The sequence below is a fragment of the Lactuca saligna genome, chromosome 9 (genome assembly GCF_052625555.1).
Source record: "Lactuca saligna cultivar CGN05327 chromosome 9, ASM5262555v1, whole genome shotgun sequence".
Classification (NCBI taxonomy): Eukaryota; Viridiplantae; Streptophyta; class Magnoliopsida; order Asterales; family Asteraceae; genus Lactuca; species Lactuca saligna.
Window position 1 is genome coordinate 77,393,756 of NC_136425.1, and position 72,089 is coordinate 77,465,844.

The 72,089-nt window shown below is 38.9% G+C and overlaps 2 protein-coding genes and 1 non-coding gene across 3 annotated transcripts; 1 reads left to right on the forward strand and 2 right to left on the reverse strand.

The window, feature by feature from the left end:
- Positions 1–16,202: 16,202 nt before the first annotated feature.
- On the reverse strand, positions 16,203–16,274 carry TRNAH-GUG (transfer RNA histidin (anticodon GUG)). The gene has a single exon. It is a non-coding gene; the product is annotated as a tRNA-His (tRNA).
- Positions 16,275–16,333: 59 nt separating this feature from the next.
- Positions 16,334–22,426, forward strand: OVA1 (methionyl-tRNA synthetase / methionine-tRNA ligase / MetRS (cpMetRS)). The gene is made up of 12 exons (XM_078975459.1): positions 16,334–16,780; positions 17,048–17,191; positions 17,287–17,436; positions 17,518–17,685; positions 17,753–17,877; positions 17,959–18,052; positions 19,995–20,093; positions 20,201–20,381; positions 21,096–21,211; positions 21,472–21,627; positions 21,697–21,825; positions 21,974–22,426. Exons 1-12 carry the CDS (start codon positions 16,430–16,432, stop codon positions 22,160–22,162), a joined length of 1,902 nt encoding a protein of 633 aa, XP_078831585.1. The 5' UTR covers positions 16,334–16,429; the 3' UTR covers positions 22,163–22,426.
- Positions 22,358–23,626, reverse strand: LOC145017428 (F-box protein At1g30790-like). The gene has a single exon (XM_078975460.1). The coding sequence runs from the start codon at positions 23,570–23,572 to the stop codon at positions 22,415–22,417; it is 1,158 nt and encodes a 385-aa protein (XP_078831586.1). The 5' UTR covers positions 23,573–23,626; the 3' UTR covers positions 22,358–22,414.
- Between the last annotated feature and the right edge of the window lie 48,463 nt (positions 23,627–72,089).

Here is a 72,089-nt window from a genome sequence, read left to right on the forward strand (position 1 = left end):
TGCAGTGTGCCTGAATTTTACCCTTGCACAAATGCCCTTCTCGTCCTAATCCTCCAATGTATCCCAAAAGAAACATAAATTTTGTGTAACAAATAAAAAAAAACTATTTTTTTCGTTCTCATCATGGGCTAACTAAAACTCATTAACACACTAACATTTTACTTCTTTGCTCTTATTCATTTTACCTCTCAACTGTTTCCACGTTGAGATTGATGAATATCAAGAAATTTGTTTTTTTAACAGGGGTAAAATCGTAATTTAGTCTCGTTTTGACACTTTACTAAGTCTGTTTCCTCAAGTATGACAATTTAACACTTTTATCAAGAGGTAAAAGTCTGAATATAATTAATGGATCCCTTTCACCAAACTACGGATTCAATTTTGGTCATTACATCAGAATCAAAACGCTGCAAAGGGCTTCTGGAATCAGCTCATTTCATTTGTGGTGCGAACAGGAGCTTGGAATTCAGCTTTGTTGTTTTTTCCAGCAATACCCCGGAGAACCAGTAAAGGTGATGTCACCAAACTCTATATCAAAACAATCACAACAATTGTACCAAAGGGTAGTGCAGTTGTGGCTGTGTATGCGATTACAGCCGTGTTTAGGAAGCAGAAAGTCAGAAAGAGGGGACCACAAACGAGGCATTCGGTTAAAAGTAGGTTTCTCACCTGTATAGCAAAATTAAAATATTTTAGATCAATGATCAATTTGTTAATTTACTATAAACTCCCTTTAGTTACCTTTATTTGTTTCCTTATATGCAACATAACTTATTGTAAATACATAATAGACAAATACTTGTTTTTAAAGATATCAATGATAAGGGCATTTACTTATTTGTCTTTTATGATAATCAGGGCTCCTACTCCTACTGTCTTTGTCCCTTCCATAATATATGTCCCTGCTTCTGCTGCGACTTCTCCTCATGTAGCCCCTTTATTCATCTCTATACCTGGAACTACATAACCATACTATCACACTGCTACATTAACAATAAAAATAACCCTAACATTTTATTAGTGTACTACACTCATGAAACCTGTAATTAAGAAAAACTTATCATAAGACATTATAATAAGAAAAAAACTTCAACATTTACCTCTGTTGTGATCTGAGTTCACTATTGCTCTAACTGACTGTAACGACCCGTTCCCGGTATGTTAATTCATTGGTAATTGTTGTAAGTTTTGCAAGAGGGACTCGGCGAGTCATAGCCTGACTCGCCGAGTAGGGTCGCGACTTCGAGCACGCGTGAGCCGGGGACTCGGCGAGTCCATATCCCTGACTCGGCGAGTCCATCCGTCTGGGTGAAACCCTAAATCCCCGGGTTGCCCACTATTTAAGTCACCTTATAGCCCCCCCCCCCATTCTCGCCTCCTTCACCCTCTAAAGCTGTGAGAAAACCCTAGTTCATCCTTGAGAGCTTATAAGTGTTTTTGTGCCATTTTGTGAAGGTGTGAAGAAGGAGAAGAAGAAAGGAGCAAGGAGAAGAGTTGTAGTGCAAAGATCCAAGGGCAAATCTGAGTTATTTGAGGTATTTTCGGATTTCCCCTCTTGTTATATGCTTTAAACCTCCATTAGAGCTCTTCTAAGATCTAGTTGATGCTTGTTCCAAGCCTTATGTTTGCATGAATGCCTTAATAAGTCGAGATATCTTTAGATCTGAATGATTGGGTGTTGTAGAGCCCAGATCTACTGCCTTTTTGGAGTTACTTTGCATATTAACCATAGATCTACCCATTTTGTGCATCTTTTAGCCTTATTTCCCTTATTCATGAGGTTGTACACGTAAAGTTGGAAACTTTACGTGGTAAATCAGCTTATTGGACTCAGATCTATCAATTGTATGAGTTGGATTCAAACAAAATCGAGTAAAAATCAGTTGCATGGCGGCAACTCGGCGAGTTGGGTCGCGAGTTCCCGATTCCTCCATTTTTATCAGTGTCGAGTGGATCCAGTGAGTTAGTGAGTGGACTCAGCGAGTTGAGGGTAGACTCAGTGATGGAGGGACTCGGCGAGTTGTCCATACAACTCGGCGAGTCCAAGGCAATCTTCTTAAGATCAAGAACAACTCGTCGAGTTTGTTCATACGGCTCGACGAGTCGGATGAAGATTGTCTGAGTTCTTGGATCAAGAGGGTACTCGTCGAGTCGATGCCACACTCGACGAGTAGCAACGTGCAGAACTGAGAAGTGAGAGTAGGACTCGGCGAGTTGGGCGGCCCAACTCGGCGAGTCAGCCCAAAAGAGAGTTGACTTTGGCCAAGGGTAAAAGAGTCATTTTACCCCAAGCGCAGTGTTTAGTATTTGATTGAGTGTGTTTATGGACTTGTAGCCGAGAAGATTCAGGAGCAGCAGCCGTTAGCTTCCCGAGCCACACACTCAGCAGCCAGCTTACGAGGTGAGTTTCCTTCCAGTAGGAACGGGTCTAAGGCCACAATGCCGACCCGTTCAGTTAGCAGTAGTTTTCGGATTTAGGTCCGATGCAGCAGCTAGTATGTTTGATGCCTTCGTGGCTCGAACAGGAATTGTGTGCTATGTTTTATGCGTTAAGTGTTATGTGTTCCGGGCTACGGCCCGATGTAGTATGCCGTATATGTGTTCATGCTAGTTGATGTGTTATGCTATGCCATGTTCAGTCAGCCAGTTCCAAACTTCGGTCCGATGTAGGGGACAAGGTCCCAGTCGGTTCCAGACTTCGGTCCGATGCAGTTAGTTTCGGACTTTGGTCCGATGCAGTTAGTTCCGGACTTCGGTCCGATGCAGTTAGTTCCGGACTTCGGTCCGATGCAGGGGACAAGGTCCCAGTCAGTTCCGGACTTCGGTCCGATGCAGTTAGTTCCGGACTTCGGTCCGATGCAGGGGACAAGGTCCCAGTCAGTCCCGGACTTCGGTCCGATGCAGTTTCCGGGCTTCGGCCCGATGCAGTGGGCGAGGCCCAATATGTGTTTATATGTTATTGTATGGTATGTGGTAGTTTGGGGGAGCTCACTAAGCTTCGTGCTTACAGTTTCAGTTTTGGGTTTCAGGTACTTCCGCAAGCAAGGGGAAGAGCTCGGGGTGATAGCATCGCACACACCACAACTTAGCTTTTGTCCTAGGGATGGTTTTAGTTGTTTTGGATTTGATATAGTATGATACAGTTTTCCGCACAGTATTTATTATGATTTGGGATACATCGCGTATGTTTTTTTTTTATGTTATGATACTCATATTATGGTTTTGATTATATTGAAAAACGAAATTTTTGGGTCGTATTTTTGGGTCGTTTCACTGACCTAAGCCTCCTTTCACATATTCACCGTTTCTAAAGGTACAACATTCAATGACCAAAAAAGAATCGTGGACCTTCATTAACCGGAGTCCCACACTTGTCCTTAGAATTAATAACTCCACACTGGTCAACAACATAAGATATCATGATAAGTGTGTTTCTTAATTTAAAGCAATAATGAGCATAAAAACATTACAACGACTTCCTTATATATGCGCATTAGCTATTTCGATCTCATAGAAAATACAGGAAAAGTAAAACATATTGTATCACTTTAATCACCAAATGTAGTGGTGCCCAAAAAATTGAGAAATAAATGGACTCTCATGGAACAAACTCTCCAGACTCAACTGAACCTATATATCTAACTTAGTTTTTTTCAAGAAAACTTCAAACTTTGGATGAGATATAATAGTTAATAAAGGCAATTATTATGATGAACCTGGAATATGAGTCCAATTGTATCATAGAAAAGAACATTGTCCAAACAAAGTTATAAATTTAATGAGTTTTAAGATGGATACCTGTGAGCGAGGTATAAAATCATAGATATCCAAGACATTGAGCAGCTACCAAATCCCTTATATCATGTTCTTTGTAATCCCGAATATCATCACACGTTCAAACCCCCTCCCTAAAAAATCACATATGGAATTCTTGGTGAATAGTAAATTTAAATAAAATATAGAAAACTTTATAGAATGGGGTAGAGAAACAAAAAGCATATGTCTACTCGTTTCTTTTGGTGTTCGGGATACGAGAACTTGTATGAGAGTTTATACTCCATAAATCCCATGGAAATCGAGCTTTCAATAGAATTTGAGACCCATCCCCTTCGACCATATTTACAAAAGAGAAAACATCAAAAGCGGGGGCGATTTCAACATATAACAAACAAAACCTACAATTTCAAAAAGAAATTTATATATAAGAAAGATAGAAAACCGAAGGAAACAGTGGTATGGGGAACCTCTCATGGGCGTACTGGATTTATCGTTAAACCCATTAACAAGCACTTTGGTGTCTCCATATTTGCCACTATCAAACGCACCACCACAATATTTAGGGTTTCGACTTAGGGAGAATATGTGGACGGTGGTCAATGATGATGTTATGATGCCTCATCATTTTTCCTTTCTTCTTCCTCACTAGATGGTATCATCAGAATCATCGTTTTAAACATGCCGACTAGGTCATATTTAGGGGTTTTTTCGGAATTGAAAATGTGTTTTTGCTGTAACGCGATAGAAAGGGATTCAAAAAGGAGAAAAAAAGGAATAGACAAAAAAAATCAAAGACATGTGTCTGTGAAATTGAGATTTAGGGGTGTGATGGCGCATTGAGATGAAGGAATGAGTTGCCACGACGGTTTGTATGACCCAATCGACACCGACTTGTACTCAATGAAGATGAAATTAAAACGATGAAGTCTTCTGAATCTGAACCCCTCCTTTTGCCTCTCAATTTGATCTCCAGTGCCTGCTTATTTTCCTTCTATCTTAATCTTTTTTCTTTATCTTCCGCCTCTCTCTCCTCTTCTGTTTCTCTCTTTTAGAACTCCTCTTTTACCTTCTTCGCCGATGTGGATGAGTCTAGTTGCTTTTGTGCCGCCTCGTGGTAGATTCATCGCCTCTTTCATAAGAAGAGATCACAACCCTTCTTCTCCCTTCTCCTCATAACCCCTTGACAACCTTCGAACACAACCTCATCTGGAAATCGAAAAAAATAATAATAATAAGAAGAAGGGAGAAGAAGGGCTTTGATCGAACCAGAGGAAGAAAAGAGGGAGAAAGGGGAATAATAGGCACATCTTTTCTATCTTCTTTTTTCTTTTCACTCTCAAACTCTAGTTGTAAATAGGAAAGTGCGAGAGATATTGAGAGAATAGACACAAAAGATACATATATATTAATTCAGGTACAGTTAAGAGGTAAGAACATATAATCATTTGAAGAAGAAGGAATTTGGATGGGTGAGGGTGGGGACGAGGCAAACTTGTTTCCTGTGAGATCCAGAGCACAAAATCCCTAGTTCTTCCAATTTTGGGATGGCGTGTCTTTAATGTCTCAGAGGGAGAAAATGGTGGATAAAAGAGGATAGTTGACATCGTTGACTATTGTATGCCTGCCAAGCTCCAAAAATACGAAAGGGAGGAAGAGTTGCAGCCGCGTAATGAGGTCTAGGGTTTACAGAGAAAAGGAGAAGCAAAGAGTGAAGCTTGTCGGCTGGTGGAGATGATGAATTCATTATTCCTTCCCGAACAGAAACAACTTGACTAAGAACGAAACCTTCAAATGAGGTCTAGGGTTTACATGGAATCCCTAAAAGATGGATAAAATGCAAGGTTTTTAATTTTTTAGGATTTCATTTCCCCCTGCTATTAAAAAGGATGGAACGCGCGCTTCCACTAAAATCTATAAAGCAACATCCTTAGATGACACACATGTGCCCTCCGTGTTTTTGATTTTTTTTCACTAAGACGATAATCTAAGGGCACGCAAGAATGCGTGACCTAAATGCTTAAATTTTTTGATTAGACGACACCATTTTAAGGTCACTCCCTTTTGCGTAACATAAATTACTGAGTGTCGTAGATTGCGTGTCGTAAAAGGCTATTTTTCTAGTAGTGGTTCTAAAATTCGATTATGATTACGGCATCCCTTTTCATAATCTGAATTATGAGAACTTGGCAAATAGAAATGGAAATGTTATAGCAAAAGACTGGTTTAGTCTTTATGTGAGACATCACGAATCGTGTCCCATATGCTTCGGATATAGGACCGATTACATGTGCTATATTCATCCTTTCTAAAATTTTCCAAATGCCTAGGGCATTAAGAAGGGAAAAGGTTTAGAACTGGATATGACTAAAAGGATTAAACAATTGTCGAGGACAATCTAAGGTTTACCAAAGATTGGTTGCTCAAGGACAGTTGGAAGTATAGTGATAATTCTGGAAGGTCCATATTGACATAATCTGTAAGGAGGCAACTCTTGTTCAGAAGTGATAGTCAAATCTGGAAATGTTTCAAAGTTAGAATTTTCAATCTGTGTAAGATTAAGGAAACATAATGCAAGAAGGATGTTTCCAAGGAGCCGATCTCCTTTGGAATGCTCTGTAATGGTTGTTGTCAAGACTTTATGACTTTGTGCATAACCATTACAAGAGGATCAATGCATATAAGTTTAGAATCTAACAGATTTCAGTAAATGACATGAATTTGGAATTCTTGCATTTGCAGTAAGGATTTGGGAGTGTGAAAAGAGAATCATTGAAGTTATGTTCAATTGATCTAGTTCACAAAGTAAAGATCATAGACAAACATAGTATGCATACTTGGTGTATGGCATGACTAGTGTTTAGAAAAACATAGTGTACATGCTTGGAGCATGGGACAACTATTGTTTTAAATTCAAGAATAATGTTGATAGCTGAAACAGTATACAATGAATAATGTGTAATAATATAGTGATAAATAAAAGGTGTTTCATTTATATTCATAAGTTCTGAGACCATATTGGATTCAATTATTATTGTGTTGCACTTTGCATGTTTTGACTTCCCGAATAAACTAGGTTATTCTTCTGGAATGACTAAGTTATTCAAACCATCCACAGTCGGTCATATGTTGGAAGTAGATATGAATTAAGACTGTCATGGGTTGGCTTGTAGAGGTCTAAGGTGTTGGACAAATGGCTACAACACTCATGAGTTCTCATAAGTTCTGAGTATTGGATTCAACCCACGCTCATTGGAATCACTTCATGGATTTTATCACGAGTGATCATGAGACGATAATATCTTATATTCTTCAAACCTAGAGATATGAGTTGTTACTATGAGTTGGTTGTACATTGATTGCACGAAACTGCATTTGGTAACTCGGTGCTATAAAACGTGCCTTTGTGTATGATTCAACAAGTAGTAGAACAAGCCATATGAGTCGAAGTTTATCCATTCCTTTTACCTTCGGGATAAAAGCGATATCTGTGGGCCCCTCGATGATTTGATGATGACAAATGGAAGTGCTCGGCCGGGCCAAGATTGATTTGATTTGTTCAATTAGTCAGTCGTCATAAATCGGAAATCGGGAAACAACAAATGGACAGAGAGAATGATTATAATCCATATCTTAGTCCATATGATATCTAGAATGGAGGAATATATGATCCCTTATCTAATGGACAAGTCATTAACAAAGATCAAAGTTCATCTACAAGGTCAGAGTTCGACAGAAGCTTTTGAGAGCTACGATTGCCAGTTGGTTCCTGAAGTCATACACAATAATAGTTTTAGACTTATCCAAGTGGGAGACTATTGGATTAATGTCTAAGTCCATAAATATAATTGGTAAGACTTGACCCGACCCGGCATGGTCCATTTGGGTTGCATACCATCATGCACTTGGATAGACTAAATGAGAGAAATAAGACACTTATGGTTATTAATATATTATAAGTTCTAGTATATTAATAATAAGAATAATGAGATTATTTAATTAGTATTGATCAAGAATTAATCTAGCATTAATTGAGTGATCAAAAGAAGACTAATTAAATATGTGGGTTGATTGTGTAAATCATCCATACTTGTATAGTGGGCTAATGCTCCATGGATTATCAAGTTGGGCCAAAACCCATATGATGCTCCATGGATGCTCCATGGTGTATTTGAACCCATGGATCCAAGGAAATGGAAAGTCATGAAAATTAGGGTTTACCCTAATTGTATAACTATATAAGCATCTTATTCTTGAGGAAAATCGGCCACTAGAGAGACTAGTATTATTCTTGAAGAGGGCTAGCCGATTTCATGAAGTGTAGAATTCTCTCTAAGTTATTCTAAGTGTTTTGATGATTGTGAACCATTTGAGGTGTCACACTTGGGGCACTAGGCACTCAAGCTTCATGAAGACAAGAACCATCAAAGAGGTATGTATTCTATCTTCTTATATTGATAGTTTTGTATGCTAGTTTAGGATAATACCTTGGATATTCATATTTGCATGTATAATAGAGAAAAAATAGATCCAAGGTATTTAGGGTTGCCTGTACACTTAGGAGTGTTAGAATGCTCATAACCCAACAAATGTATCAACCTGATACATGGATATTGGTGGCCGTGCATGAAGAGAGATATTTCTTGGCACGTAGAGCGGTGCTTCATCTTCCGGAAGGTCAAGGACAAACATCATCGCCCTCACAGAAAATTGCAGCCCTTAGAGGTACCATTGTGGAAGTGGGAGCAAATCTCGATGGATTTCATTATGAAGTTGCCAAAGATTGCGAGAGATTATGATGCTATATGGGTGATCGTTGATCGTCTGACGGATAGTGCTCACTTTCTAGCTGTATGTGAGAGCTCTTCTGCTGATAAGTTAGCTGAGGTTTATGTTTGGGAGGTGGTAGCTCGGCACGGGGTGCCCATTTCTATTGTATCGGATATGGATGTTCGATTCACTTCCAGATTTTGGAAGAGAGTTCATGAGGAGTTGGGTACTTGGATACACTTCAGTAACGCTTATCATCCGTAGACAGACGGACAAAGCGAGCAGACTATTCAGACGCTCGAGGATATGCTATGTGCCTGCATCATTAATTTTAGTGGGAAATGGGATTCCTACCTTCCCTTGGCCGAGTTTTCTTACAACAACAACCATCATTCCATCATTGGTAAGCCTCATTTTGAGCTTCTGTATGAGAGAAAGTGTCGGGCCCCTATTTTTTGGGGCAAGTTCAGGCAGAGAGTGATAGTGAGAATGGAGGTAGTGCTCAAGATGATAGAGTTGATCCAGCAAGTCAGATAGAGGTTACTGACGACTCAGAGCTGTCAGAAGAGCTATGCAGGTTGGAGACGCTTTGAGTTAGAGTTTCTGTTTGGTGATATTGTTCTCCTGAAGGTATCACCTTGGAAAAGTGTTATTCGATTCAGGAAGAGGGGTAAGTTGGACCCCAGGTTTATTGGCCCTTTCAGGGTGTTGGCCCGTGTGGGCAATGTGGCTTACCGGTTGGAGCTACCTGAAGAGTTGAGTCAGATTCATGACACCTTTCATGTTTCCCAACTAAGGAAGTGCGTGGCTGATGAGACAGTTGTGGTCCCTTTGGAGGACATTCAGGTTGATGATCACCTGAATTACATCAAAAGGTCAATGATGATTATGTATAGGAGAGTGAATACCTTGAGGAAGAAGGTAGTGAACTTGGTCAAAGTTCAGTAGCAACACCGGAAAGGCTCAGAGTGGACTAGGGAGCCTGAGTCTGAGATGCGTGAGCACTATCCTGATCTGTTTTATAAGGTTGAATTCGAGGGTGAAGTCTGATTCTAGTAAGTGGAATTATAACATCCGGTTTTCAGGTATTTACATTTTTGGTCCTTGTGGCAAGATTTATTGCATTTTAGTTTGTACACTGGGCATACGTGAGGTATGCGCAGCGTACCTGATCGAGACTTGGAACGCGAGACTCTCCCTAGTACTGTAACACCCCATTCTTGGTATGCAATTATTTAAATCATTCAAGTATTTAGTTGAGCTACTCGACGATTTGGTAGCCCTAACTCGTCGACTAGGTGGCAGAAAGAACGCGGGATTTAAAGAGTCTACTCGGCGAGTCCAAGCATGGATTCGACGAGTAGGTTTGCCTAAGGGAAACCCTATTTTCAGGGTTTTGCACCCTATTTAAACATCTTAAACCCCCATTTGCGCCTCCCTTATCAGCCTCCATGTCCTCCAGAAACCCTAGTTCGTTAAAGAGCCTCTTCCTTGAGTTTTTGAGTGTGTTTTGTACCATTGAAGGTAGTTGCAAGAGCTTGGAGCTATCAAGCTTGGGGAAAGAGAACAAGAACCAGGAACACACTCATCTTTGGTAGCTTTATGAGGTAAAAAGCTTTTTGCTTGGTGATCTATAGCTTAGATCTCCTTGTATGTTGATTTTTGGGTCTCTTGACCCTTTTGATAAGGATGAATTAGTTTCTTGGGTTGTATGCAGAGCAACCCCTTTTTCCTATATTATTTAGCCTCTAGGGTCAAAAAAGGAGTATTGAATCCATTTTCATCCAAGCCATGGTCATATTTATGGAAGTAGATTACTATAACTTGAGTTTGGGTCCATATGAGGTGTGCGAAGCCATCAAGTCTCCAACTTTATAGAAATGGACCTTGGAAACGACATAGATATGTAATTTGGAGCTGTATAAGTGTGAAACCAGTTATCTAAGTTAGATCTGCAAGGGACTCGACGAGTTCATAAGGGAACTCGGTGAGTCCGATGAAGAAACCCTGATGATGTTCATAGGACTCGACGAGTTGATTAAGGAACTCGGCGGGTAGTATGATTTTTTCCCTTTTTCTGATTATGCTAGGACTCGGCGAGTTTGAGGACGACTCGATGAGTCAGTTCGTTTCGTCGCAACGATGGTTAGTTTGGGAACTCGACGAGTCATAGGGTGACTCGGCGAGTCGAGTCACGATTTTAGAGTTCTGAGTTCTAGGACTCGGCGAGTCACAAAGCTGACTCGAAGAGTCACAAAGTTGACTCGGCGAGTTTGGTCAACTTGGAGGGTTGACTTTGACCAAGGGTAAAATGGTCATTTTACCCTAAGATTAGTTATCAGTTTTTAACTAAGTGTTCTTATGAAATTTATAGCCGGAGAGTCGCCGGAGTAGCAGACAGGGATCCCTCACCCAACTTTTCAGCAGTCAGTCATATGAGGTGAGTCTTCCTTCAGTAGGAACGGGTCTAAGGAGCCAATGCAAACCAGTTTAAGTATTTTTAGTATGTCGGGGTGAATCTAATGTCGGGATTAGCTCGGTGCAGTTTATATGTTTTCGGACTTGGGTCCGATGTCGAGACGGTCCCGAGAAGTAGTTATGAATGCTTGATGTCTTTGTGATTCATGCATGTTACTTGTTATGTGTTATGTGTTCCAGGCTTCAGTCTGATGCAGGGGAAAGCTCGATGTATGCCTATTTATATGTTGTATGTTATATGTTCCGGGCTTCGGCCCGATGCCGGGAAAGCCCGATGCAGTATATGTGATTATGTTATATGTTTATGTTATGTTGCATATGTGTTGGGGAAATCCCGATATCGGGGCAAGGCTGATGTCGGGGTGAGCCCGATACCGGACAGGAGTCCGATGCCGGGTAAGCCGATGTCCGGATTCATCCTGATGCAGTTGGGAGTAGTCCCAGAGTTATGTGATTTGTTATATGTATTTGTATGGTATGTGGTAGCATGGGGGAGCTCACTAAGCTTCATGCTTACAATTTCAGTTTTGGTTTAAGGTACTTCCGGTAGCAAGGGGAAGAGCTCGAGATGATCGCATGACACACACCATAGTATTCAACCTGAGATTGTTTTAGACTCTGATACCTTATCATTTTTTTTTGGATACAATATTTTATGATATTTTGAGACATATGACACTCGGTTTTCTTATCAATTATGGGTGATTATAGTTTTTATAATAATTTACAAATGAAAATTTTGGGTCGTATTTTAGGGATGTTTCAAGTATGTTGGGCGTACATGTGGTACGTTGGGTGTACTAGCTCAGACCTTAAACCCTAAATTTTAGGGTCTGTCCCCTATTTAAACAACCTTATACCTTCCTTGGACCTTCTAGAAACAGCCTCCACTCCTTCCAAAGCCTATTCTCGAGTCTCAACCTTATGTGTGAAGATTTTAAAGCTTTTGGTGATTTTGGTGCTTTCTTGTTGAAGAAGAAAGCCATTAAAGAAGGTGGTGTTGCATACAAGCTTGTGGATCCAGAAACTACATCACATTGTGCATCTTTTGAAGGTATAAAGTCCATACCTTGCTATTGTTCTTTCTAGATCTCACTAGTGGGTTAATTTGAGTTATTTGTCCCAAAGGTTGGACCTTTGTGAATATGGAATACCCCAGAACGTATTGGTTGTCCTTTTTGGTGTTTTAGAGTGCCTTGATTCATATAAATGGTTGCTTGATCGTTTGCTTTAGCTCATGCATGAGTTAAGTGACTTTGAATGTTGTAAAAGTTAAGGTTTTGTGTTTTAATCCCTATCTAGCCGTGTAAAGGTTTAAAGTCAATGACTTTATAGGCTAAGACATTCTATAGTGGTTAGATCTGAAGTTGGAATAAGTGTCTTGGAGTTTTGGGACTAGGCAAAGTACGCTTAGGGATAACAATAGGTACGGGTATGCCGGGTGATGCATGTAAATAGCTACACCTAGTTTTAATATTTACAACCTAACTACCTTAACTAACTAAATTTTACCTAGGCAGTGTACCTAGTCAAATTATAGAATAGTCGGGTAAGTCGGGTGTCGATCATAGGCAATGGTTTTAACTTATCAATTTATTTACTACTAAATTAACCTAGTTTTAACAAAGCAAGGGGTTTTATCTAATTTTGCAAGTTTAGATGAAATTAATTCTTTAACACAAACTCAATAAAGAAACAAACACTTCTGTTAGTTCGAATCCACTTTCACTCAATGGGTGATAAATTAGCTATGACAATTACTGTTGGTACCAATTAATAAAGTACTAGCGATTTAATTCCAAATTTACTATTATTCAATTAATTCATGTAAATCAATGCATACTCACACATTAGTTAACACGAAATTAATTATTTAATGGATTGGGCTATGTAGTTTGATTTACTAACACACAATTATATTCATAATTTGTATTCTCTAGCACAACCTAATTCAATTATTCAATTGCTTAACTAAGATTGGTTTGATCCTAGCTCTAATAATTTAATGCTCACTAAATTACCAGATATTCTAATTCATGCATATTAATAATCACTATACACATAATAAGAACTACAAGCAATTAAATATCAAATCAAACATGCTAAGTAAAATCAATCAACACAAGTTTTTACCAACAAGTAAAATCAAATCTAAAATATCAAATCCATGAGTTCCAACTTCATCTAGCTAACAGAAGAAACTAGATTTAGCTGGACATTCTAGCAACTAAGCAAAAAAAATCCATAATCAAGAACATGTTTAAATATACCAATCTATGAATCAAATTATGAACTTCTTCTTCCTTAGTGTTGAAAACCAATTCCAAACTTTTCCTTCTTTCGAAAGTCGTCTCCAGGAACCCTCTAAAGCAACAAAAAGTCTTTAAAATCGTAATGATCTTGGGTTTATATAATTTTCTCGAAATTAGTATTTCACGTCGTGACTTAGGAAGAATCCTTATCGGGTAAGGATTTTACTTTGCGAACACTAATCTTCTGGAAGATTCGAGTCCACATCGTGGCTTTCTATTTCACGTCGTGAGTAGAGCTAAATACGTGGGTTTCTTCTACTTTTGCACTCCAAGTCTCCAAAGTTCCATGTTTTGTCACTTTTAGTCCCTTTCTTTCGGAAATGCTTCAATTTGGCTGCAAGATATAATTTAAGCTTATAAGTACCAATATTCTATGCAAATAACCAAATTATTAGTAAAAATGTAAATAAATATTGCGTAAAAATATGTATAAGTATGGCAATATCACCGAGCTCCGTGTTCCCCGTCCCCATACCCACATCCACATCCCTATCCCCATACCGACCCCATCCCTATTGGGGATTAAAAATATGTCCCCATCCCCATCCCCATCCCCAATGGGAATCGGGGATTTTTTTCCCATTACAAAGTTTTGAACTTTTATGAAAAATAACACATAATTATATATTAACCAACAAAACAAAAACTAATTGAATTAATATAAAACAGTATAATCACCGAATGTCTTCAAACATGAGAAATAACATTCAACTTTAAAGAGTAAACCATTTTTTTTTTGTAAAAAAAGGCATAAAAAGTCTTCCCAAAATTACACGTTTGATTGTTAAAAAGCCTTACTTTGTTTACTGAACTTTTATTTATGCATTATTTAAAATAAAAACATTAATAATACTATATATATATATATATATATATATATATATATATATATATATATATATATATATATATATATATATATATATATATATATATATATATATATATATATATATATATATATATATATATATCGGGTACCCATCGGGGCCAGTTTCGGGTACCACGTAGAACCATACCCATCCTCACTTTTTGAATTTGGGTAATACCTATCCCTGTCATTGTTCCTGGTCAACTCGGGGATTTACCCGGTCAACTCGGGTTAGGGTTTCGGGTGCCCATCGGGTATGAGTTTTTTTTGCAATCTCTAAGTACGTTGGGCGTACTCCTAGCTACGCTCCGCGTAGCCAAGCCCGTCCCCGACTTCATTAATTCAAGACGTACACCCAAGTAAGAAGAGTACGCCCTGCATACGGACCAAGAAGGTTGACTTTTGACTTTTTGGTCAAACATGGAGGGCCTTGGGCCTAGGCGGGGTAAAATGGTCTTTTGCCTCGATTGTGACTTACTTGAGGAACTTGGACTTGTGAATTGTGTTATTGACCTTAATTATTAATTAGGGTTAATTATTGTGTTTATTAGGCGGAGTCTAGTTCCGACAATTCAGGTGAGCGAGGCGAGTCTTCTCACTATACTTACGTGTGTGGTAGATTATGTGTGACCGGTGGGTCTTATCTGTTGTACTGTGACATGTGTTATTGTGCATGTTGTCTTTGTGACTTCTACTGTTATGCTTTTATTGTATGCATGGAGCCGATCTGGGATCAGAGTCATTATGGACTCGAGGTTGATACGGACCCGATGGAGCCAATTTGGGCTCGGGGCCATTATAGGCTCAGGGTTGATATGAACCCGATATAGCCGTGTGTGGCCATCTTTATGTGTTATGTGGTATTTTGGGGAACTCACTAACCTTCATGCTTACAATTTTGATTTTATTGTGTTTCAGGTACTTTTGAGGATCGCGGGAAGGAGAAGGAGTGAATGTACACATTCGCCAGCTGATGAAGTTTTATGTGGATTTTGGGATACTTTGATATTTGGTGTGATGTTTTATATGTGACACCCATGATTTCTCATGACTTGAGTTTATGAACAATGCTTTTAGTAAATTAAAAATGAAATTTTTTTTGGTTGAAATTTGATATGTTACACTGTAGTTCCTGGTTTCTATGCGACTTCATATAATATATTGTGTACCACCGACCCAAATCCCAATTTGACATTTTATTCTACTCATTTCTATCTTCAATTTAATTTTTATTCTCACCAATTCAATTTCTATTCTAAACTTGCATTCTTCTCTTCGCATTCAGTTTTTTATCTTCAATTTGTTAGATGCTTTTGGAAAGAATCGCAACACTTCAGGAGCAAATGAAAGTGAGACCATTTTGGTACTTTGAAATGTTCCTGTGTTGTTGTTTTTTAAGTTAAACTTAATCCCTTGTATTTTCAATTTTGGTTTGTAAAATCTAAAGACTAAATAGTTTTGAATATATTTTATTAATTTGGTTACACGAAACTATACCATATGTTGCACCGTATCAATTCGTATTAAAATGAAGCTACACCTCTCCATACTCGATACGTCTATTTTAGCGAATTGTGAATCCGATCCACATTCCTTAAACGTAGCGACCAACGAATTATGTAACTATGAAAAACACACATTCGTTCTTGAGTTTATTTATTTTTTAAACGAGAATCTTTTTTATTAAGGTTTTTTTAAGGAAACAAAAAAATGAAAGACAATAAAGTGTGTTTTTGAGTTTTATTTATGAACAAAAAATAAAAAGATAAAATTCTCCATACTCAATACGTCTACTTTAGCGAATCGTGAACCCGATCTACATTCTTTAAACGGAGCTACCAACGAATTAGGTAACTATGAAAAACACATTCGTTCTTGAGTTTATTTATTTTTTAAACGAGAATCTTTTTTATTAAGGTTTTTTTAAAGAAACAAAAAAATAAAAGACAATAAAGTGTGATTTTGAGTTCCATTTAACAAAAAAAAAAAAAAAAATGTGTGGCTGCTGGGATTCGAGCCCAGGTCTCCACGGCCACAACGTGGAATTCTTACCACTAAACTACAGCCACATTATGAAAGTCATTTCCATATAACATCTTTCATAGTAAGTTACTGGTCTGAAAACGCCGATACTATCCCCAAAACTAAACCCCGCCCTATCCCCCAAACTCAAAGCTCCATACAAACACCATTCAGTGCTTAAACACCCAGGCGAAGAGTGGATATGGCGGCAAGGGTGCAACACTCCCTTCAATTTCAGAGAAACAGCATAACCGCCTTCTTCTTCTCCTCCTCCTCATCATCGTCTTTTTCGAATTCCATCAACAAAACCCAAATCAACTTCCGTTCAAAATGGTTCTCACCTTCTTCTTCGTCTTCTTCTTCCAAAAGATCAGGAGCCGCTTTATACTGCACTTGCAGTAGCAATTCAGATTCTACAGATTCAAATTCATCACCCATGGTAGCAAAAGAAGACCCCTTTATCTTGACGACTCCTCTTTATTACGTCAATGCTCCTCCTCACATGGGCAGCGCCTACTCCACCATCGCCGCCGATGCTATTGCTCGATTTCAGGTCCGACATTTATTAACAACTTCTAGGATATCGCATCTGCTTGGTTACTTTTGTAATTTGTTTGTAAATTCATGTAACAAATTTTGTTATCATATACCTCTCCAATCAAATTTGTTGTTGAGTCATTTCAATTTTGTCTTACAAGAGTTATCTCCTCAAAATTCCAAAGCTTTTTAAAACCCTAAAATGCAATACCGTTATGAAATGGCTTAGTTGCGTCAATCTGAGATTTTGATTTCTAAAATTTGTTTGTAATCTTTATCTCAGAGGCTTACAGGAAAGAAGGTTATATTCATCACGGGCACAGATGAGCATGGAGAGAAAATAGCAACTGCCGCCGCTGCAGGTGGCTCAACCCCAAACGACCACTGTGATGCAATTTCACAATCCTACAGAGCGCTTTGGAAAGATGTATGTAAAATCGTGTTACTGATAAATCTTATATGCTACTAATATATTCTTCAATGTTCATTCATTAAGCTTCGCTTTCTTACATTGAATTTCAGTTAGATATATCTTATGACAAATTCATTCGCACTACTGATCCTAAACATGAAGCTATTGTGGAAGAATTCTATTCAAAGGTTCTTGAAAATGGTGATATCTATCGAGCTGATTATGAAGGACTATACTGTGTCAATTGTGAGGAGTATAAGGTAAATTACTAGATATATCAACAAAATTCGAAAAGGGTAGACATTTTTTTTCTTGAGATCATTGCTTTGTAACATCTACAGGATGAGAAAGAATTGCTGGAAAATAATTGCTGTCCAATGCACTTAAAGCCATGTGTCTCAAGGAAAGAGGACAATTACTTTTTTGCCCTTTCAAAGTATCAGAAAAGATTGGAAGATATTTTAGAGCACAATCCAGATTTTGTACAACCAATGTATCGTTTAAATGAGGTGAGACAATATTTAAAATGTTGCAATTTGGACTTCCATTTGAACTCTAATGCATAAACTTGTTTAGGTTCAAAATTGGATGAAAAGTGGGCTTAGAGATTTCTCAATTTCCCGAGCTTCAGTGGATTGGGGTATTAGGGTTCCTAATGACCCAAAGCAAACTATATATGTCTGGTTTGATGCATTGTTAGGGTAAAGTTACCTTTATTTTTTTATCAATTATTAAGCATGATTATCAAAGGTTATTTTTTTTTTAATCTTATCATTATGCAGTTATATATCAGCATTATCAGATGATGAAGAACAACCTAGTTTACAAAGAGCAATATCCTTAGGTTGGCCTGCTTCATTGCACTTGATTGGCAAGGTATGATGGAGCTTTTAGTTTCCAATTTTTTATTTGCTTAATATACTAAATGGAAAATTTGATTTGGTTTAAAACTGTAAATTGTAGCAAAGTATTTGTTATCTTATATATTTGTAGGTTTTGATGCCATTTAAAATTTAGTTAGGATCTCATTCGATGTTTATATGTGCTATTAAGCTGATCTTTGGTTGTGTCTTGTTTGATTCACCAATAATAAGAATATACTTTGCTTTTTATCAATAAATTTACTTTGTTTTACCCTTAGTAGCAATTTACTTACATTTCTTTACCCATAATAGCAACATATTTGAATTATTTACAAATAATAGCAAGGGAAAACTGCAATAAAGTCCTTATATATTGGTCTCATAATCGATTTAGTCCTTATATCTTTTTTTATTCAATTAAGTCCCAAAAATCGGTAATTGTATTTAATTTAATCTTTTTACTTGGTCAACAGGTCATCCAACTTTCAAAAATTACATTTTTGGCCCAGATTTCAATTTTTTTTTACAAATTTGGTCCAAAATTTACATTTTTGCCTAGAATTTAAATTTTAATACAAATTTGGTCTAAAATTTACTCTTTTGGCCCAAATTTTAGAATTTTTGTATGAATTCATCCTATTATACAAAAAAAACATATTTTCACATTAAAATTTTTATATTTTCTATATAAAAGCTTAAAAGAACTACTTATTTTATATATGAAATACTTATTTATAAAAATATGTATTTATTAAGTACATAAATATCTACACATCCGTTTTTATAAAAAAAATGTATACCAACACCTATTTTGTTATAAATATATTTGTATGCAAACACATATTTATAAAAAAAAATTTATACATACATCTATCTCATAGTAAGTGTATACATTTCTTTTGTAAAAACATATTTATATGCACCCAAATAAGTGTTGGCATGCATTTATATATATATATATATATATATATATATATATATATATATATATATATATATATATATATATACACACACACAGACACACACACATGCGTTTACTATGAAATCGGTGTTTGTTTACATTTTTTATAAGTATGTGTGTGTGTGTGTATATATATACACACACACACACACACACAACCACGTTTACTATGAAATATGTTTTTGTATACAAAAAAAGTTTTATATATAGAATATAAGAATCTTTTATATGTTTTTTTTTTGTATAAATATGATTTTATAAAGAAAAAACATATTCAAAACAAAATTTTGAGAAAAAAAGTTGTAAAAAAACTAAAGTTAGGATGAATTCATAACAAAATTCAAAAATTTGGGCCAAAAGGGTAAATTTTGGATCAAATTTGTAATAAAATTTAAAATCTAGGCCAAAAGTGTAAATTTTGGACTAAAGTTGTAATAAATTTTGAAACCTGGGCCAAAAATGTAAATTTTGAAAGTTGGATGACCTGTTGATTGGGTAAAAGGATTAAATTGAATATGATTACCGGTTTTTGGGACTTAATTGAATAAAAAAAATATAAGTACTAAATCGATTATGATGCCAATATGTAGCAATTTTCCCTAATAGCAATATGTAACCGGTAATGGCAATGCACTTACAATTCCTTGCTCATAAATCATAATAACAAGATTAATTTACAGAAATGGTCCCTGTGCTTGTCTGAACAATAAAACTCTCAGTCCAACTTTTGTTTCTTCTAACCATGCGGTCCCTAAGTTTGTCATTTATTACGGAGAAGGTCCTTATGATATTCTTAACCATGTAAAATGACTAAAATACCCTTATGTAATTTCTTTTAACATTATTTCTTCTAACTGCCCGTCCAACAACCATACAACCACAGGGACCATTTCTTTAATTTACTCTAATAACAACCTATGATAAATTCATTATCTTTTTTGGGCACCATTTGCTATGAAATGTACTATATAATATTTATTGTTTTGTGCAGGATATATTGCGCTTTCATGCAGTTTATTGGCCAGCTATGCTGATGTCAGCTGGGTTGAGCCTTCCCAAGACTGTATTTGGGCATGGGTTCCTGACAAAGGTATCTATCTCAATGTTGTCATTTTATAAAGAATATATATTTATTTTAAGATATGATTCACAATTCACAAACATACTTGAAAGATTTGGATTGGTTTTAAATTTTAGGATGGGATGAAGATGGGAAAGTCACTTGGGAACACTCTTGAACCGAATGAATTGGTTCACAGATTCGGGGCTGATGCTGTCAGATATTTTTTTCTGAGGGAAGTTGAATTTGGAAATGATGGGGATTACTCTGAGGAACGTTTCATTAATATTGTCAATGCACATCTTGCCAATACCATTGGTATGTATCTCTCTCTCTCTTGCTAAATCAAAAAACACACTCCTCCACTACAAGTAAACAAGGAAGGTAGAGTATTTATGATCTCAAATAAATCCTATATATTGGAGAGGTGTGGAAAATCTCCAAAAGTTTTTTTTTTTTTTTTTTTTTTTTTACCAAAATAACGCTTACCTTCTAGAACAAACAGAAAAGATACAATTGGCCAATTGGGGCATAATGACAAATAGACTTCAATGAGGTTGTCCCCCCATTACTCCTGTCCCACCTCCACCTGCAGGTAATGGTCTAAATAATTCAAACGGATAATAATAATAATAATAATAATAATAAGCATAAAAGACAATTTTGCCCCCGAAGTCCAAAACAGGTCCATCGCCACTAATTGCTTAGGATGGTAACTGGTTTGTCTTTTCACACCCTCCTTTGATACATCATAAAGGCATGGGGCTACTCTCTCTCTCTCTCTTTTAATATAAATTTGTAGCAAGTCAAAAAGAAAAAACATAAGTATATAACTTACCAAATTTAGGGGATGTTTCTTGTATTTTTTTTCCGCAACGTCTTTGTAATTCAAAAATCAAGATAATATTGATATATAAATATTAAATTTCTTCTCTCTTTTTTTTTTTTTTCAAACTCTAAAATAAACAGATAAATAGATCCCAATGCAACGTTTTCCTTGGGTTTGATTATATTATATGTGATGTTATGTAGGAAATCTTCTTAATCGTACACTTGGACTTTTGAAGAAGAATTGCCAGTCAACTTTGATTGCTGATTCGAGTGTTGCAGCCCAAGGAAATGTCTTCAAGGACAATGTAGAGAAGCTGGTAATGTCCTATTTAGTCATTTAACACGTATACAAAGCATTTGCCAAACACCAAAAAACCAACTTATAAGCTTATTACATTTTGGCCCAAAGTCTTCTAAAAAGAATAAGTAATCCCAATTCCCAAACACCAATTCACCATGAACATACTGGTGACTTAAACTTAGAAACTTCCTAGAAAACTAGGCTTTGCAATATCTTGGTTACCTGATGAGAGACAAAATTCTTTTTATTTATTTATTTATTTATTATTTTCTGTAGGTTGAAAAGGCAAAAATTCAATACCAAAGTCTTTTGCTATCATCAGCTTGTGAGAGTGTTCTAGAGATCGGAAATGCTGGGAATCTTTACATTGATGAACACGCACCATGGTCTCTTTTTAAAAAAGGAGGCACATCTTTTGATTCAGCCGCAAAGGTCTCATAACTTTTCATGAGAAGGATTGAATTTGTACATTTAGAATTCTTATTTGTTCTTGTGGAGCAGGACCTTGTGATTATATTAGAAGCAATGAGAATTATTGCAGTTGCATTGTCACCTGTCGCACCAAATTTATGTCTCCGAATTTATCAGCAACTTGGATACACCACAGAACAATTCAACGCCACCACTTGGGTATTCCCCCTCTCCCATCATTGTGTTTTGCTTGTAATTCTATTTATGGTAAAACTATTTTGAACCAGAGGGTATCCATGTCTTTTATACATACAAATTGCTAGTTGTGCTTGTAAATGTCATTGACTATAAACCTTTTAAAATGCAGAACGACACGCAATGGGGTGGGCTCAAGAGTGGGCAAATCATGGCTCCACCCAATCCCATTTTCGCTAGGATTGAAATCCCGTCAGAATCCGAAGGTGGGGCCCCTGTGGAGAAGAAAGTTTCCAAGAAGAAAGAAAAGTTGCCTCGGACTCAGACTCAGACTCAAACTCAAACTACTGTTGGAGCCTAACCCGATTATCCCAAGGTGGGCCCCTCTGGAGAAAGAAAGTTTTCAAGAAAAAAAGAAAAGTTGCTTCGGACCCGAACTACTGTTGGAGCCTAGACAAAACTATGCTTTCTCTCGACTGTCATGTCATGCATTGTTGAGTTGTACTGTACAAATACAGAATGCAGTTTTCAAATATCATATAGTCTAGAATCTAGATACATGCAACGTAATCATGTTATATTGACTTGTAGGTTATGCAATAAAAGTTGTAAACTAGGTTAAACACTTAATGGTTTCTACATGTTCGTTAACACTGATAACGTTCATGAGAGCGCTACTATAATCGAACTTAAAATCTGTTAGCCCACAAATCTCTATCTTTTTAGCTTCATTCTTCTTCAGATCATACAAGAACACATAGAACGGCTTCGTTAAGCTTCTCTCTGCAAATATCAACTCGCCGGAAAATGTGGTCCCGGCAAATTTGAATCTCCGACGATCGTTTATCTCACTACACATCCCTGGAATCTCCACGCGCTTCTTCAACCATTTGGCGTCTTCCTCGTCCATCAGTACCCACATCGATAGTATGTTGTCTTGGTGGTGAACTATAGCCAAACGCTGATCGAGTTCGATTAGAACAGCTTCTTCTGAATTGGAAATCGCATCATCAGGAATCTGAATGAATCGGAATTCTTCACGATTGACGTCAAACGCGACCATTACAACTTCTTCCGAAGCGGTGACACTTGTGAGAGCCCGGAAGTAGATCTGACCGTTTATGCAGACACTCTCGTTGAAAGGGAAATACGGCGGGCCGTCGGCGATTCTCCGCCACTTGTTGCAACCTGCTCCGACGGTGAATATTTTGTGCTCCATGATCATCTCGTCTTCGTGACATGTGATCCATGTGTCGAGCACCTTGTGTGCATTGGATACCGGGTCAAACCCGAAGGCGTTTCTCCGGTGATGTGTTGACGCCGGAGACAGTGGAGAGATCTCCGCTTTCGTCCATGGAAGCTTATGGAATTTATGAGTGGAAGGATTGCAAACACACATAGCTCCCAGATTGAAGCAGATAAGGCCATTTAGAGACTGTGAGACGAAGGGATGGGCGAATCCAGGGATTGTAAGGATGTGAGTTGGGTTTGGTAGGGATTTGGTTTGGTTTGGCAGAATCTTGACGGAGAAGACGGTGCGTTCGGAGTTAAAGCGGTTGATGAAGGAGAGGACGAGGGTGACAGGAGCTCCGGCGCCGGCGGAGGAGTTGGAGAGGTGGGACTTTGAGAAAGATGGATGGACAATGGTGGAGTTCCATCGGGTAGAGACGGACCGGAATCGGGTCAATGATTTGACGTCGAGTCGTGTGAGTATTTCAGATACTAGTTCATGTGGAATGTATTCGGGTCGGGTGTAATTTTCTTCATCCATGTTTCTCTCTCTCTTCACGTTTCAGTGAATGGGTGGAGGAGAGTCACTGGAGTGTGGTATAAATAGCAAGTTGGGGCCAATTTGGTCAACTTTGAGTGTTTGACTTGGCATTGTTATATCTTAAGTTTTAACTTTTTATCGTTGTAATATGCTAAATATTTAATCAAATAGAAATTTAATTTTAGGATGGACAATGAGATGGACCTTATGCTTATCACATGATTGTAATGACGGTGCGATAATCTACAAGTTGTTTATTTGTTGAGAACCGTGTATGAGTTAATAAATAGAAGAAATTTATTTTTATTAGCTATACTTTTTGGTGTGAAATGCTTTTAAAATAATTAATTGTTTACTATATGTAAAGGCAATAATTTATTTCTTTAGTTAATACGTGACATTATCATAGGACTTTTGTTTTGTAAATAAATCTGTTTTTTCCTTTTTTTTAGGATGTGAGGCATACTCTGTAAATAAATCTGTTTTTCTCCGTTTTTCGTGTTATTATCAAATGAGAAGTACAAGATACAATGAAAGGAGAAGATATAATATATAAACTTAGCTAATTAGAGTTTCCTAGCTAATGGGTCAATATAAAAATCAATACAAAATAAAACCCAAAATCTAGTTAGCTAACACCCCCCTCAAACTCACAATGCAACAACAATAAATATTGAGAGTTTGTCACACGGAAAATAAAATCTGCAAGGTTGAAGGAACATAAGAAAGGGAGATATTGCCCTTCTGGAGATGATGCAGTGTGAAATGACAATCAATCTCAATGTGTTTTGTGCACTCATGAAACATTGAATTCTTGGCAATCATTATCGCACTCTCGTTGTCATATTACAAAGGGGTAGGCTGAGAGATGTGAACGCCCATGTCTGCAAGAAGCCATCTCAACCAAACAATCTCACAAATGGCGATAGCTGTGGCTCAATACTTAGATTATATAGAAGAACGAGAGACAACATCTTGTTTTTTACTCTTCCATGATATCAATGAATCTCGAAGAAAAACACAATACCTAGTAGTGGACTTACGATCACAAATATCACTATCCCAATTAACATCAATATAGGCATGCAACTCAAGAGAGGATATAGATGGAAACACAATGGTGCGAAACTGAGTACCACAAAGATATCACAAAATACGAAGAACGACTCCCCAATGGGCAGTAGAAAGGGGCAGTGACAAACTGGCTAACCACATGAACTGCATAAGCAATATCCAGTCTAGTGACAGTCATGTAAACCAACCTCTCTATAATGGTACGATAAAGGCTTGGATCTGATAGGGGAACACCATCAATTGTAGAATACTTTACATTACTCTTTATAGACGTATCAACTGTCCAATTATCTATGAGTCGTGTGCGTTAAAAGAAGTCTGAAATATACTTCGTTTGAGATAAAAGATAACCCTTTGGAGACTGAGCAGCTTTAGTCCCCAAAAATAACGTAGCAAACCCAAGTCTTTCATAGCAAAACGGTGAGCAAATCACACTTTAAAGACTCTATACTATCATGATCATCACCTACAATAATCATGTCATCGACATATAAGGAAAGAATAATCCGACATGTACTTGTACATCAAACAAATAGAGATGAGTCATGGTTACTTGGCTTAAAACCAAGAGAAGTAATCGCCATAGAAAATTTATCAAACCAAGCACGAGGGGCTTGTTTGAGGCCATATAGTGCATAGTCGGAGCTTTATTAGGGCTAGGGGGCTGTGCCCCCCCCCCCCCCCCCCCCCCCGAATAAATCGTTGAAGCTCCGCCCCTGATATAGTGCCTTCCGAAGTTGACAAACTTCACCTGGTTGGTGAGCAATACTAGGGGGAGGAGATGTATACTTCCTCATGAAGATCACCATTCAAGAACGCATTATTGACATCCATCTGATAAATCTTCCATTGGCGAATGGAAGAAAATGCAATCGACGTGCGAACAATTGTCATTTTTTGCAACAGGAGCAAAAGTCTCCTCATAATCCATACCATACTTTTGTGAGTATCCTTTCACAACAAGTCTGGATTTATAATTCTCAACGGATCCATCAGATTTTTTTTTATTTCATATACCCAACGATAACCAATTATGTGCTTTTCGAGCGGAAGCGAAACTAAATCCCAAGGATGAGTCTGATAAAGAGCTGCAAGTTCCTCGGCCATAGCAGTCTGCCAAAGAGGATCAGATACATCCTCTTTATAGGATGATGGCTCAGAGAGACGATGTACATTAGCAATAAAGAGGTAAATAGTGGTGAGTAAGAAGAATAGATAAAGTCAGGAAGCTTTGTTGACTTCTTATTATGGTAACGCCTCGATGGTGGGGGATCCTGATGATCTGCAGGTAGAAGATCAGCGAAAGGTGGTGGATCAGCAACAAGTGGTGGATCGGTGGTAGGTGGTGGATCAGTTACAGGTGGTGGATTATCAATGTCCATGCTAAATAGATCAATAGTACGAAGCTCCTCTCGGGTTGCATCATATGACTGAACATGAATGCTATATAACGGAATGTGCTCCAAAAAGGTAACATTGCAAGAGACATATAGTTTCTGATTTGATGGATCATAACATCGATAACCTTTCTGACCAATACCGCATCCCAGAAATACATAAATGGTTGATCTTGAAGACAACTTATCTCTCTCTACACGAGGCTTCAAGACAAAACAGGTACACCCAAAAACTCATAATGAAGAATAATTTGGAAGTAGCCCAAAAAACATTTCATAAGGAGATTTCCTTAAAGTGTGCATAGTAGGAATGCGATTAATAATGTAAGTGGCGGTATGGACAACTTCTACCCAAAACATATTGGTAACTTGAGCAAAAAGTAAAGCAAGGATCTTGCAGTTTCTAGGTGATGTCGATGTTTTCTTTCTGCAGCACCATTCTGCTGAGGGGTGTCTGTACAAGATGAATGATGTATAGTGCCATCAAATGCAAATAATTGTTTAAAATCATTGGATGTAAATTCCCCTCCCAAATCACACCAAAAACATTTTATGATAGCAGAGTGTTGATTCTTGACAAGAGCTCTGAAGTCACTATATATGGTGAAAAAGTCACATCTGCCCTTCATAAAGTAAACCTACATGTAGTGAGTGTAATCATCAATGAATGAAACATAATAGTTAGCTCCAGATTTAGAGCTAATCGGAGATGGACCCCACACATCAGAATGCACAATATCAGAGGGAGCAACAACACGAGTAAAGAAGAAAATTTTCCCAGTTTACAACCATAGCAATTAGAAATATCATCAGTTTTCAAATAATCTAACACACTAGTGGAAACCAAAAACTATAAACGAGACACTCACACATGTCCCAAAAGAGAATGCCAAAGATAATAATAAAAAATAAAAAAAAATAAAAAAAATAAAAAAAAAAAGACGATGAAGGATTTAAACGAAAAGACGACAAATCAACACAAGATACAACAACATCAGCAACATGTAGTTGCTCCAAAACATAGAGTTCCCCAAGTTTACGGCCTATCCCAATCACCCTCCGATACCAAATATCTTGTACACAGCAAAATGAATAAAAAAAAAAAGAAGATCCAACAACCAAACTTACACAAATGATTGGCCAAAGCAAGATTCAAATCAAGTGTGGGAATGTAATAGACATCTTTTAAAGATATATAAGGAATGACAATATAACTAACACCCTCTACTAACATAGGTGTAGCACTAGTAGACATAACAGAGACATGTGTACGAGATGATAATGAAGCAAAATATGACATACATGGTGACATGTGATGAGATGCACCAGAATCCAATATCCACAAGGATGAAGGAATACCTAAAGTGTTGGATGAAGACAGACCTGAATGAGACATGGAAGTTGACATGGCAGTTGGATTGGTAGCAATCAACTATCATAACTGCTCAACAACATGGGGATCCAAGGCTGGTGGTGGTGTAAAATCTATCTCATTCTCCACTGAAGGTGCAACAACAATGTACCATGGTGGCCTAAAAGATGGAAACGAGGGACGTGACAGAGACTATAACATCCCAAAAATACAAATAAAAATTTCTTTTTAAATGAATTCAATTCATAACAAACTGGTATCAAAATAGTCAAAAGAGTATAACTGTATCATGTTATCAGAGTACAAATTCCCAAAATCACTAAGTGTGGAAAAACATAGAGTAATGCAATGTGATCAAGCCGGACCCTTACCCTTCTAAATGGAAGTACCTGAAACATAAACTGAAAACTGTAAGCACAAAGATTAGTGAGTTCCCCCAAAATTACCACATACTAAAAAACATACTGCCAATCATATCTGGATGCTTGCCTACCCCTTCGGTCTATTTCAATCGGATACCGCCAAGCACATTTGGGTGCTTGCTTACCCCTTTGGTTTATTTCAACCGAATACTATCAACCATATCCGGGTGCTTTCAATCCCCTTCGGTCTATTTCAACCGCATACCGGGTCTATTTCACCCCTACTACTACCACATAATATCATAAAAGAAATCACAAAGTCATCAAGCAAGTACATGCATAATTGATAATTGTTACAAAGACAATCATCACACTACAACATCAACTAGTGGGTCGGCCTTTGTGCCTTCGACCTACGGATACTACGAAGGATGACGCACCTCAAACTCTGGGTATCAAATCGCACAATGATGACTCGTGAACTCCTCTCCCTATCGCACAAACATAAAATCATAATCAGAAATTTGGTCACATTCTAACCCGAAAGTCCAAAACCCTAATTCTCGACTTAAGGCAAAAAGGCTCCTTTATGTTTTCCTTATTGGGCCTCCTTTCCTCCAAGGCCTAAAACCATAAAAGAAAAACCCATAAAGGCATCCAAGCCCACTATAGGGCCTCTAAGGCCCAATATGGCCCAAGAACACCTAACTTGGCCTAAGGCCTAAAAATGACCTGCTACAATCAGGCAGGCCCGAGGCCCAACTTACTCAAGTCCAAAGCCCAACACCAAAGGAGCCCAAAAATCTTCTAAGCCCACTGACTATATATGCATGTCGCACTTGGCTAGTACGCTCAATGTATGCTGGTGTTGATAAGGAGTCGAGGCGCTGACCCAGTATGCGTAGCGTACACTGGAGTACGCATGACATATTGGTCTGCCAACCCATACTCACTTACATATCTTAATCCATTAAGACCTAACATCCCAAACTTAGATCCAGGTCCCTAATAACGTCTTAATCCATAAAGTTGCAAACTTTATGCTTTTACATGCAAGGATGGGGCCCAAATCATGAATCAAGTCCATAAGCACACTTAGATGGTCTCTAACACTTGCATGGTTGTGGCTTAACCATCAAGATCTAATTTTTATGATTAAAAGTACCTCTAATAGTCCAAAAGGACGGCTCATATGGTCTGAAATTTCTCACACTCCAAGAATCCAAACTATGGGACCAAAAGATACCATTTTCTACCATAAACCTAAACTCTAAAAATACCACGACCATAATAGTTCCTACTCGGCGAGTTGATGCTTCCAACTCGTCGAGTTTCCCTCTCAAAATGAATAAAATAATTTAAATGTCATACCTGGGAGTCGGGATGTTACACTTGCGAATCCCAAAAAGCTCCTGATATCCGAGGGAGATTTCAGAACCTTCCACTGCATAACCGCCTCGATTTTGGCCAGATCGAAAAAAATCCCATCCTTGTTAACGAGATGTCCAAGGAACTGAACATCTCGCAACCAAAACTCACATTTTGAGAACTTGGCATAAAGCCACTCTCATCTTAAAACTCCCAATAGCTCATAGAGATGCTCCTCGTGCTGCTCTCCGGTCTTGAAGTACACAAAGATGTCATCGATAAACACAATAACCGAGAGATCGAGAATCAGTCTGCATACTTGATTCATCTGGTCCGTAAATACTACTGGCACGTTGGTGAGCCCAAAAGGCATCACCACAAACTCATAATTTCCGTAACGAGTCCGGAAAACGTGGTCTTCTCCACGTCCTCCTCCCTAACCATGACCTGATGGTAGCTGAACGTCAGGTCTATCTTGGAGAATCAAGATGCTCACTGTAACTGATCGAAGAGATCATCTATCTGTGGGAGGGGTAATGATTCTTCACCGTCAGCTTGTTCAGTTCCTGATAGTCAATGCACATCCGGTGTGAACCATCCTTCTTCCTAACGAAGAGACTCGATGTTCCCCATGGAGAACTGCTCGGATGGATGAACTGCTTGCCCAATAGTTCCTGTAACTGAGATGACTTCTTTTGCATCTCAGGTGGTGGCAATCGGTACAACACATTGGCGATAGGGGCCGTACGTGACACTAGGTCGATCCTGAACTGGACATACCTCTCAGGAGGCACTCCAGGTAACTCCTTCGGAAACATGTCAGTAAACTCTCTAACCACCGGAACCTCGAAAACCGAGACCTGATCCCTGATCCATGTATCCATCACGTATACCAAATAACCCTCACACCCGTGCTGAATATACTGCCAAGCCTTGGCGGCTGAGAAAAACCTTGAACCCAACCTGGTGCCCTCACCATAGATAACTAGTTCTCCCTCACTTGGGGTTTGAACTACCACTCGCTGACCCTTGAAGTCGATCATGGCATCGTAGCGACTCAACAAGTCCATACCCACAAGCACACATACATCCTTTTTGGGGATCAAAATCAAGTCTATTGGGAAGGATACGTCGAAGATCTCCAGAACACAACCCCGATAGATTGAAGAAGCAGAAATCCCGTGTTCGTTGGCGATAAAGACTCGCAATGAACACTCAAACTCTCTCGTAGGAAAACCAAACTCCCTACTGAATGATCGAGAAACAAATGACCGACTCGCACTGGAGTCAAATAATACCAATGCAGGTAAGGATTTCACTAAAAACATACCTAACATATGTAATGTCCCAAAAATCTGTACCAAAAATTTTTCTTTAAATCATTATAAAAGCAATATTCATAAAAACATATCATAAGTCATAACATAAATTCAGAGTATTAATTCCAAAACATATTTCATTATCATAGTAAAACATCCTAGGATGACTAATCAATGGTGTGTGCCATGCGATCACCCCAAGCTCTTCCCTCCACTACCGGAAGTACCTGAAACCAAAACTGAAAACCGTAAGCACGAAGCTTAGTGAGTTCCCCAACCTACCACATACCCTGCACAAACACATACAAAATATACTAGGCCACGCCCGCTATTTCGGGCCTCACCCCTACCTCGGGCCCCGCCGCTCCAGGCCTCGCCTGGCTTCGAGCCCCGCTCGGATACAAATCTGTTTCTTTTAGGCCCCGCCCGCTAACCACATATAGTACAAAATAGCATATAACATATAACTGAACATACCCTACTACATTCTTGTCCTTAGGCCTCGCATGTCTTGGGCCTCGCCCCTGTCCTGTCACTAGTGAGTCATGGAACCCCGTCCAAGCTTCTACGGTAAGTGAGATACGGGCCCACACCCCACACTCACTCCATGCCGATCTTGGACCTCGCCCGTGCTCTGCTACTAATGAGATATGGAACACCGTCCATACTATGCTATTGGTGAGATACAGGACGTCGCCCACACTCACCTTCCTACCAGGCACATACATGCATCACACAGACAACAAGTATACTCTATCATGCAAACCATTCCTTGGGCACCCGCCTGACATCGGACCTTGGTCCGGAATATCATACTAGCAAATAATATCTAGGGCTAACCCCCGGGTCTTCCTACTCATAACTTCATGGGTCGGCATTGTGGCTGTAGACCCATTCACACAAAGTGAGACTCACATGCACTGCTGAACTTGCTGATAACCCTCTTGTTCCTGACCGACAATTCTCTGAACCGCTTCTCCACTAGCTCCCCGAGCTACCAATATCAATACATATATCACTTAGTTACAAACTGAACTCTAGAAGCCAAACTAAGTCAACTCTGGTCAAATTCAGTCTTTCTGGCTGACTCTACTCACCGAGTTTGTCCTTTGACTCGTTGAGTACAAATAATCAGAACCCTCATAATGCGACCCAACTCGCCGAGTCACCCCAAGACTCATCGAGTTCAACGATCTCTAAGTCCCATCCTGTGCAACTCACTGGGTCACCATTTAACTCACTGATCTGAGCCTTAACCAGAAGGGGTTAGTGTTTCGCAACCTGACTCGCCGAGTCTAAGAACAGACCCGCGGAGTCCATGAAAATCTTCAATAGACTCTCCGAGTTGTTCTTCCAAATCGCCGAGTCCATGCCCATCTTCATCCAACTCGCCAAGTCCACCCATGTGACTCGTCGAGTCGCTTCAGTTCTTAATCCATACAGTGGCTTTTCGAGCCATGTAGGGGCTCCAACTCATAGATCCACCCTTCCCAAGTCTATTCCTCACGTAAAGTTTCAAACTTTACGTGAAACCAAAGAGATATGGGCTTAAAACACTCTAGGGCTAGGGTTTGGGGAAAACATGCTTAACCAACACACCAAAAACTGATACTTTATGGATTTCTAGGCCAAGACACACCTAGATCTGATAGTAGCAACCTCAGATCTGGACTTCAAACTCAAAAAGGCTCCTTATCATACCAAAATGGCCCCAAAACATCATCCATGAGAAGATCTAGAAGCAACAAAGGCAAAGTGACAGATTGTTACCTGCAAACTGATGCTCACAACAAAAGGGTTGGATCCTCCAGCTCCTTAGTGGTCAAATCCTCCAAACCTTCCTCTTGCAAAAGCCCCAACCCTACTTCCTTCCTTCTCTCACTTAACTATGGTTTGGAATCATGTATAGCAGCTTCTGGATGACAAGGGGGGCTAAGGAGAAGACTTAAGGTCCTTTAAATAGGGTGCAAACCCGTGGATTAGGGCTTTCCTCGATCAGACCAGACTCGCCGAGTCTACTTTCCGACTAGTCGAGTGGGTCACTTATTCCATAACCCGGATCCCACTCCGATTAGTCGAGTTCACCTATGGACTCGACGAGTTGACCCCCTTGACTTAGGGTTTTCGTTTCCTTTCTTAGTCTTTCTGATTCTGGGTGTTACAATTCTCCCCCACTTAAACTAAACTTCATCCTCTAAGTTTCTCTACGGCCAAATGCCCTGCAATCTGCTTTCAACACTCTGCTTGGTAGACCTAACAGCCGTTGACTACCTTCGCTGGCCTTCCACCCAGTCATTCTGACTAACATTAATCCTTGTGGATAATATTCTCAGGTCAACCCTAACCCTGACCATTCTGGAAACACAACTTACTCAACTAACAAACCTTCTGCTACTCCCCGAGTACTTATGCTAGACACCCTAGGGGTTCACCCCCTTTTCCTTGTGCGTTTTCTAGCCTCCCCAAGGTAACGTTCCATAACCAACTACTTCCTCTGTCACTGTGAAGGTCCTATCCTTCACCATCTCCATTACTCCCGCTACTTCCAGTACGGGTCATTACCGCCAGTATCCACTGGACACTTCTCACTACTATAACTTAGTGTTGAGCACCCCTCGATCAACTAACTATATTCCATTATAGTCTGCTTACCATCACTGCCGCTGACTAAAAATTTTCTGCTATCCCTTATCCGCTTTCCGGATTAACCGAGACCACCCTGGTCCCTAATGATCTATCACTACCTGGATTACCGGCTCCCACCGGTCGCTAGCCCCAACACAAACTTCTAGTCGCTCCTAGCGACTTCCGAGGAAACTTAGGCTGCCTAATACTGCCCCCTCTACTCTGCCACTCTGGCACTACAAGTCTTGGGATCCTCGATCCCCCCTAACTCGACCTTAAGGTCCTTACCAGGTCCCACCTGTGCTACTAAAATTCACGGGCCTTGCTTATGGGTCTCACCCGACTATACTACCAAGCAACCCTACTCTCAGGTCTTACCTATACTGCTACTCTCATACGGGCCTCATCTACGGGTCTCACCCAACTACATCCTGGAGCGGCCTCTCCCAAGTTCTCACCTCTCTAGGGCTATGCAGGCAAGCTCCGTACTATTCTCATCCACTACTCATTCCTGATTCCTACCTGGATAACTAGGAGATCAGGGCCTCGCCCCAACTCCACTAACTAGGAGATACAGGCCTCCGCCCACACTCCGCTAACTAGGCTGCTAGGGAATGCTACGGCTACCCCGTAGTCTTACAACACTTTCCATACTTACAGACTGCTAGTGAATACTATGGCTACCCCGTAGTCTTACAACACTTTCCACCTCTGGCTCGCTGACGCAAAATGCTGTGGCTTTCCCGCCGATCTACCATGCTCTACATGCTATCTCTACCAGTGACTACTAACACGAAAGCATCCCATGCTAACCATTCTCAAGATCCTCATTCCAACTCTTTCGAGTCCTACAGGCGATCCTCCATCCTGAAATTCTAAACAGATACTAACCATCTTGATTACATGAAATAACTGTTGGGAAGTCCCCCAAACTCCCAACGCTGAACTCCTCAACCCATCAATCACTGTGCTACTTCTTTTCCTTCTCAGAGGTCATGTACTCATTCTGGAACTGCGTGCTCTTATCCTTGTACACTCGGAGGGTTCTCCCGCACTTTGATCCTGCTTATACCTCACTGGTCAATGCTTGAGAAGAATTCCCAATCTTCTCTGCTACACCGCAATCAATCTGCTGAAGAACCAAGCTTGCCATAGCTAGGGGTCTAACCGATCCATTACTCGATGACACCTTCCTGAATCTAGCGGTACACTACTGAGTCCCACATAAGCATGCTATGGTTACTGCATCTTAAGTAACCTGCTTCCATAGGGCACGACCCCTAACTACTATTTTAATACCCAAGGTATGCAGATGTCATATAACTAAATCACAAGCAAGCCACATAATTCTAAAATACTTATACCAATAATGATGCAAAACCTTAACAATATAATCATGAACATAGTTAACAAAGAAATGAAAGACACACACCTGCTACGTCCGATGTTGCTCGCATCTTCATGGTAGTCATCTGAAAAGCCCTGCCTCCTACCGCAGGCGCCTCTGCTCGGCCCTGACGATCGTCTATGATCCTCAGAGTTGCAGGGACAGGTGCTATCACCCTTCCTGCCGAAAACAAACTGGGGCATTGGGCCTTCTTGTGGCCCCGCTGACTGCAGTGGAAACATATCAAGTCTGATCCATGTGCGGTGGTAGCAGTACAATCCCTGCTAAGATGACCAATCCGGCCGCACTTGAAGCAGCCCGAATCTCCACCACTACCTCTCCTACACGCACCCTCGTGCATCCTGCCGCACCTCCCGCATCAGCCGCGGATCTGATAATCCCTCAATCTCGAATCTGAACCCTTGGGACTTTTTCCCAAACCTGTGGCAACCTGAACCTCATCCGACTTCCTCTTCCGGATCTGATCCGAATCAATCAATCTCTCTCTCTCTAGCTCGAGAAATCATATCTTCCAGTCGGACCTGTTCACGAACTCCCTGATGTCAGCCCTCAACATCTAGTGGTATCGGGCCTTCTTCATCTCCTCATTAGCGACATATTGCGGAACAAGAAGGGCCCTCTCCCTGAACTTGGGGGTGATCTCCGCTATAGTCTCAATAGTTTGCGTCAAATCCTGAAACTCCCGTGCCAACTGCTGCACCTTAATAATCGGTGAAAACTCAGCCCTAAACCTGGCCGAGAAATCTCTCCATGTCATCGCGTCCAACGCGGCATCATCACCAATGGCATGACCAACCTCCTCCCACCAATCCCTTGCTCCGTGATTCAAAAGACAGGAGGCGAGTCTGACCTTGTCCCCCTCGGGACACTGGCTCGTACGGAATGTGTTGGCAACATCGGCCAACCACCTGCTGCTAGCGATGGGGTCCCTAGCCCCATGATAATCTGGCGCTCCGCAAGCTCTAAACTCTCAGAATGTCATAGTACGCGCTCCCATCAAAGTCATTATCTCGGTACGAAAGGCTCCCAGCCTCTCACCCAAGATATCCAGTATACCCTCCTTGACCGTGCCAAAGATCACAGGAGTCTGATCTAGGATACAACGCGTAACCTCCACTGATATCAACTCCCTGATCCGCTCCTCAAGCTGCTCAGCTCCTGAACCCGAGCTTGATCCGTCTCTGGCGCCTGATCCGCCCACTGGTCTCTCTCACAATGTCACCGTGCTGAAAACATATCGCAATACTATCATAATACTCATCACTGCTGAGAGATCATACGCACACACTACAAGTTTCCCGGTCTCATCTCGGCCTTTCTCAAATCGAGTATGGATCCTCTACTTTCAGTAGTACGAGCCCCTACTACCTTCCACATCTATACGTACTTTCCTCAAGAACTGTTTCGACTCCACCAGGTCCCTTGCTCTACTACTACAGCTCCCAACACTATCTCATCCTAGGCTTACCCTAGGGAAACCTCTGACTCAACTCAAACCAGTCCTCAGTTGCTAAAGGCCTCCTTGTGATGCCAATTAGCCATCACTTGAATACCATCACATGTGATGAGGCTCAGATAATCCTTCGAGTAGAAGACTCGTCCCTACAATGGTTGGACTCAGACGAGAGCTGCACAATAGGGCCAAATCCAACACTCTGAGATTATTCAACCCTGATCACATGTGACGTGACGTATTCACCTAATGGCTAACTACCATCACTCAGAATCCCACAATGCACAAAGCAAGCAGCATTTGGACAAGAGAAAAATCTAACCATCACATACTCAACAATCATAATCTCATATCAAGAATTTGCACTAGCATGCGACATAAGCTCATGAACTCAGGCATAACCTAAACATGTTATCCTACTACTGTCTAATCAACACTATCATGCAGCTCAAAGCACATATAACAGGCACATAAGGCATCCTCCCTAGATCCTTAGTTCTAATCTAGCATGCTGCTCTACTAACTGATAATCATAGCATAAAATTGTATGGGTATTTTGGGGTACTTACTTGAGCTTGGCTGATTGCATGCACCACACCCTTTTCTCTTATCAAAGTTCTTTTTCTTTCTGAATTCTTTTCGCTTTTCTAAAACTGTTTCATTTCTAAAAAGTCTTTCTACAAATCTGTCTTTTCATTTTGAAAACTTTTAGACCAATCCCTTAGTTTGAGTTCAGACACACCCGAGAGTTTATCCGAATCCATCAAACCAAGGCTTTGATACCAACTTGTAACGTCCCAAAAATCCGTACCAAATTTTTTTCTTTAAATCATTATCAAAGTCATATTCATAAAAACATATCATAAGTCATAACATAAATTCAGAGTATTAATTCCAAAACATATTTCATTATCAGAGTAAAACATCTCAGGTTGACTAATCAATGGTGTGTGCCATGCGATCACCTCGAGCTCTTCCCTCCGCTACCGGAAGTACCTGAAACCAAAACTGAAAACCGTAAGCACGAAGCTTAGTGAGTTCCCCAACCTACCACATACCCTGCACAAACGCATACAACATATACCGGGCCATGCCCGCTATTTCGGGCCTCGCCCCTACCTCGGGCCCCGCCCGCTACAACGACCCCGCCGCTCCAGGCCCTGCCTGGCTTCGAGCCCCACTCGGATACAAATCTGTTTCTTTTAGGCCCCGCCTGTCTCTGGGCCCCGCCTACTAACCACATATAGTACAAAATAGCATATAACACATAACTGAACATACCCTACTACATTCTTGTCCTTAGGCCTCGTCTGTCTTGGGCCTCGCCCCTGTCCTGTCACTAGTGAGTCATGGAACCCTGTCCAAGCTTCTATGGTAAGTGAGATACGGGCCCACGCCCACACTCACTCCATGCCTAACTCGGGCCTCGCCCATGCTCTGCTACTATTGAGATATGGAACACCATCCATACTCTGCTATTGGTGACATATGGGACCTCGCCCACACTCACCTTCCTACCAGGCACATACTTGCATCACACAGACAACAAACATACTCTATCATGCAAACCATTCCTTGGGCACCCGACCGACATCGGACCTTGGTCCAAAATATCATACTAGCAAACAATGCCTAGGGCTAACCCCTGGGTCTTCATACGCATAACTACATGGGCCTACATTGTGGCCGTAGACCTATTCACACAAAGGGAAACTCATCTGCACTGCTGAACTTGTTGATAATCCTCTTGTTGCTGACCGACTATTCTCTGAACCGCTGCTCCACTAGCTCCCTGAGCTACCAATATCAATACACATATCACTTAGTTCCAAACTGAAATCTAGAAGCCAAACTAAGTCAACTCTGGTAAAAGTCAATCTTTCTGGCTGACTCTACTCGCCGAGTCAGTCCTTTGACTCGTTGAGTACATATACTCAGAACCCTCATATTGCGACCCAACTCGCCGAGTCACCCCAAGACTCGTCGAAGTCAATGATCTATGAGTCTCATCCTGTCCAACTCACTGGGTCACCATTCAACTCACTGATCTGAGCCTTAACTAGAAGGGGTTAGTGTTTCGCGACCTGACTCGCTGAGTCCAAGAACAGACTCGCGGAGTCCATGAAAATCTTCAACAGACTCGCCGGGTTGTTCTTCCAACTCATCGATTCCATGCCTATCTTCATCCAACTCGCCGAGTCCACCCATGTGACTCCCCAAGTCGCTTCAGTTCTTAATCCATACAATGGATTTTCGAGCCATGCAGGGGCTCCAACTCATAAATCCACCCTTCCCAAGTCTATTCCTCACGTAAAGTTGCAAACTTTACGTGAAACCAAAGCGATATGGGCTTAAAATACTCTAGGGCTAGGGTTTGAGGCAAACATGCTTAGCCACCACACCAAAAACTGATACTTTATGGATCTCTGGGCCAAGACACACCTAGATCTGAAGTAGCAACCTCAGATCTGGACTTCTAACTCAAAAAGGCTCCTTATCATACCAAAATGGCCCCAAAACATCATCCATGAGAAGATCTAGAAGAAACAAAGGCAAAGTGACAGATTGTTACCTTCAAACTGATGCTCACAACAAAAAGGTTGGATCCTCCAGCTCCTTAGTGATCAAATCCTCCAAACCTCCCTCTTGCAAAAGCCCCAACCCTACTTTCTTCCTTCTCTCACTCAACTAGGGTTTGGAATCGTGTATAGCAGCTTCTGGCCGACAAGGGGGACTAAGGAGAGGACTTAAGGTCCTTTAAATAGGGTGCAAACCCTCGAATTGGGGCTTTCCTCGACCAGACCAGACTCGCCGAGTCCACTTTCCGACTCGTCGAGTCGGTCACTTATTCCATAACCCGGATCCCGCTCCGACTCGTCGAGTTCACCTATGGACTCGACGAGTTGACCCCCTTGACTTAGGGTTTTCCTTTCCTTTCTTAGTCTTTCTGATTCTGGGTGTTACAACATAGGTACAAACACATAAGTGTAAAACAAATATAATCAATAAGTTAAAAGAAAGGAAACATACCAACCACCACATTTGGTGCTGCCCTGGCCTCCTCGGTTGTAAGCTGGAAGGCTCGTCACCGATCCCTTGGGGGCTTTGCTCTATTTTGTCTGTTATCAGTAATCCTCAGTGTAGCCGGTGTTGGAGCATGCACCAGCCGGGAAGCGAGCAATGGATAGTTGGTCTTCACGCGATCAACCTAGTTGTAGTGGTTGCAGATCCTCATATCCTGAATCGGGGCTAATTGGCAGCAATCTATTGAAAAATGACCCTCCTTTCCGTATTTGCGGCACACAACACCAGATCTACACACCCCAGAATTGACCTTCCCACACTTCCCATAAGTACAACCGCGATGGCCCCCAAATCTAGTATCAGCAGTCTTAAACCGCTTCGTCGCCAACTGCAACTGCACCGGGGCCTGCCTATGCTCCTGCAACTGTAACTCAATCTCATGCTTTCACTACTTAACTACCTCCTATAACTAGCAATGTATCACAATGTTGGGTAGCAACAAATTGTCGGATGTCGGTCTTGAGAGTGCTCAGATAACATGTCATTTGAGCCTGCTCGGAAGCAAACTCCATGCAAAACATTGCCCAATCAATGAACATCTGGGTGATCTCCGTCATCGACTCTGTAACCTGCCTCAAATCCAAGAACTCCTGTGCCAGCTGCTCACGCTCAACCCGCAGAATGTAGCGAGCACGGAACATCTCCCTGAACTGATCCTAAGTAACCGCAGCTCTCTGATCATCAGTATACGACCCTGTCATCAATCTCCACTACTCCTTTGCTTCGGACCTTAGCAGGTTCATAGCACACCTGACCTGCGGGTCAGTAGAACATGGGCATGTGAAAAAGCATCCCTCAACATCAGATAGCCACCTCATGGCTATGATCGGGTCCTGAAAACCATCAAAAGTCGAGGGCTTCATGTTATCGAAGTCTCGGTACTAAAAAGCCCGACATGTCCCACCACCAGTGGCTACTAGAACGGAAGAGGCTGCAACAACAGCCGTCTCAGTAGTGGCCGCATAGCACTCATCAAAGTACTCAACCATTGCGGTCTTGATAGACCCAAACATCTCCGATAATTGTGCCCGGAACAGTGTAGCAACCTCATCCTGTAGGATCTCCTGAATCCTGGTGTCCAACTCATGTGGCCTCATTTGGCCAATGGTCTCGGGCACTGCTGGTCCACCCTGACTGTCAGCTCCTGATCCTAACCCGGATCCGGTCACAGATCGCCTCGTAACCACCATGTTGAAAATATACCAAACAGATATCATACATCCCATATAATAACGGGGAACAAACTCCCAACAAATCCCTATAGGTTGTGATTTCCTTGATACGCGTATGGGTCTTGTGCTTTCAGTATTACAGGCCCATACTACCTTCCACACCTACCCATATTTGTATCAAAAATTATCACAACACCCTAACAATATACATAAACATAGGCGAGCACTCAATCCTCACTCCTAGAGGAAGGCTAATTATCCTATAACTGGCTGACTGACCCCGCACAACTCATCCATGAAACTTTCACCAACCTTGCATCACTCGTGTATGCTAATCATACATAATGGTGGACCCTATAGACTTTTGAATATTTGATTCTACCCTAAGCCCTTCATCAAACAAGAACAACAAATAAGGCCAAACCAAACATTCTTATGCTATAAGATCTTATTTATGTACAACTATGATGTATACACTAAGCAACTACAATAATGGTGTCAATTTCATATAAGGAAATCCCTAGGCTATCAAGCATCATATAATCAGGCAATTCTATCATGCAATTCCTGAAGATCCCTAGCCTATCACTAGCATGCTATTCTAACATATCACAATATCAAATATCCGTATGGTATTTTGGGGTCTACTTATTGGCTCCAACTGATCGTACACTCTGCACCCTCTTTAGTATTTTGAAAACCATTTGAAAATCATTTTAGAAATCTTTTCCTTAGTTTGAGACTAGATTCACACGAGTGTTCTTCTAAGTCACTCAAACCAAGGTTCTAGTACCAACTTGTAACATCCATAAAATTCATAAAAATTTAGAACTTTTTCAAGCATTCAAAAACCAATATTTATTACAAAATGTTTTCAAAATAGTTTCATATCAGAGTATCCTAAAATCAAAATCATAAAAAGGCGAGGAGGTACACAATCATGCCTTCGCCTTCCTGCGATCATCCGAAGTACCTGAAACAAAATCCAAAATTGTAAGCCCGAAACTTAGTGAGTTCCCCTAAAATAACAACGTTGTACAACTCATAACCATATCATAGAAAGTAAACATCATGCATATAGAGTCTATAGTAAGATTGGATTGCCCCTACCGGGCCTGCAATCTATCTAGCCAACACCCATAACCTTCAGCATGTCTGGTCTGCCCACCCGGGCCTTCAGCCTGTCTGGACCGTTCTCTGGGCCTTCGTCTAACTGATATTCCCTAATGGGCCTATAGTCTATCCAGTCCTCCCTGGGTCTGTTGGCCTTCAACATAAAGCAATTCCGCCTCAACCCAAAGCCACATACACAATCAACACATAAATATCATAAACTAGCTAGCATGTACAAACAATCAACCGATGTAACAGATCACTAATCATAACAACATCCTATATACCAGGATACCGACCTAACAGGTCACTAACATATCATCATCCTATATACCATGATACCGACCTAACAGGTCATTAAGCATATCATCATGCAATAACTAGGATAACAATCCAAAAAAGGATCGACATTGGTCCCTTCGACCCTATTAGTATAGTGAGGACAACTCACCTCGCAAGTAGTGCTGAAATCAAGAAGATCTATCTCCAACTCTCGGCTCCAAACTCTACTGCCTGTAACCATCATATACTGATTCCATTAAAATCCCAAATCACTAGAATACCCTTACAAGTCAAACTGGTCAAAGTCAACAATCAACAATCAAGGTCAACAGTCCATGTTTACCCAACTCGTCGAGTTCATCCACTGACTCGTTGAGTTCCTCCAGAACTGGGAAATTGAAAACTTGGGCCAACTCGCGGAGTTACCTGAGTAACTAGTCGAGTTCCTTCAAAGCCTCAAAACCAAAAACTCGAGTCGACTCGCCGAGTTACCTGAGTAACTCGTCGAGTTCTTCAGTTTCCAGAAGATCGGGAAAACTCTCATCAACCCACCGAGTCATCACACCCACTCATCGAGTTTACTCAGAATCCAGAAAGCGGGTAAACCCTAACCAACTCGTCAAGTTCCTTCAACTTATTTCTCATTCAGATGCTTTTAAGCGAAACCAAAGCTCCAAACTGTTGATCTATCATCCTAGGGTGTAGATATCACGTAAAATTGCCAACTTTACGTGTATGCTAGGCCTTAAAGGGACTAAAACACTAGAACTAAGCTTAACAAGAGGTTAAGGGCATGGAGAATGACCCTATTTTGCACCAAAATGCCCATATACTCACATAAGAAGAGATCTAAGAAATGGAAAGCCAAGGTAAAGACTTGTTACCTCCAAATGGATGCCAACACGATGTAGATCTTGGATCTACAAGCTTCTTCTTGTTCCAAATCTATATCTTCAAGCCTCTCCAAAAAATGCACCAAACATACACTTTTAGCCTCACACACACTTAAAATAAGACTAGCTCGATTAGGGTTTCTCTCTGGACGTGAAAGTGGCAAGGATGGTTGGGGAAAAGGACTTAAGGTCCTTTAAATAGGGTGAAAACCCTAAAAATTAGGGTTTTCATGCACAACGTCTACTCGTCGAGTTGGGTCCTCTAACTCGTCGAGTAGATTCTAGAATCCACGTGACTTTATCATTTTCTACACAATGATTTGGGGCAACCAACTCGTCGAGTAGGTCCAGAATTTTGAATATGAAAGCTTTAAATAAATACCTAGGAGTCAGGATGTTACACTCCTTTTATGTGTCATACTTCGCCTACTGAGTAACAACAGATTGGATAACGAAATTATTAATCCAAGTAATGATCTTGGAGTTATCAGTCTCTCATGAATCGAATAAGGTTGCATAATTTTAAGCCTTTTCATTTGTTTCTTTCTTTTTGTGACATGTAACCCACATAGTCTTGCCTTACAAGAAATTATTCATAACTCCAATAGGCATAGTTCTTGCCATCAAGTTGGATAGTAATGGAATGAATATAATCATCTCCCGGGGCCATATTTCAATATCAGTCAAACAAGAATAACCAAAACAGTAGTAAATATGAATAGCAGCAGCAACAATGAATAACTCGAAATGAACAAAACCAAAATGCGAAACGAAACCCTCAAAATCGACAAAATGAGCAATTAAACCAAACAGAATACAAAAACGAGTAGGAAAACGATACCCACATTTGCAAAAATCTTCAAAAAAAAAAAATACAACTCGCCCCAAATAAATAAAAAATACAGATGATCAACTGAGCTTTGATACCATATAAACTAACAAGACATAAAACGGCTAGGATTTCATATTATTATCAAATGAGAATTACAAGATACAATGAAAAGAAAATGACATAATATATAGACTAACTAATTAGGGTTTCCTAGCTAATGAACTAATATAAAATCCAATACAAAATAAAACCCAAAATCTAATTACGCTAACATACTCTTCACGTCAAATGACACCACATAGATGAGGAAGATAGAGCCCATCGGTCTCATGTTGTGACGATTTTTGGAGCATGACCCTAGAAGCAATATAAAGAGAGATTCATATTGTGAATGCAAAATGTATATAATTATATTTTAATATTTTCAATGTGATTTTAATTATATATATGATTTAGTTTTTCATATTCACACCTTGAATCAGATTCACACAATGAATCTGAACTGCATATGATCTAGTTTTCAAATTCAAATCGTAAATTTGAACTATATGCATAGTTGAGATTTAAACTATGAATCTGAACAAGTTGTAAGGTTTATAATGTTTTGTTTATCAATATGGATTATTATTTGTAGAGAACCAAAATATATAAATTTTGTATATTTAATGTTTTCCGATAAAAATTTAGTCATAAAAATTAAAAGAAAAAAAGGTAGGTTTTTTTTTTTTTAATTGTATATATGTATATCCAATCGTCCATCATAGGTAATAGAATTATATTGATGAGATTGATTTCTTGTTTATGGTTATTAAAAATTCACACACACACACACACACACACACACACACACACATATATATATATATATATATATATATATATATATATATATATATATATATATCCGCCTGCAGTTGAAAAACTCGCATCTGCAGTCATGTCGACTGTATTTGCAAATATGTATACATGTATCGGTAGTCATATGGACTGCAAACACAGATATGCATGCATGCATGCATCAGCAGTGCATATATGAACATTTTAAAAAAAAAAAAAAAAATCTTCAAATTTTATCTTTTTAAGCCTAGATATGGCATAGACTCTGTATTTCGTTAATATTGATAGTTTTGGTGTTGAAAAAATGATTTTCAGATTAATTACAACTTGAAAACTTAAAAAAAACAAAGAAAGCATAAATTTACACGCATGCACATTTAGATGTCTCTCTCTCTATATATATATATATATATATTTCCAAAAAAAATGCAAACTTTTTTGGAGCATGAATCTCTATTAGATGCACCTCTAGGAGTCCAAGATGAGCCGATTAGGAGTTCTTGGTTTCTCACAAATCTCAAGATTCTCTCTCTCTCTCTCTCTCTATATATATATATATATATATATATATATATATATATATATATATATATATATATATATATATATATATATATATATATATATATATATATATATATATATATATATAATGTTTGTGTGAAAATCGTAATGTTTTATGACTATTTATAGGTCATATTTTTTAGTATTTATATTTAAACATCATTAATTTATTTGATCGTGAAAAAAGTATTTTAATTGGGAAAGATGGACCATTAGCTGCACATGCAATTTGAGCAAGTTGTTGCCCATCTTTCGCGGATATGTTACCGACTTAACGTGATACCAGAAAGGTATTATAACAAGTTGTTGGGGAGATTATTTCGGCCTTGCTTATTAATTACTTAAATTAGAAATGTTAATTTTGTCCTAATTACAAGTTTTTTTTTTTATATATATTTTATTAATGTCGATGTTTATTTTAATATGAAGTATTTGTCGAAATCAGTTTGAAAACAATCAGCATTTTCTAATATATAAATCCCAGCTGATGGACCATGTTCAATTATATGAGTACTATTTGAAATGTCTAGAAGGATTAAGACGTATATCCGTCGTTTTCATGTGTGTGCTTGAAATTTTTTTTACTAGCAATAGAAGTTAATAAACAAAAGCCATGTACAGCAGAACAAAGACCATCGTATGTATATTTTATTAATATTTAGTTCTTATATTAAAAAAGATATAAAAAAACTAATATGATAAAAGGGGTTCTTTCTCATGCATGAATCATGATAGGTGCGTGACCCGAGACCATCGTAGGTTTGGGCCAAGTCAACTTTGGTTGAGAGAAATTGTGATTTGTGCTGCGTATAATTGAAGTGAAATGGTTGACGAATCGTGAGGAAGATGGTGACCTTAGGGTTACTATCTATAGAGTTTAAGACAAACAGGATTTGGAGAAAACCGGGTAGATGGGGCACTTTTGACCTAGTCGAAACGGGTCATAAATGCTAATTTGGTGTATGCTTTCTCAAAATGGTTGGGCGAAATCGTTACATATGACTTAGGTTTTGCTGTATACCCACCCTGTTATGAGTAGTGGCGGATTCAAAACAAAACTTAACCGGGGTTCATTATACATAAAAAAATATATACAAATGGATATTTCTGAAAATGTAAAGTATTTTTGAAGCTTTTTCAACTAAAAAAAATGTCAATAAAGATATTTTATGTATAAGTAAGTGTTACGAAGAAGGTTTTAGTAAAAAGTTTAAATTTTTTAAAGGTTTATTTAGTACTAAATAAGATGGACCCACTATCAAGTGGAGCCATGCACCCCACTTGAATGACATGTCCTGACTACTGTCTCCACCACTGACTATGAGCATAATGCAGAACTGGCTGTCTCCACCACTGATTATAAGCATAGTACAGAAATAACTGACTGCTTTCCCACCACCACCCCTGAAGTTGTGCTGATGTGGAGTGGCTTCCCGTGACCTGACCCTGGTCACATTTCATCACACACAATCCTTTTCTTGTTTGGCACTCTTCACGACACACAATCCTTTTCTTGTTTGGCGCTCTTCACATCCGTGAAGGCTGTGAACAATGAACATCATCCATTTGGTAAAGTGATGATGTGACGATCTATTTCACTTTGAATGCCATATGAGCATCCGCACTTTATGAGTAAAAAGGGAGTAAAACTTGGTATAGACTTAAACTAAAAATAAGTTGAAATCAAACCAAAATGTATTGAAACTAGTTAATCTTGATTGGTTGTTGAAACTAAGGGGCCTTTGGTTCATAGAGAGAGACGTGTAGGAGAGGTATGAAGATGAAGTGACTATTTTAATGCTGTAGGGGTAAATAAGGAAATTTAACAATTAATATAGTGTTAGCCTGTTAGGAATTGAATTTTTTGGGGTCTATGAAGGTTTTTCGAAAATCTTTTTGCAACCAAACACTGGAATAGGTAGGAATTCAATTTCAATTTCTACGAAATTCCATCAAACACCCCGAATCAAATAATGCCCTTTAAATAAATTTCCGTTTTTAGAAAGAAATTAGAATACGTGTAGATGTAAACGTGACTGAGTCGGTTTTATACTTTTATTAACTTCATAGTCAAGTTATTCTAGAACAAATATATAGTAACTAGAGAAAAGTCAGCTAGAAGGTGGACAAAATTACAAAGAATTTAGCTAACTTCATAATCAAAAGTGTTGGTTATTAATTATGTACAATTGTTTCTGCCGTTGCTAACAGCGTTTTGCTAAAAATGCAATTGTTAAAAGAGACAATAAACCAAAAATCAAAATCATTTTACATCAATTTGGTTTATTTATTTATTTATTATTTTATTTTACTTTTTTGAGTTTCTGTTGCAATTCAAATCCTAGATATATTACGTGAAAGATGTATTTTATTATTTTTCCTCAATCTTGGTCAGTTGTCTGACTACGTGCGTATTTCTAAGAAATGCAAATAAAATACTTTTCCTCAAATCTATAAATAAAACTTAATCAAATATTATATTTTAGATGTTGAACGTAAAGAAATAAAGAAAACATGTATTTTGAAATCAATATCATTCGTATTTTAGAATGAAAATTAATAAATTTAAAAAACTGATACATCAATGACACTAAGATACTTTGTTATAGGAGACATGAAAGTTATTTTAGATTTAAAATATTTCCCTAAAAGTATAATACTAATTTTGAACAACCGAAAATTAAGCATTATGTTTAGCTTGAGATGTAGAATAACGAATCACGTATCAAGAAATAATAGTTTAGTATATCTAAGAATAAATATAATATGTTTTTAGATAACCCATGTTCGAGCTTCAATCTTTTGATAACCGTTCCTTTTCCTTAAGATTAACATTAATCTCACTCGGGACCTTAATCAAATTTTTGGTTTGTGTGCATTTGAACTCAACCTCGAAGCATAATATTTCGTATTATAAAAATTACTTTCAACGAAGAGTGACTTAAAAAGATAATATATTATTGAATTTGTACACATTTAATCTCTGATTTTTTTTTTTCTTGTCTATATTTTCCCTTTGAACTTGTTTTTCTATGTAAATTAAATCCTTATTACCGGTTGATGTCAGTGTTGGGGTACAAAGTTCTTCATTCATGATTTTGTAAATGTTTGATTTTTGTGAAACCCACTTGTATGTGATGCTTTAGCCTTTAGACCCATTTGTTAGCGAGTAAGAGAAAGACATGTAAACACCTCTATAAATAGTGGGTTTGTCCACTTGTAGAGGTGTGCTTGAGAGATGTAAAAGTGAGTGTGTAAGTGTGTGTTAATTATGTAGTCTAGATCTAGATCCTTTTTGTAACACCATATACATTCAATATATCTCTTAAACACCCAAATCACCATGTTCAGTTGTGCAAGTTTTAATTCCGCATGCCAAACCATGTTCTTTGTCACTACAATTGGTATCAGAGCGGGTCTTCAAGATCAAGGTGATATTTGAAGAACGATTCTCGGTTTGGCAATTTTTGTTACAATTTGATCAATTTTGGTGAGTCTATATCTATGATCTCATAATATTTGAATCGTGCGTTGTGTTTTTGATTTGTGATCGTTTTGTTTCGTTGGATCTAATTCGTTTCAAATCCTATTGATGATCCAATAATTTTTCATTGATCAAGGCCCGATCCAATCTTATATTTGTTTGTTCGATTTGATTCTCAATTGAAATTGTTTGTATAAATCAAGATTTTATCCAAAAATTATTTTGATTCATTTTTGGATTTAATATTGATCATATTCGAAGTCAGCCAAAATCAAATTACTGTTGATGATCTTTGTTAAAAGCCCAATATCAAATATAAAGATTCTTTACTGTTCATGAAAATTATTAAGCCCATACTTTTGATCCAAATTCACTATTGAAACCAAAAGAATCCATTAATCAGACCATTCGTCTATTCCTTATCATAACGATTCAAATACTTGTACGTTCTATTGAGGTCAAATATAAAAGTCAAAATCAATTGCTAGAGAAATCTAAAAATCAAAATTGGTGTTGATCAACGGATCAAGTTTGGTTTGGTGTCAAAAGCTTGATGTGTTGGGAAGATCTGTCAAACGAAGCATGTGATTTTGAGATCTTATAAAGGTTTTGAAGTTCCGACTGGTGTTCAATTTCATTTAATCAGGTGATTCGTCGCTTTTGATTTGAAAAAGAAAGGAAAATGTTTGATAACAAATTCCGGAATTCAAGTGATTCCGAGTGAGTTAATATCTACTGATTGTTAATCGACGATGGTATCGATGATAGGCTGTTGATAGCAGATAACGAAGGTTTGATTTAGTCAAAGTGATGGAATCAATGTTTGATTGTTCGAAATGGAGGGTTTGTTGATAATCGGAAGTTGTTTGATACTGGGAACGATGGTTTTGAAAATTTGGAGCTTGCTTAAGAGAACTATGGCTGATTTTTAGTGACTGACTTTGATGATAGATTGATGTTGATGAACCGGGACTTGAATGAACGAAGCCTTGGTAGATGATTGATGAATGGAAGAATGAACGGTATTGAGTTGTGAATGAAAAATTGACGAACAGATGGGTTTGATTTTTACAGTTGACGTTATTTGTTGAAAACGAAGGATTAGAACTTGTTTTCGGAATACTGTGTTGTAAGCAAAGTTCTTTTTGATTTGATTCGAAGGGTGTTTTGAGTTTAAACGAAGGATACAGTGGTTTTTTTATTGGAACAAAGGGTGTTTGTTTGGGTTTTGTACGAAAACTATAAGTTGTGACTTCATACGAAAGGTCTCTGATTGAACGAAGGGGGTTACTGTTCATCACTGTTCATGATGAGTTTAATAACAAACTTAAAGATCGATTAGATCTATGAAACAGGTAGAGAAATAACCAGATAAACAATAAGAACAAGCAAATGGATCAAAAGGTGTCGAGTGATTAATAAACAATCCTCAGAAGAGCTCGATAAAGAACATCAACTGTAGAGGATTTTAGGTTTTTCAATAATCAATGAGAATCACGATAGCTACTTTATGCGCATACATGCATGCATATATTTATATTAAAACCCTAACAGTTTATCTAAGAAAAAGGAGGCTAATCTAGATAAACATGGATTGACAAGCCCAATCCGACTGTAAAACAAAAGGGCCCAAGACGCAACACATTAATCTTCAACAATCTCCCCCTTTGCTTCTTTGGCACAGAGGCTTCATTCCCTTTTAACAGCAGAAGGTTTCTTCACCATCTCAAAAATCCTCGGTATAATAGCCAGAATGTGATGCCTGAAAGTGATATACCACCGAAGCATATCAGTGAAGCTCTTCTTGTCTGCTGTAGAGTTCTGCTTGCATCGGTGAATGATGTTTATGATATGCTCCAGGCAATCTGTTGAAAACAGATGCTTGTCTACCAAAGCAAACAGAAACTTGTGCTTATCGCCTCTTGTGAACATAACCGTCAGATTTGAAGAGTCAATTTGCCCTAACTTCATTTTGTGCACATCTCCTGTCTTGGAAGTAGGCTTGACGGTCGGTTTCTTGTTCATTATTTTTGCTATTTCCTGATCCATAGTGGTAAGCTCATGGATATAGGAAGCCAACATTCTTTTGAGATGTTTCAGAATCGGTTCATACTCTCTTTGATTTGAGAGAAGAATGTTGTATAGCAGAATCCAATCATGAGGATTCAGACTGGGAAGATCTCCCAGAGAAATAAAATGTTTTGTGTTGGCCGTTCCTCTGTTGACTTTGAAGTTAACGTTCACAAATTTCCCAGCCTGTGTTGGTTTCAGTACCTTGACCTTTATAATCTTCTGTGCACTCCATGTCAAGTATTGTGGTTGACCATACTTCAAATAAAAATCTATTAATTCTATGTCAACCTTCAAGTTTGGATGAGGGACATCAGCAGTGACATCGAAGCAATGAAATGTAAAAGCCTTTCGTGTGATCGGCATGTCAAACTGCGAGTCTTTGGTATTCTCACACTCAAAAGATGAAATCGGTTCCAACCAATACATGGAGGGAAACTCAATCGCTTGATTAATGAGTGTGTCTCTGTCCCATTCTGGGAACAGAGTCTTCTTGGCCTATAGAGCATCCTCATCCTCCTTGATTCTTCTTTCTTTGGCCTCTGCCTCTCGAGCTATTTTCAGTGTCTCATCCAGCTCTTTGTCTATTTTCTTTCGTTGAAGAGCTTCAACAATAATTTCATCAGTATCTGACTCGCTCTCAACAAGTAATTGTTTTCCAGAACCCGAAGCTAAATTAACCTTCGGTTCTGTCTTTGGTATACCCTCCTCTCCCCCTTGTCTCGGAAGAACAAGCTTCTCCGAGACACCCTTCATCTCGCTCAAAATGGTAATCGCAGGAAGGAGTTTAGCCTGGAGATGCTGTCGGATGGTAAGGGTAAGAAAGGGATCATGAGTGTCGAGGACAGTTGTCAACATGTTCTTGACATCACCAACGCAACCTTGAAGAACAGCTCGCTGAGTTTTCAGCGAAGAGATTTCTTGTTGTGCCTGGGCCAGTTGTATCTTCTGAAGGTCAATAGTTGCCTGATGCTTGACAAGATCCTCTTTTAAAGTGCTCTCTGCTGCTAGAGAAGCAAAACGTGAATCCAAAGATTGAAGAAAAGAGGTGGATTCAGTTTTGAGGTCAGCACGCAGAGCCTCGAACTTGGAGGTTTCACCCTGAAGGGTAGCCGAAAAGGAGTCCACAGACGTTTGATACTTGGCCGCATTAGCATCAGCATGTGCTTGGAGAGAATCGAGAAAAATCTGAGTTGTGTACACAACCTCAGAGACTTCCTTTGTAGCTTTGGAGCATGAAGCGGCTGATTTGTCAATGGCATCAGTGGAGCGATCCAGAGCATCAGTATACGTCTTGATTGCAGACTCGATAAAGGCTTTCAGCACCACACCCCCATAGGCTTTATTATCAACCAACAAACTATCGAGTTTGTCATGAATTTCTTGAAGCTGCTGATTGGTAATAGGGGTATCTGCATTAGTATCAGTAGGAATCCGGTATGGGCTATAATAAAGAGAATCGTACTCTTCATCATCACCACCCAAAGTAGCACCGGAGGTTGAGGATGGAGAAGGTGATGGTGGGATGTTAATGACAGGGGTTTCAACCACAGTAGTAGCCCCTGTATCAGATACATTGACTGTTACTGGTGGTTCGGAAGAGGTGGTAGTAACGGATTCGGTGATGATTGGAGTGGGGATCGAAGATGTAGGGATAGGAACAGAGAAAGGAATGTTTGAAGTCGGTAAAGAGGTTGGTTCTTTTGTAGTGGGAGGGATGATGATAGGAACAGAAAGTGGGACCTTCTGTTTCGGTGATGGGGGTGGGGTAGGAATTTTAGGAGAAGGTGGAGGAGTGGGTAGTGTTGTAATTTTGGGAGATGCTGGTGGAGAGGGAATATGAGTATCTGTAGGAGAGGATGGTTTTTGAGGAGACTGAGCAGTAGTTGGCTCTGTTGGTGAAGCATGATGAGCGGCAGCCTCTACATCTGATTGGTCATTTGGAGCAGAGCCAGGAGAAGGGGATCCTTTGGCCCTTTTAGCCATCTTCTTAACCTTCTTTGATTTTGACTGAGAAGGTTCATCTGCATCGTGTTTTCGCTTGGAGGATCTTGGCTTTCTCTCCTTTTTCGGTTCTGATTCCTTCTTCTCTTGTTTTTCCTTTTTACCAGCCCTTTTGCCACGATTTGTAGGTTGATCTAGGGCTTCCAAGGCGGCTTTCTGTTCATCAGTCAGAACCCTTGGAGGCAAAGGAGTTCTGGTGCTATAATCGGCCATGATCTTGCTATGAGGCGTGACACACCTGTACATGGATTCAGGAATTAATCCATAATGTAGAAACTTACTCGGGTCAGAAACAATAATCTTCTTAGTGTGGAAAGAAGCTATTGAAGCCAGAAGAGCATCCTTCATCACGGGGATTTCTAGGGAATCCATGGCTTTCTTCGTGGTGAGCGTCCAGAAACGTCCGCAAGAGATCTCGGAGTACCAGGTTGAGGTGTTTAGACTCTGAACGACTTGAGACCAGATTATGGAGCCATAATCTAAGTTGATGCTGTTGGAAAGACCATAGAGAATGGTGAGAAATCCTTTGCTCGTGGTATCAGAACCACCACAGCATTCTGCTAAACCCTTGATTAACAGGGTAAGCAAGCCATTCCACTGCGAAGGAAGACAAGACTTCTTGACCTTTGCAATCATCGTAAGAACATCGGTATAACCCATCTCGTACATCATCGAGAAAAGCTGGGTAGTTGAGACAAAATCTGGGGAGATGACGGATGAATCGACGGCAAGCCCTAGAAGAGAACAAAACTTGGTTTTGGAGATGGAGGTTTTCTTGTCATGGATGGTGAAGTAGATACGATCTTTGTGTTTATCATAACTTGCTGATGTGTAAACTTGAGAAAGCAGGGACATCGGAACTGCTTCCACCTGTGTGAGAGCCAACAGCAATGGGGAATATTTCAGACATTCCACCACATGGAGCATGTACGCATCATACAAGAAAGGAGTCATCTCGATAATCATATTCTGATTGGGCTTGATGGAAAGCAAAGATGAAGATGCAGTTTGATCATGCGTAGAAGAAGAAGTCGCCATTGTTGAATCGAAGAAGAAGATGAACAGTGGAAACTTTTTCAGAGAGAGAGAGGATACGTGTGTGGTAAATGCCAAAGAACACGATCACCCCTTATTTATACCGTTCACTGGAGAGAGAAAATCGTGATGATTATGGAACCAAAACGTCGCCTGAAAAAGCGCGATTGGATGTTATGGTGTATCCCAGGAAAACGTCAGCACACGTGGGTGTGAAACGAATCAACTGTACGCGCCCAAATCATATTTTTGTACCGTTTGAAATTCCTTGTGCCCTTGTTTGGTTACAACTGAAACGTAAAACCACATACCAAACAGCAATAAGAATGTTGGAAAAATTAATTTTCGTGCATAAGAGTGTGAAAGATAAAGAAATAAATCAAAGGTGTTTGAGATGTGAGTGATGTCTATGAAGAAGACATAAGGCGGAGGATTCCGGGCAAGAATTACTTCCTTCAAAGCCAAGAGAGACTTGAAGTGCTTGTGTGGTTTCCCGAGAAATACGATCAATTGTCTGTCAATAAACAATGAAAGGCATCTTTTGATCATAGGCTGTTAGGTGGCTGTCCTCTAACCGAACATCAAGTCTCAACATAAGACTGAGTATTGGCAGAGGTACCTGTAAGACCGATGTGATCTGTTGAACAGGTAGGTGGGAATTATCTTGTGACAAGCATGGGATAAACAGAAATCTCAAAAAAAATAATAATAATAAACTGGACCTCTTTGGGAAGAAATGTCTTAGGTATAGACGATTTCATAAAAGATCACGCAAAAAGAAAATGAGATTTCCAAGTAACATCTTGAGTAGATCACTCACCGTCAATTCATGTTAGGTATTGGATTTTGGGTTTCACTTAGAACGTGGTAATCGAATCCAAGATCATAAACACAAATGTTGTGTAACCATAAGCTTCAGTGGTGAAGACCGAAAGCATCAAGGGTTACATTAGGGAATCGAAGGTAAATGTAGAATTTTAGGAGGTGGTTAAGAAACCAAATGTACCTTCTGCTACAAAATTGTGACAAAGCAGAGCAACTCTTGTCTCAAATGAGAAGAGTAAGGTAGCTCTAGACCGAGTGTTGGAAAATAGCCTGATTGGGAAGAAACGATAGGTATTGATCGAATCATTAAGGCTTACTCAAGGTCATAGAGACTTGTGACAACATACAGCAACATGCTTCTAGGGACTTCTAACTAGTCTAGGAGGAAAAAAAAAGAAACATACCTGGTTGAACACTATTGAAGGTGATACTTGTATTTACCTGTGCAAAGCTTATACCAACCAGAACTAGCGAGTAGTGGAAATAAGTAAGAAATTGAATAAAAACGAAAATGAAAATATTTTTGTATTTTAAGATTTTTCTAAAAGAGAGAGATAAAATGTTTTTGTGATTTTGAAATTTTTCTGAAAAAGAAATAAAAACAGAAAGATAAAATGTTTTTGCGATTTTGAAATTTTTCTGAAAAAGAAATAAAAACAGAAAGATAAAATTGTACAAAAAAAAAAGATGAAGCAGACATAGACCGAGCGATCTGTGTATTTCGGTGACATTAAAGTTTCAGAACAGAGAGGAACCGAGCGGTCTGTCTATTTCGGTGTCATTAAAATTCCAGAACAGAGAGGGACCGAGCGGTCTGTCTATTTCGGTTCCATTAAATCTTCAGAGCAGAGAGAGACCGAGCGGTCTGCTTGCTTCGGTTCCTGATTCTTAGTTAGAGATTTGAGGATTCGGGACCGACTCTCCTAACATCATACCCAAGCCTTGTAGAATTTTGTTGAAAGACGCTTCAGGAAGAGCTTTGGTAAAGACATCGGCCAACTGATCAGTGGTTCGAACAAAGTGTACTTCAACGTTTCCATCTTCCACGTGATCTTTGATGAAGTGATACCTCAGTGCGATGTGCTTGGTCTTGGACTGTTGCACTGGGTTATGACAAATCCTAATTGCACTTTCAGAGTCACAATATAGTGGGATCTTTTTCATATTGAGTCCATAGTCTCGGAGTTGACTTTGGATCCAAATCACTTGAGAGGTACAGGAAGCAGCGACAATGTATTCTGCTTCAGCTGTAGACAGGGATACACACGTTTGTTTCTTGGACTGCCAGCTTACCAACTTCCCATTGAGGAATTGGCAACTGCCAGTGGTGCTTTTCCTGTCGAGGCCACATCCACCAAGGTCTGCATCTGAGTAGGCTTGAACGAAGAAGCCTGAGTTAGAAGGGTACCACAGACCTAAAGAGGTAGTTCTCTTGAGATATCGTAATATGTTCTTTACTGCAAGCATGTGAGGCTCCCTAGGATTTTCCTGAAACTTGGCATAGTAACAAACAGAAAACATGATGTCCGGCCTGCTAGCAGTAAGATACATCAGAGAGCCTATCATTTGACGATAAAGCGTAAGATCAACAGCCGGTTTTTCCAGGGATGGAGTGAGGTTGGTGCCGAACGCCATTGGAACTTTGACCTTTGAATCTCCCATCATGCCAAATTTTGCTAAGAGGGTCTTCGTGTAAGCTTCCTGGTTGATAAAGATGCCTTCAGGTCCCTGTCTAATATTTAAACCAAGGAAAAAGTTAATGGGACCCATCGAGCTCATTTCAAATTTAGTCTCCATCAGCTTTCTGAATTCAGCTGTTAGGCTAGGATTCGTTGAGCCAAAGATGATATCATCGACATAAATTTGAACGATCATCAGGTGCTTACCTTCCTTTTTGCGAAAGAAGGTTGGGTCAACCGAACCTTGTTTGAATTCGGACATCTTTAAAAATTTAGTAAGCGTTTCATACCAGGCTCTCGGTGCTTGTTTCAGACCATACACGGCTTTATCCAAAATGTAACAATGATCGGGATACTTTTCATTCACGAATCCAGGAGGTTGCTCCACATACACAGTTTCTTCGAGTTCACCATTGAGAAATGCACACTTGATGTCCATTTGAAAGACCTCAAAGTTTTTGTGAGCAGCATAGGCGAGAAATATTCTTACTGATTCCAACCTAGCTACAGGAGCGAAAGTCTCTTCATAGTCAATGCCTTCCTCCTGACAGTATCCTTTTACGACCAGACGTGCTTTGTTTCTTATAACGTTCCCTTCCTTGTCAAGTTTGTTCTTAAAGACCCATTTGAGACCAACAACCGAGGCATCTGGAGGAGTTGGAATAAGACGCCAAAATTTGTTCCTTTCAAATTCATTCAGTTCGTCTTGCATAGCTTGAACCCAATCGGAGTGATCAAGAGCAGTGTTAACTGTCTTTGGTTCAACTTTTGATACGAATGAGTTAAACATGCAGAATTCAACTTTTGAGAACAAGGAAGCTTGTTTTGCCTTGAGTTGTGATCGAGTCAGAACTGTTTCTGAGACATTACCAACAACTTGAGAGACAGGATGATCTCTGGTCCATTTGGTGAGAGGAGGGAAGTTTGGATCAAAAGATGGATCTAATTCAGCATTTATCATTTCTTCTAGTTCGGACAGACTGTCGAAGTCGTATGACATATCAGCATGCTCCTCCTCGACAAATGATATTACAGGAATGTCTTGTGAATCTTGAGCTACAGTGGTTTCTTGTGGTGTTGAGCTTTCGGGCGTTGATGCACCTTCGGTTGGTGAGGCACTTTCGGATGGTGAGGCACTTTCGGTTGGTAAGGCACGTTCGGTTGGTAATGTGCTTTCGGTTGAAAGGTTGAGACCTTAGCTCCCCCTCAACTTGTGAGCTTGGCTGGGATGATGGTGGATCCTCCCCCTCGACTGACGCATTGTGTTGGGGAGAGTCTTTTGAACCTGATTCTTCTTCATTCATTCTTCTTGCAGCATCGTCAACAAGTTGCTTCAAGTGATCTACTCTGTTATCTGTTGCACTGGCTTCAGAAAGAGTGGCCTTCTCTGGTTCATCAAAAAGCTCCATGAAATTCTCTAATAGATTAGCGATCGAGGCTGTGACTTGGCCTGTTTGAGGAAAGATTTCTCCAGCTGTGTCTTCCTTGGCCTTTAGCTTTTTAACATAGCTATCATCAAAAGTCACGTAGTAAGTTTCTTCTATTTTCCTTGAACGCTTGTTTAACACCCTGTATGCTTTGGGTGTAAGAGAATAGCCCAGAAATATCCCTTCGTCAGCCTTGACATCAAACTTGTTGCGGTGTTCTTTAGAATTGAAAATGAAACACCTTGAACCAAACACATGAAAAAACTTCACATTTGGCTTCCTGTTGTTGATGATCTCATAAGGAGTGAGAGTGAAGCGCTTGTTAAGATACGACATGTTCTGTGTAAAACAAGCAGAAGAAATAGCATCAGCCCAAAAATATAAAGGTAAGGAAGCAAAACTTAGCATGGTTCGGGCAGCTTCACATAAGGATCGGTTTCGTCTTTCGACAATCCCATTCTGTTGAGGTGTGTAGGGAGCTGAGAAGTTGTGACTGATTCCCTTTTCTTCCAGGAACTCTTCAAATTCTTTATTTTTGAACTCCAACCCATTGTCGCTTCTGATGTTGCGAACGACCTTCTTCAGCTGTACTTCAATCTGCTTGATGAACACTTTTAGCTTGTGAGTCGCTTCAGATTTAAGCTTCAGAAAGAACACCCATGTAAAACGTGAAAAGTCATCAACAATAACAAGAATATACTTGCTACCACCAATGCTTTCTATAGAAGATGGACCACATAAATCAATATGAAGTAATTCTAGTGGTTCAACAACTTTAGTGTTTATTATAGATGGATGACTTTGACGACTCTGCTTCCCCATTTCACATGCAGCACACAGATGATCTCTATCATACTTGAGCAATGGAAGACCTCTAACGTGACCTCCAGTAACAAGTTTGTTGATATCTTTGAAGTTGAGATGAGAGAGTCTTCGGTGCCATAGCCAGCTTTCGTCAGATTGTGCTTTGGATAACAAGCAGATGGCTGGGTTTCCTTTGATTGGTTTGAGATTTAGGGGAAACATTTCACCTTTGCGTTCTGATTTGAGAATTACTTTGTTCGTCTGCTTTTCAATAATTTCTGAACCTTCATCATCGAATGAGACCTTGAGACCGGTACCTCCAACAAGCTGAGATACACTGATGAGATTATGTTGTAGTCCCTCTACGTATGCAACCTTCCTGATTGTGAAATCACCGTTTGTAATCATCCCGTAGCCTTTGATGGTGCCGAAGGAGTTGTTCCCAAATTTGACATTTCCACCATTTGAAAGAGATCTGAATTCCCTTAGCTCTTCCTTCCTTCCTGTCATGTGACGCGAGCAGCCACTATCAATGTACCATTCTTCGTCAAACTGCTCGTCACTGAGAACCTGCAAAAATTAAGCAGATTTAGTAACCCAGAGCTTCTTGGGTCCACGTGAGCTTTTTACAGGAACAGGAATAGTAAGAGAGATGTCAACTAAATATGTTCTTTTTATTAGTGTTGTTTCATCTTTCCTTTTGATGGTGAAAACTTTGATTTTATTTGGATTTGATGCTTTTGGTATTGATTCTGGTTCAATATCTGAAACCTTCTGTTTTCCTTTTTGTTCAGCTGATGATTGAGATTTTTGAGAAGGAACGGAGTGGAATTTAGGACGAGAAGAGACAGAAGATTTTGAAGAGTTAGAAGAGTTAGAATGAGATAGCTCAAAACAGTATGACTTCTTGGTTGAAGATTCTAGGTGACTCTTTTGCTTTTGATTAACAGTAGGACCAACCCTAGAGTTTTGATCTCTTTTGATTTCCGAACCAAACCTGTGCTTTCGGTTGAAATCATTTTCTGAACCGAATCTATGCTTTCGGTTGTTGTTATGCTCTGAGTCGAACCTCTGCTTTCGGTTGTTGTTTTGCTCAGAACCGAGCCTCTGCTTTCGGTTGTCATTGTGCTCTGAACCGAACCTCTGCTTTCGGTTGTTATTGCTCTCTGTCGATCCAACAGGATTTTTCTCTAGTTTTAAATTCCTGTCTTGATGTGAGAAATAGGCATTTTGCGATTGCCAAAAATTGTTTTCATTCTGAGAGATTCTTCCTGTATCTCTGATTCCTTTCTCGTTTTTGATTTCTCATCTGCTTTGGTTGATGATGGATGTTAGCTTTATGTTTTTGGTTTTCGTTGGCTGATCCACTCTGAACTGATGTAGTTTCACTTGGGGATGTGACTTCTTTTGCAGGAATTTCTTTCTCTTGAGGGACATCTTTTGTTCCACTGGTACTTGCCACGTTGAAGCCATCAGGTTTATTCAAAGGTTCAGGTACGTATCTGCCTTTGCTTTTCCATGAAGTCCTTTCAGACAGACCTACCGTTTCATCAGCATTGTCAATGGGAGCTGACCAGAAGAACTCGTCACAGCCATCAGCATTGTCTTCGTTCACAATAGCTGTTAGTTCAGCAGTCTGATGTTCGGTTACACCTGTGACTTTGTACACCTGATTTGGAGTGGTTCTAACTTTTTGGTATACGACTGCCTTCTCTACAAGAATCAAGGAATTTTGTTGGGACAACCGAGCGAACTCCACATAATTTTCTGAAATGAGATTTTTGTGGTTCTCGGGTTCATTCTTGACAAATTCTGAACAATCAACTGTGTCCTCTACAGAAATTTCACTCATATTATCGCCCTCATTAAGCTCAGATGCATTTTCAACATCAATTTTATTTTCTGAGCTTAAGTTGACATTCAATGAGTCAAATTTTTGTATGGTTTCGGTTCTTAGCTTCAGTTTATCATTTTCATCCAAAAGGTTTTTGAGCATGTTCTTGTGGTCCTTGGATTTTATGAAGGATTCTATTTTGTCCAGTCCATACATATATGTTGGATTAACATCCTCAGACGAAATAATACTCTCACAATTATATGCATCAACATAAATTTCATCTTCCTTAAACTCAAGAAAGGGTAAAATCATGCGATGAATCTTTTGCCCTATTTCACAATTTAAATGAAGCTGAGAAATATTTGTATAAAGACGTTTGGCAATCAAAAAAAAACATTTCGCTGTTTCAAAAGCTTTAAACTGTCTCTTTGCAAATAAATGTTTTCATCTTTTATTTTGATTAACTCCGACTCCTTCAGTTCGATCCACATCCGCCGTTCCTCACTCTTCGAAGACACCCTGCTTAATTGGTCAGTTAGGTTAGAATTGGTGACCCGAGTTTGAGTTAAACTACTATCTAGATGAGAGATTCTTGACTTAACACTTTTTAATTCCTTTTCATATGAGCATTGTGGGACTTTAAATGAGACAAAAACTGATTGTACCTTCTTGATCAGTTCATCAAGTTCGTTGAACTGCACGCTGAGTGGTTTGGCAGTAAAGCACAGATTCTGTTGTTCCTTTGTGTCATCATTCCCACCATCAGTGTTGTATCCCCTCATCTGAGAAACGTCGGACACCATCAAGCATCTTCCTCCACTGCTCTCTTCTTTCGCTACATAAGCCTTTCCATGTGAAGGCTTTCTCACTTCATCATCTTCGGAGTCGGTTGACCAGACCTCCACGCCACCGAACTCATCATCAGCTACCGAACCCTGCACAATTAAAGCATTCATAGGAGGGTTAGCAGCAGATTTCTTCTTCCTTAACTCATCAAGCTTTTTCAACAACACGGCTTCTTCATCATTTTCCTCATCCTTTTCTGCCATCTTTTTGAGGACGCAATCTTTTGCATAGTGGTTCTTTCCTCCACAATAATAGCAACTTACTCCAGAATCTCCTTCAGCCTTCGGTTCCTTCTTTGATTCTTCACCTTTCGGTTCATCTTTGACCTTTTCAGAGCTATAACTCCCTTGCCAGTTTCGGTTCCTGTTGGTGGGGAATCTCTTCTTGATGAATCTCTTGGGGTTTGACACCATCATAGCATAGTCCTCAGACGTGAGATCATAATCATCCAAGTTGAGATCTTCGTCCTCTATCACCGCTTTGCTTTTCGATAGGAGGGCCAACGAACCTAGACTTGAAACCACGGTTTTCTCCTGTAATACGATCTTTTCTTGAGATTTTAGGATGCCCACCAGTTTCGCCAAAGAATAGGATTTGAATTGCTCGTGCGCTTTAACTGTGGACACGATTGCTCTCCACTCAGATCTGAGTCCGTTCAAAAACGTAACCTTCTGTTCAATAAGCTTCCTTTCGATGTCATGTTTGATCATCTTGCTAAGAAGATGATTGAAGCGATCGAACGTTTGAGTCACCGTTTCTTCTGCTCCTTGCTTGAACTCACCAAACTCAGACAAGAGTAAGGTTTGAATGGAGTGTTCAAGATCTTCGTCTGTAGAGTACAGTTCACGTAGCTTGTCCCATATCTCTTTTGCAGTCGTGCATGAACTTACCAGCCTAAAAGTATCATATTGAAGAGCAAATCTGATCAATCTTAGCGCTTTGATATTGCACTGAAATTTAACTTTTTCGTCTTGCGCTGCATCTTTAACATCTTTCAGAAGATCGTTATACTCCTTTTGAGTTTTAATAATCCTTGAAGTTGCTGAATGAGAAAAAGGTCCAGAGATGATTGCTTCCCATATGAGGTATCCATTATCCTCAGATCCTATGACATAATCTTCAAAGTGATTCGCCCAGACTTCATAATCATGGGTGTACAAGATGGGAATCTTTGTTGTTGATCCAATGCTGTTTGAAATATTGATGGGATTGGATTGCGACTCGTCCATAATTGATCGAATAACCTGTTCAAAGATCAGACTTGTAATATATCAAATTAGGGCAAAAACAATAAATATCGAGATACGTCAATTATGAGATGACGGCTCAATAAATACCAATGAATGAGGAATAACCCTAATCGAAGCTTTTTCACAGAAAAGAAGTGTATCGATTACACAGCCTCCTGCTCTGATACCAATTGATGAGTTTAATAACAAAGTTAAAGATCGATTAGATCTATGAAACAGGTAGAGAAATAACCAGATAAACAATAAGAACAAGCAAATGGATCAAAAGGTGTCGAATGATTAATAAACAATCCTCAGAAGAGCTCGATAAAGAACATCAACTGTAGAGGATTTTAGGTTTTTCAATAATCAATGAGAATCACGACAGCTACTTTATGCGCATACATGCATGCATATATTTATATTAAAACCCTAACAGTTTATCTAAGAAAAAGGAGGCTAATCTAGATAAACATGGATTGACAAGCCCAATCCGACTGTAAAACAAAAGGGCCCAAGACGCAACACATTAATCTTCAACAGTTCATAATAGAGGCTTCGTATGCTTCGTATCTTTGGTTAATTGGGAATGAAGAAGAAAATTTGAATTTTCGAAACTAGTCCTTATAATTTCGAATGTTTGACAAAGGGAAGCAGGCTTCGAATGTTGGGGCAAGCTTCGAATGTTTTATCAAGTCTTCGAATGTTTTGCTCAAAATGTCACATTTTCGAAATCAGCCCCTGAACCTTCGAATTTTTGATACTTCGCAAATTAAAGCAAGTTTCGAATTTTTGACACTTTTCACCCAACTTCGAAATTTTTTTGGAGCTTCGCATTTTTGAAAAAAAGTCTTCGTATGTTTGAGACAAAGGGAAGAATTTACGAAGATGGTCCCTGAAACTTCGAATTTTTGGTAGTTTTCACCCAAATTCGAAAATGACTATTTTTTGCTGAAAATTGAAGATTGTGCGTTTCAGGCCCCTGCAGTTTGTGAAAATTGACGCTTTCTACCCAGCTTTGGAAAAGGGGGAGAGTTTTGCATATTTTGCTGTTTTGGGCGCACCGGGCACTGCAGAATTTTGAAATTGACAATTTCTACCCATTTTTGAGAAATTTTGTCAAAGGCGATCCGTGAACGGCAATAAAAATTGAATATTTTTTGGGTTTTCCGGATTGAAGCACAAAGTTTATGCCACATGTTAAGGGGAGTTTTGACATGAAAAATTCCGAATAGAGCACGTTCTTTTTCCTTTGGAGTTTTATAATCAAATTTCGATTATAAAAAGGGGGAGAAGTTTTATATGGAAATTCGAACTTGAATTTTTCATATTACGCGGATTTGAAGACCGAAGTGATCTTGAAGTTTTGAAGCCACGAGATGATGCAATTGGAAGTTCGGAAGTGATGTATTCGAAATGGGTTTGGATTTATTGAAGATTTTTGGGGTGTGTTTTTATGCGCAACTATTGGGTGATTATTTGGAGTTTGGAATACTTTTAATCATTCGTTGCTGCTCGGATTGTATGGTCTCATATCTTAGAGCCCAAATTGAAGAGTTATGGAAGAATTGAAGATTGATGTTCGTTTCGACATGTGTCACCTTTGAGGCTCGAACCGAGTAGTGCTTGATTTTGGAAGATTTGAAGTGGGTCATTCATTCCTAACTTTGAGGGGGAGAATGTTGGGGTGCAAAGTTCTTCATTCATGACTTTGTAAATGTTTGACTTTTATAAAACCCACTTGCATGTGGTGCTTTAGCCTTCAGACCCATTTGGTAGTTAGAGTGAGAGAGAGACATGTAAACACCTCTATAAATAGTGGGTTTGTCCACTTGTAGAGGTGTGCTTGAGAGATGTAAAAATGAGTGTGTAAGTGTGTGTTAATTATGTAGTCTAGATCTAGATCCTTTTTGTAACACCATATACATTCAATATATCTCTTAAACACCCAAATCACCATGTTCAATTGTGCAAGCTTTAATTCCGCATGCCAAACTATGATCTTTGTCACTACAATGACACTTTAGGCCTATTAAGACCGAAAGCTTACTTTTAAGGGCTTATTTTGTATAAAGGACATTTTCAACCCACGTATGATAGAAATAACGTTTTTGGCTTAAATTTAATAGAAATGACATTTTCAGCCCATTTAACCGAAAGTTTACATATTTGGCCCATGTTTGTTTTAAAATTACAATTCAATCCATAAAAAGTCAATAATTACCTTTTTAGGCCCATGAAACCGTGAGTTGCTAAATAAGACCCATTTTTGTGAAAAATGACATATTTAGCCCAATAAAAACCGTGAAGGCCCAAGTAGAAGCCCATTTGTGAAAATTTACACTTTTAGCCCCTTTAAAACCATGAATATCACAAAGATCCATTTTTATTTAAAAATAACTTTTTTGGTCCTCTTAAAAAACGTGAGTTAACATAAGAACATCACTTTTTGTTTATTTTGTCAAATGTGGCCCTTTACACGATTTTATTTAGTTTTCAATCATTCTTAGCATGTTTAATCCTTTCCACTTCATAGTAGGTCACATAAGTTGGTTTAGTTTACAAACATCACCAAGTTTCGTAGATTTTTCGAGTTTAGTGAAGATCTAGCATGTTTTCATAACATAATCATAACATATAACATGAAAACACACATGTACATGCATAAATACATAGATATAACACAAAGCAACTTGTATCCTCCCCTAAAACATATTAAAAACCGAAAACAAGGGGGGTATAAACTCACTTTGGTTGATGGATCGATTTTGGTGAGAAGATTGAAAGAGATTTCAGCCTTGGCAAGCTCTTTTGAGAGGATCTTCAAACTTATGGAGTTCTAAGAAGCATGAATAACGAATAGAGTGTTTATGAGTGAAGGACTTGTCATAAAATGAAGTTGAACACCTTGATTAGAAAGTTGCTTACCAAGAATGATGATCTTTGATGAAGTGTTCTTGAACACACACACAAGCACACACAAATTTAGAGAGGGAGGATCAGATCTTTCTTGGAGCTCTAGAGAGGACTTTTAGTGAGTTTGAAAGGGGAAATAAAGGTGGTGTTGATGTTCCTTTGACCGAGATTCTTAAGGAGGAAGGGAGGCGGATCAGTTGGGCATTACATGGAGGGTTAGGGGGTTTAACTTAGAGATATGGGATGTAATTAACATGGCTACCCAACATACAATGAAGGAGGTGTTGATGTTAATTCATTTTCTCTTTTTTTACAACTGAGAATGAGAGGATGAAAAGAGAAGAGAAATTGAATTGAATAAAAATCGAGATCTTATAGCCCAATAAGAAAGCTTTCGGCCCATTTGGCCCATACACAAGTTTTTGGCCCAAAAGTGGTATAAACAATGGGTTTTTGGCCCAATGAGGTTCAAGAAAGCATTTACGGCCCTTTAAGGTCCATGAAGAGTTTTGTGGCCCAAAATCAGCTACTTAGTTAATGTGGGTCCAATTAGGGCCCAAATAAGGTATCTTGACCCAAAATAATCAAGTTTTGGGTTTATTGGCCCCATTAGGCCCAATAAATGATTCCTAACCCAAAAAGATGTTTGAATGTGGAAATTAGGGTTACAATCCAAAGTAGAGTGAACATATTGCATTGAACTAGGTTTAGGGCTTCATGAGTGAGTTTTGATTTGAATAGTTGTTTTTGAATTGAATAACATGTATAGCATCAATCTTAAAGTTACAAGATACATCAAGAGTTGATCATACATAGACAGAATTTCCTAGCCCGAAAACGTTAGTTGTGACATCTTGCATGAGTAAAGTACTTTAGAATAAGTGAAATGGTGTTTTAACCTCTCCTAGCCATGCAAAGGCTTAAAGCCCATGACTTTATAGATTAAGAGGTCTTAAATTTGTCAGATATATGGATGGAATGGTTGTATTAAAGGGTTAAGACCCCAAAAGTATGGAAATGAAAGTATGTGGAGTACGATGTACATACTCACAGCTACGCGCATCGTAGTCTGGAGGATCCCTGTCGAAGTGTTTAGTCTGATAGTACACCCAGCGTTAGGATTTGTACGCCCAACATACTCACTAAGTTGTTGACTTTCTATTGACTTTTGTTGAGTTTGACTTTTGGTCAAAGTTTAGGGTCTTGTACCTAGGGAGGGGCAACATGGTCCTTTTACCCTTAGAAGGATTAACCAAGGACCTTGGAGTTGTGAGTGGTTTAGACCTTAATTTTAATTAAGGTGAATTATTTTGTTAACTTGGCAGAGTCAAGTTCTGGCACTTTGGGTGCTAGGTTTTTGTGTCATCAGTATTAGGTGAGTCCCCTTACTTACTTTTACCTATATGGTAGGATATTTATAGTATTATTACTAGTGGGGTCTAGTTTTTATGTTGTGTATGTAATGCTCTGATATCATATTTGTTGATTGGGGCTGCTGATAGCCAAACCGGGGGTTGTAGATAACCTTCCGAGCATGTAGTTAGCTCACCGGGACTGTTAATAGTCCCAGGGTTGCTGCTAACCCATAGTCGATTATTTATGTTGTGTTGTATGTGGTATCATGGGGAACTCGCTAAGATTTATGCTTACAGTTGTTGATTTATATGTGGCAGGTACTTTGCAGGACCGCAGGAAGGCAAAGGTCTGATTGTACACACGCACTGGGAGTTTATAAGTAGGACATTATCTTTATGTACTCTAATAACTATGACACTTGTGTTTTGAAATGACTTGTAATGGATCTGGTTGTGAAACTATGTTTTTGGAAGTTTTAAAAATTGAAATTTTTGGCCTAAATTTTGAAGTGTTACACTCCACTAACTACTATAAAGTATAATGTGTTATTTGTGGATTGGCATACATTTCACATTTTTTCCTAAAGTAACTAAGAGTAGGTCGTTATAAAATATGTTAGTTACATAATAGCATTATACTTTTAATGAAGGTGATGTCCTCTCAGATCTGTTCTGCTTTAATGAAGGTGATGTCCTATCAGATCTGTTCTGCTAACGACCCTCCACCAAATAAGGAAGTGGTGGGTGAGTGTGGACACCCATTCAACTACCATTTTATAGGCAGTTTCCATATATCCCCTTATAGTTCGACTTCATGAATAAGACATACTAGCGATCCGAGTGACCTGTTCTTATACATACATACATACATACATACATACATACATACATATATATATATATATATATATATATATATATATATATATATATATATAACAATTAATTATATTTATAGTATAAGGTGTATTTTAAACAATTTAAAACATTGGAGATTTGAGATTATTATTAGGATTAATCAATATATCAATTAATCATTTATACATTTATAAAATTAATTATATTAATCAATTAAATAATTAATCAAGTCAAAGATTTATCTCCTAATTTGTAGGCTTTTATTTAATTTTCAAATATGCAGCAAATTCAGATTTGGCATATATTAGAACAGATAGTTACCAAATAATAAGCATACAAAAATGATTAGGCTGATAAAATCGAAAAAATTGAATTATTCAGATATCATATCATGTCATGAGCATCAATGCTTACGTCGTGAGATGCAAAAACCGAAAAAAAAAATTGTTTAATCAATCATTTATGTGCAATTAGATTAAAGACATCCATAGGCTCTAATACCACCGAGAGAAAACGTAAGTTACAAAACGATACTCTAAGCAGAAAAGCATTTAATGATTAAATGATTAGAGCAAATGCAACCTAAGAGGATCTATGTGTTTCACACAAAGGCAACATACTAGGAACTATCAAACAAAAAAAACAAAAAAAAAACAAAAACAAAAAAACAAAAAAAACAACTCTAATGAAATCAGAATTTATAAAGGAAGATTACATACCTCTTTATTTCTTATAGTAAACAAACCTAAAATTCTTTTTCACAGTTTTAGAAGCAAGCACCAGAAATCTCGTACCTCTGATGGTTCATACCCAACCCTAGAAGCTAGGAGACTTGAAGAGAGAGGAGAGAGGATGGAGAATTTTGACCTTCGCTCTCAAGAATGGAGGGGATGAAATAATGAGGCCATGGATGAGTTTATATAGTTGAAGGAAACTTGAGGCCAATGCTATCGTTTTTTGGATAAGGCCTAGATTAATTAATCTAATAATTAAGATACCTTATCTCCTTATCCTAAGCCCATAAAAGAAAATTCTACGCTATTCCTAGCCAACTTTCATCCATCCCATCCCATGGGGTTCTAGAGTCTTTCTGCTTCAACTTTCAGTAAATAATCAAACTGTCCTTGCACTTTTAATTAATCTAATTAATCCCAAAATTAGTTCTAATTAATTTCTAATTTATTATTAATTAAATAATATACTTTCTAATTAATATATTATTTTCATAATGTATTAATAAATTCATTTATTGCTATTTATTAATCATATAATAAATCATTAAATCGGTCTCTCTCTCTCTCTCTCTCTCTCTCTCTCTCTCTCTCTCTCTCTAAAAGTCATCATTTTTAATTACTAAGTTTGAGGGCAACCCAAAAGGACTTTACTAATGATTCAAGATTATACTGATTTAGTCATTCGCTTATGTGACATCCGCAAAATCACGGCCAGAAAAAACCAGTTTAATTTATGCTTTTCAAATGATTTCAGAGTAATCCTTTGATTAAAACAGTTGCGGAATTTGTTCCCAAAAACAAAACGTGATAAAATAATATTTACCAAAGCATTTCATAAAGAAATGTATTTTCATTATATAATCAAAACTCGGGATGTCATGTTCCGATACAGACCATAAAGCATAAAGGATAACATTACAAGTCATTCAACAAATATATACATATACAAACTTGTAAACAAAACAACTTGATGATTCATCCATCTTATGCCCTTGCGCCACTTCCTGTAGTACAAATAAACTGAGTGGGCCAGGCTTGGGAGCCTGGTGAGCATATAGGGTTTTCAACCCACAATAAATAATTATATTTAATTCCACCAACCAATAATAACCCAATTATCCATTCCCGTTATTCTCACTTTACGTCCCTAAAACAACTAACACAAGGGACCTAGTCTTAGAATATTTCATCGGGGCGACAACACATGCATTCGGGGGTTTCCCGGCAATATATGTCAAATAAGGCAACCATGAGGGGGATGGAGTACATCGAATGAACACCCAAGTTCATTAACACCTACAGGTGGCGAACATGCTAGCATTCCATAGGACTGTCTAGAAAAGTCTGTGGTCGTCATCTAAACTCCGCTAGATGACTGAATCAAAAACAACATCGAGGCCTCTCATCTGTTTATCACACAACTATCTACCCATAATCTACCCGACATATTAGTAGATAAATATATATATATATATATATATATATATATATATATATATATATATATATATATATACATAGTTTAAAACATGTATAGCATTCCCATTCAATACATATTCCAAACAACAGATGAGACACATACACATAACACGTATTTCATAGAGAATAAATCATATCTATGATATAGAAGAAAGTGAATATACATTCACACATATAACAACAAAATATACACATAACACGTATTTCATATAAAATACTTCATAATTATACATTAGAAGAAAGTAACTACACACTCACTTGATCAGAAGATGGTCGGACATCACTACGACTTATAGAAGTAGTATTATTCGGCAGATCTGGAAGATCTTCACAAAAATTGGGCTCCTCGCGGGCAGCGCTTCGGCTCGGGAATATTACTTCTCGGGATCTTCGGGTCTCGGGAATGATACCAGGGCTTCGGGATAATTATTGCACGAAAACGATGCAAAAACGCGATAGAAATGTAAGAAATGAGCAAAGAACTCGGCTGCCTTCGCATCCCTTTTATAGGGGCTGAACCACCGAATTACGTTGGGCGTAACTTGGATAAGCCCGTTGAGTCCCCCCTTTGGATAATATCGGTATTTTATAATTAAATTAAATACCGAAAATATTTAATAAATTTCAAAAATTCATATCTTCCTCATATGAACTCCGTTTTCGAAGTTCTTTATATCCCCGCGTAGGTGAGACTACGCTCTACAACTTTCATTTAGACTCCGTTGGCTAATTTTGAATTTATTTTTATTATTTATTTTTAGTAGGCCGGGACTGGAAAACTTCGTTATAAATTCATAACTTCTTCATCCGACGTCCGTTTTCGCCTATCTTTTTATCGTTTCACTACTATTAACGAGACCTTCGATTCTCGTTTAGATTGTTTTGACTAAAAACCGTTCGGTCTCAAATCGAGTATTCGGGCTGCATACTGCTAAGTTGAAACTTCGAAAAATCATAACTTCCTCATACGAAGTCAGATTTGGGCGTTCTTTTTATGCACGCTCTCGGTTTAACAAACTCTATGATTTTCGTTTAGATCACTAAGGCTAAATATTGCTCTAACGTAAATTTCACTTTTTACGTCATTCAGCGTTGCCGGTTCTGTCGCGAAACTTCGACAAGTCATAACTTCTTCGTTATAACTTGGATTTCGGCATTCTTTATATCTTCGGAATCCTTTTTCCAACCACTACGTCTTTATGCAAAGATATCGGGATTATCTCACACTTCAAATTTGACGCTTATTTTATTCTTATTCATTAAATTATAATAACTAAGAAAATAAACACATAATTCACATAATACACAAATATTTCATCATTAATACTTCAAAAAGAGTTACATTGGTTAACCTAGACTATTACATCAATAATAATGCCTAGCCTGGAAACGCGGGCGTTACAATTCTCTCCCCCTTAGGATGATTCCGTCCCCGGAATCACACATCAACAAACAAATGCGAATAGCAACTCAACATGTCACTCTCCATTTCCCAAGTGAGATTTGGCCCATTCGAATGTTTCCAACGGACAAGCACTAATTCGACCATCTTGCGTCGAAGCATCTTAGTCTTTCAGTCAATAATTGCCTCTGGTTCTTTAATTAACCTCTTGTTTTCATCAATTCTCAATTCAGAACTTGGAATTATATCGGGAACTTCTCCCGTGAACTTCCTCAAATAATACACATGAAAAGTGTTGTGAATTCCATTCAGTTCTTCGAGTAATTCGAGCTTGTAAGCTTGGTTCCCAATTCTCTGAAGAACATTAAATGGTCCAATAAACCTTGGACTCAACTTTCCCCTTTTGCCAAATCTTATAAGTCCCTTCCACGGCGAGACTTTAAGCAAAACCGAATCTCCAACTTCAAAATTCATCGGCATTCGCTTCTTGTCAGCATAGCTCTTTTGACGATCCTGAGCTGCTAACATTCTTTCTCTAATTATTTTCAACTTTTCAGCAGTTTGATGGACCATATCGGGACCCATAAACTGCTTTTCCCCAGCCTCAAGCCAACAAGACAGTGTACGACACTTTTGTCCATACAAAGCTTGATAAGGTGCCATCTTTATGCTCGAGTGGAAACTTTTATTGTAGGAAAGTTCTACCAAAGGTAAATGTTCATCCCAATTACCTTGGAATTCCAGGGTACATGCTCTCAGCATATCTTCAAGTGTTTGTATTGTTCTTTCACTCTGACCATCAGTCTGCGGATGGTAAGCTGTACTTAAACACAACTTGGTACCCAATTCCTCTTGTAGACTTTTCCAAAATCGTGAGGTGAAACGGCTGTCCCGATATGACACAATCCTTAACGAAACACCGTGAAGCCTCACAATTTCCTTCACATAAGAATTTGCAAGCTTATCCATAGACCATTTCTCATTGGCTGCTATGAAGTGCACACTCTTACTGAATCGATCAACAACCACCCAAATCATGTCGTGACCACTTTTTGTTCTGGGTAGTTTAGTGACAAAATCCATCGCAATGTCTTCCCATTTACCCATAGGCACAGGTAAGGGTTATAAACTCCCGTATGGTTTCTGATGTTGTGTCTTGACTCTCGCACAAGTCACACACTCGGCCACATACTTTGCAACATCAAGCTTCATCGTTGGCCACCAGTAGTAGGGTTTCAGGTCCCTATACATTTTAGTGCTTCCAGGATGAATTGAGTACATGGTTTTGTGAGCTTCTTCCATCAGAAGATCTCTAATTCCCCCGGACTTAGGTACCCAAATCCTTGGAACACCTTCAGTCTGTGACTATTTGTATCGA

Bases quoted from the DNA above. Each gene is read 5' to 3' on its own strand.
- LOC145017428 (XM_078975460.1), bottom strand. From the start codon at position 23,572: ATGGATGAAGAAAATTACACCCGACCCGAATACATTCCACATGAACTA.
- OVA1 (XM_078975459.1), top strand. From the start codon at position 16,430: ATGGCGGCAAGGGTGCAACACTCCCTTCAATTTCAGAGAAACAGCATA. The intron at 17,192-17,286 runs GTATGTAAAATC...ATTGAATTTCAG, and splicing joins ACAGAGCGCTTTGGAAAGAT to TTAGATATATCTTATGACAA. The intron at 21,826-21,973 runs GTATTCCCCCTC...TTTAAAATGCAG, and splicing joins AATTCAACGCCACCACTTGG to AACGACACGCAATGGGGTGG.